Below are 61,467 nucleotides of genomic sequence, written 5' to 3' on the forward strand. Positions count from 1 at the left end.
GAAAGAAACAGCTCGACCGTGACTTCCCATGACTCGCACCTCTTTTTCTTAGCCAGTTCGTGATTACACTCGGTATGCTATTTTCCGATGGTCGTGCACGCACGTGGACCTTATGCCATCAGGCTTAGTGCTTCCAAGCTATAGCTGTATCCCTCCTATCAAAATAGCGGGATTCCGAAGCTGATAAATATAACGAAAGATTGCGCAAACACCCGTTCACCTTCCAGTTTCGCGAAGAGATTTCTTGCCATTGCGTGCGATTGTCACACCGACGCACCCCGAAGCCTCGCCTAATCGTCACACTACGTCGCCGCCTCGAAACGCGACCGCCTTTGAGCACGGGCGTCGCGCGTACACCTTTATGCTCCAGGCGAACAGGTAGGAACGGAGTTGTTCGGACGCACGTGGACTCCATAACAAAAGATCATCGCTTTCTCAAGGCTGCCTCCTGGGCATCCTGCTAGTGCGGCCAGCCCCAACCGGTTATGACGTCAAGTCATGGCCGAAGACGTCGCGCGTATTCGCGACTCCGCTCCTACATTTCTTCTTGTTTCTCTTTCCTCAAAGTGCGTTGAGTGAGTACCGGCGCCACTGCAGCCCATAGAAGGACGTGCGCGATCCGCTATACCGCAGTGCCCATCGGTGACAGTGCTTTTTCGCCATTCAACGCTTCGATGATTCGCCGCCTGACGCTGCCTGCTCGCCACAGCTGAAAGGATACCGCACACAATTCGCGTGAGTGCACCCGTTGAAGAGCGTTCATCTAGGAACTCGCGCGTCAATTGCGAGCGCTTATAGGCTACGTCGAAACGTTGGCGTGTTGCCGTGGGTATCGAACGTCGTAGCACGTAATTTTGAGTGTATACGTCGAAGTCGTTTACTAATTCGACGTCAATTCAATACGGATTGGCGGCAGTCAGTTTATTTACATAACTATGCAAGGGACGTGTAAAATGTAGGAAAAGCGTGCTTATAGCGAGAGATCAAGTTATCACTGTTTGTCAACGCCACTGCTCCTATGGCGCCTTTCGTTTTCCGCGGATGACACCTCTTAGGAGAAAACGAAATGATCAATCATGTTGCTTGATTTTCTCACATCATACCATAAGTGTACTAACATTTTAATTCCCTGTTGGTGACGTTTGAGCACGAAGTTCCAAACAGAACTCGCAGTGTTACCAAGCACAGTAGAATAATATGCATGATGAGAATTCATCGGAAAGGAATGCTTTTAGAGTCAATTTTCCGGCAGAAGGACTTGTATTCGCCTTGTTTGAGCATTACGCATGGGAAAGTGGGCCAGATGCTTCATGGCCGCCACACGAAGGCCGGAACCACAACTATGATACAGGCTTGTCGCGACAAAATTGATTACATTCCTTGTTTGGTAGTGAGCATTTCGGACCGGTCAATGTATGAAGACCTAGCGGCCGAATGGTCTCTTTGTCTTAATGCCACAAAAGAAACTGCAGAAACTGCAGAAACTGCAGCTGTGGGCACGTGTAAAAGACTCCACCTACTTCCTTGCACATAGAATGAATGATCACAAAATTATCTTACGTTACAACGATCCGTTACTGAAGGGAATATAAACAATGAAACTATCAGCAAACCACGTACTCTGCGTGCTAAAGGTCAACACGTTGAAGCTCACTCAACATGTTAAAACTTTCTAAAGCGATTTCCGAAGGATGAAAATGAAGGTCGCCTCGGTACTGAGGGGGCTGATGTGGCCGCATCGCCGCTGTGATGGCGGCGCTCATTAAGAACGGCGCATCAAAACTTTCCTTGGGGCAAACCAATGTCATTTTCTTGGAATGGAAGGCTATGGACGAATGAGTGAGATCACCAATGGAGGTAGTCGTCGAACAAAAGCACAGGAAGTTCGAGCTTTCTATTGAAACTGCTGTCGAGTACCTGTAGTTCGAACGCGAACCCCCAACGCCGATAATGTCTTGAGAAATGTGTGCTATGCATGGTGGCAGCAGAGCAGTACCGTTTCTTTCTGCATGCAAGAGATACACCGGTCCACCCAGCCTGGTTGGGCTGAGCCAGGGATGCAGCGTTATATCATCGCTTTCATTTGACAGCTTATGGCACATATTAAGAAAGAAAAGTCCTAGAATAAACTAGCACGAACTGGATCGTGCCAAACATCTGTTCGCATTATTGTGGAAAGCAGTTGATCTCATACAGTACGTACAATAGCGACTGGCTATGCCACGGCAATGGGATTGAATTTCTACGCTTCATAAAGCTCTATTTCTGCCTTTTGAATTGATACACGACGTTCTAGAAGAAACAATTTCGACTAACGAACTTCGAGTCCGTTCCTGGTATTTTTTTCTGCCAACTCGAGAATTCTATAGTTTGTCAAATATTGTGAATCGCGCCTTTTCGATCATGAAGGTTCAGATCGAGAAGTATTGCAGATCATAAAGTTTAGTGATAGAATCACAACTCCCAGAATCACTTTTCAACAGTGATAACAGCCATATGAGAGCTTCTTTATTATTTTTTTTTTTGCGATGAACATTTTCCCTTAAGGTTACGTAACTAATTCAGATGTAAACTTTAGGACATTTCTCATATTTTGTTTAAGGTTAGAGCATAAGATCTAGTGTTTCGCAAGAGCTACCAGCCTTCGCTTCATACCTGTGTTGTCCTCAATCCTGATCATATTCACCGGGAATATTGCATGGTGTGAGCATGCCTGCCAAACGTAAGCGATAGAATTGTATGAAGTCTGCCCTTTATGTACAAAAACACAAAATATTCATTCGCACTCAAGGCTAGAATTCAATAACTTGAAGTATAGTTTGATAACTCCGTAATTGTACTACACTTTTGCTGTCGCCCAGAAGCGGCTGAAACGGCCTAGGAATTTCTTAGTATTCAAATTAGGGATGGTGTTGTGCTGAAAGGGGCAATGAACACATGGAAATCGCATGGGTTCACTGCGTCTGATCATGAAACGAGAGATAATTAGAAGCGCCTTCCACGTGTAAAACGTTGGGATAACCTTAAGACAACCGACGACCTCGTGCGGCCAACGCTCGCATTTTGTGGTGTTTTTCCTCTTTATATAGGCACAACACCGTCGCAAAACTGGGGGCGGTAAACTATCAAAGGCACTATGGTGACAGCAGCAGTCTTAACATCCACAATTAGTCCGCACTTCCACAGTGGAATGTTGGCACAGGCTTCAGTATATAGTCACCGTCACAAGAATTCTTATTATCTTTAGGTACCCTTGACTGTGGTGCAAAATACATTTCGTGAAAAAGGGACGTAGAGAAGAGAAGAAAGGCACCAACTCGCCCAAAAAGAAGTCGTTTAGGAATTTATTATCACCTTCTTGCGTTTCGTTGTCTTCCGGTAATATTCTCATAAGATTCTGTCACCCAGCAACAGTTCTCATGCCACCAAGTTGCTGACACGTCATGATTTTCGTTGACAAACACACACACACACACACACACACACACACACACACACACACACACACACACACACACACACACACACACACACACACACACACACACACACACACGCGCACACACACACACACACACACACACACACACACACACACACACACACACACACACACACACACACACACACACACACACAATTCTCGCCTTTGTAAATCGCCTTTGTGTGTGTTTGTGTGTGGTTCTCACAAATTGTGAGGGCGTTTTACTGTGGGATATGTTTCCCTAAACTCGCGCGCAATCCATCCTCCGCGCACCTATGTCATCGGGCGGCGCCATTTCACCTTCCCGCAGCTTGCCCCAACTGCGTCGCGATCGGATCCTTGCACGCTTTCAAATGGCCAGACGCGCATTACGCGCTGCTGTCTGCATGCGTGGCGACATCAATCCAGAAAGGCCAAAGGTACGGCTCATCTTGTTTGGTTGTTTTTACCTTCTCAGTTTACACAATTCTCGAAACGCGAAGCAAAGCCTCGCAGCGAGCTTCTGCATGCGGTCGCAGACGTTGACGACGTGACAATAAGGAAAAACCCTGGCTAGCTGCCTTCATCGATTACACAACCCGCTAACGACGAATCGGCATTTCCTCCTCCGTGGCGGTCGTCTTCGAAACGAATTGCTCGACTCTCATTCGCTTCTGCTTTATTTTGCTGACCTATGCGCGCATCCAGGACTGTGCCGGTATATAGATGGCGCGTTATACGGATTGCGCGACATTTTGTGGCGCCAGATTCTATGGCTAGTGGTCGTACGTGTCAGGCACGGTCTGAATATATCGCTGTCGAGGGGCAAGGCGTTCTGCATTTCATGCGATAATTTTGTTAATTTTTTCTCTCCGTACAAGCGCTTCTTCGACGCTCGTCACGTTCGCGGTGCTTTATCAACCAACCGCACTGGTTTCCATGTAAGGTTTTTTTCCTTTTGCGCTATCTGTAGGGACTGCGAAAGGCCGTTACAGACACGCATTCCTCCACAGTTATACGTATGGGGGCCTCCCACAGGTGTACGGTTTAAATAGAGGAGCGTAGCGGATTACTATACGCTGCAACCGTTAATTCGCCCAAAGACGACGCCCGCATTGACGCACGAAAAATAATTCTACGAAGTAGTGTCTAATGTGTTTCATACGCTTTCAAGTTGATCTGGTTATCGATAACTAAAAAACACTGCAGTCCTTGACAGCGATTGATGGCGCCGTAGTACGAACGGCACTAAGCGGTATTTCAGTGGTTTTTATTCCATCAGATAAGCAGTGACATTCCCCCAAGCTCTACTGCGATCCCTTCCTACAGGCTACCGTTCAGAGAAGAAATATGCGTTGGCTGCGATATCATGTGCCTCATCGCGGAGAAACAGCGTTTGCACTGAACCGTCTGACAGGTTCTTAGCGCGAGGGTTCGCACAAGCCCTCGTCATCAAATTTCCAAGCCTTTTAAAAGAGAGAAAGAGAGAGAGAGAGAAGCAAGGAGAGTCAGGGAGGTTAACCAAACGCACGTTCGGTTTGCTACCCTGCACTGGGAGAGAGGGATAAGGGGGCCAAAAGAGAGACAGAAGAAAAGAGGGAGATTGACAGAATCACGTGCGCGCTTGGGAGAGCACATCAAGTCTACAGGCGGTCGCAGAGACCTGTTGACTTTAAGTACGTCAGTAACGCTTTCGTTGCCTTCTACGCCTTCGAGGCCCATGTACATGGTCCTACGATTTTGGTCACAGAAAATTACATTGAGTCCACTTGGTTGAAAAGCACTCGGAGTGGGCATCACTGGGTGTCACAGCGAGTGCAGCTGCACAGGACGTGTTCAATTGTCTCTTCACTTACGCAGGATCCGCATGTAGAGGTGTCCGCCATTCCGATGCGAAACCACCACACTATTCCAACGGCTTGCGTTCCTTGGTTGTCTTTTTTTTTTCTTGTGCCCGTTTCGCGATGCTGTCAAACGTCGATCGACTGGGTCAAGGAGACTTTATTGTAAATACAGCATAGGCGTATGCATACTTGCATGTGAACGTATCCCTGAGGGTGGTGTCTGTAACTCTTCCTATGTGCGCTCCGGTGTGCAGGAGTGAGTCAACGGTTACTCGCACGGAAGTGCCGACGCTTAGCAGCGTACCAGGTTGAGGGGTTGGATTTCTGTACCACTACTCGGGGGTAAGCAGTGGGGTAGGAGGCCGGTGCAATATATAGAGGGAGCCCAAGCTCTTCTGTTAATAAAACTGACCGATGGTGTTAAGCCTGGCAAAAAAAAAAAAAAAACACACACACACACATTACGTAATGCGAGAAATGACGGCAATCAGAGCTAAGTTGATCAAAGCACCAGCAAGCTCAAGCCTCATTCGGCGCGCAACTATTTAAATAGAAACATCAAGCTTTTTTTTTAATGCTGGCGTGGGCGGCGTTGTACGTGTTGCTGGTCCAGTCAATATTTCACATATTTCTGCGGACATGTTTTCCTCTCGTCTTGGCACTTATTGAATGACCAAAACCTTTTAAACAATCCTCGCATAATCCGTCATGTTCACTGTTTTGGTTACACCGATGAATAGAAGTTCCATCTGATCTTTCTTTTCTCACTTGCCTGCGATGAAAGACCCTTGAGCAGGGGGTGTCATTTCTTCAAGCTTCCAACTTCACTTTTGCCACTTGACAACTGACACGAAAGGGGGGGGGGGGGGGATAAGTATTGGCCGAATGAACACAAAGAACAAGATAGGCGAAGCACTGGTCTAGTTCTTATTGTATTCGTGTCATTTCGTCGGGTTCGTTACACCTGTTTATTATAACCAACTCGCCCAGCAAGAAAAACTGCACTGACTCGGAGCTGATGTGTAATCTAATATCATCTTAATCCTGACTGATCCTGACTGATGTCCTCTCATGGTCGGTTTTCAGTCCTTACCTCCCTCGTTGTTGTGTCAGTGGTGGATGTAACGCTTGGAATTAGTAACTAGCCATTTGAAAGCTGCGTCCAAATAACATTTCTTGAAACACTCTTTTGCAAGTGTAAAATGACTATGTGACGCTCTATAGTCCCTTCACGATGTGCACTTCCATCACCTTTTGTAACGCTACCTGTACACTGATCTGTTGTTTTTCGAGTGCACCCTTTCTCGTCAATGAGGAGACGTGGCCATAAGCCGTTCATGGCTTTTGCTATGTGTTGTCCACTATTTCGCCCTTCGGTGTTTGTCGTTATGGCACGCCTCGTCGGTGCTTACAGCGGGCGGAAAGTGCCTGAGACTACGTCCTGGACGACCCATGATGGGCTTATATTTTCATGCACGCTGATGAGTCACATCCTAGAGACACGCAATAAGTGAGTCGGCTATACTAGAAGTGCTGTGCATGAAGCTTTCCTAATATCCTGCACCAGTGCTTGTCTCAACTTTTCCCATTGTAGAGCGCACATGTGGCACAATCCGCCACTTACATTTTCCTGTGCTGCTGCCCTCTGCCGTTTTGGTAGAGTTTCGGTAAGGGCCAGGACAACTGGCATCGCCAGAACGAAAGCCCCCGAGACCAGGAGGCATTCCGCGACTTTTCCGCTAGAGTAAGCGCGCATGCGCCGATCATGCGTGAAAAAGGTGGAATAAACGTGCTTAAGTTTTTTTTTTATCCCAGAGATGTTCAGGATATTACATGTTTCACACACTGACGTGTCCGATGTCCTTACACGCCAAGGCAAGTGTGGCGTTCAATTTCTTTGCGTATTAGAGATAGCCCGAGCATCAAGATGATCACGAAGCGTCTCCAGGCATAGGCGTGCGCAGGGTTTCCCATCAGGGGGGCGGGGCAAAGGTTCATCGCAGCGCCCCCCCCCCCCACCCTACTAAGTCAATGTATGGGGCAGATTTTGCGCCCCCCCCCCCCCTTAGATGATTAGGGAAGGCACGCCTATGTCTCCAGGTGCTGATCGAATTGCAGACATCCGATGAGGGCAGAGAAAAAAAAAGCAAGGAAAGGCAGGAAGGTTACGAGGCGCACGTCTGGTTTGCTACCCTGCACTTGCATAATGGAAAAAATCACAGCATATCCACGGAGTGAATGATGATGAGTGGGCGAAGCTGCGGAGGTTCATCGGTAAACCGTGAATCTTCCGTGAATTCTGCCCAGTACATCATCACCGACGTGAGATCGGGCGCGTTTATACTAAAGGTTCGATGAGTTATGACGACTTGCAGCTCACTTTAATTTGACATGTACGCTGTGAATTTTCATTGTTTAGAAAACCACTGCTTTAGAAAACATCTGGCGTCTTTCGTTAAGCAGCTAGCGTCTTTTCGTTTTGCTTTAGAAACATCTGGCGTTCTTCCGTTTTACTTTTACAAAACATCTGGCGTCTTTCGTTGGTTTATTTCATCAATCAACGGCGTTTTGAACAAAATTTTTATTGTTTAATCACGCACAGGAGAAATCTCACCAGGCACTACCTTGGAGGTAAAGAATGGCTGCTAATGGGAATGAGAGACAGAAGAAGTTGGCTTTTAGCTACCGCTGCGAATTTTTTATTGTTCAACAACGCACAGGAAAAATCTCCCACCGGCACCACCTTGGAGGTCAAAGCGTAAGACTGGTTACGCACTACGACTACGACTACGAGGGACGAACGGGTGCCGCCTTAAGGAGCTTCGCCCCTAAAATGGATGAAAACACTGAAAAGAAAGATATAAGAGAAGAGAGAGTTCGAAAACCAATTGCGCTCACACTTGGAGGAGCACATCCAGTCTACAGGGGGTCTACAGAGACCCCTCGACTCTACATACAGATAAACACCTTCGTTGCCTTGTGCGCCATCGACCCACACGGGCATTATTAAGAATTTTGGATTCTGAATAACAGATGAAGCATAATCGATGAGAATATGTTCTGCAGAAGTTTACGGGGTGCCAGACTGCATACTCAGTTTGAATTTGCTAGGGTTGAGGGCAAAGCTTCTTTTTACTGCTTCTTTATCTGCTTACTGAGGCAATCACCAACACATTGCGGAGCATCCCTGCCATTGTTGTTGTTGTTATTATTATTATTATTATTGTTATTATTATTATTATTATTATTATTATTGTTATTATTATTATTATGTTGTTATTATTATTATTATGTTATTATTATTATTATTATTATTATTATTATTATTATTATTATTATTATTATTATTATTATTATTATTATTATTATTATTGTTGTTGTTGTTGTTGTTGTTGTTGTTGTTGTGTGTAGCTGTCAGGCGAAGAGCGAGGCTAACACCTCCAGCATCTCATCAAAGCATCTCTCTCTTTCTCTCTCCATTATTATGAGCTAATTATCGAGCTCTGCTTTCGTGGTAAGACAGCGCGAAGCTCCGATGAAACCTGTAGCACCCGACGCTGCAGCATCTTGGCGAAGCGCGGGGTGAAAATTTACTTCCATACACCATTATCCCGTTGCCTTCTTATTCCTGTCGCTTTCAGGAGTTCGTGTTCATCGTCGACAGCTTTCACGCCGCACCTCCACACTCAAAACAACGCAATAATCAATTCGCACCTTTTGAGAAGAGTGTTAGTGTATAGGAACCGATCGTCGCTGCACTTTCGGTAAACACAACACTCGTACCTCGAAAAGACAGCGCAATTAAAAGCACGTTGATAGGAAGCGTACTCTCACGAAGGTAGCACGGTGAATAGCATGTTGGCCGGAAGCATACTGAGCCACCGTGCGTCGATCATGTAGTCAGACTATGAATTCACTTGACGACGCCGTAAGTTAAGCTTCCGGCGCAGAGAGAGAAACAGAGCAGAGGGAAAAGGCAAGGAGGTTGACCGGAAAGAAAAATTCGTTATTTGCCCTACAAGAGCGATGTTGAACGATACGCGAGTAGAGAGTAAGGGAGAAAGAGTGAGCACACACACACTATCACAGTCCGTCACTATTGCTACGGACAGTTACTGCACGATATCAAGTAAACCCGTCCTCTATCGCAACAAACACTGATTCAGGCAGGTCTGCCGTTCTTCGTCGCCTTTAGCAGTGTTTGCCTAACAGGTCGGCATTTCAAGACAGTTTGCTCTTGTATTGGTCTTCGATCAAGGCGAGCTATGTGCTGTTGCGAGTGATAGTCCTTGTATATCACAGCGAATGCAGGAGTAAGGGAGGCAACTCAGTGCCCGCGCTGTTCGAATACTCAAAACACTGTCCCGGTTATGTCCCAGCTGCCGTGGCCACACACCGACTGGTACGGAACGCGAAAATGCTCGTGCAATTTTACTTTTAAAAAATTACTCAGGTGACTATAAAAACTGGAGTCCCTGAGCGGCGTCCATGATGCTCAACCACGGCCGCGTTTATTATGCCGCACCAAGTAATTAAAGTATGGTTACCTGGTCTCTGGATTCGTTTATATATCCCGCGCTACATATTCGATCTAAAATAAGTACAGCGAGCTGCACACATCGTATTGGCTAACCTGCTTTTACTGCATTATCTCTGAATCTCTCAATTTGAGGTTCCATTGTGCAATTTATTCAAAGGCAGAAACTGGCAACAGCTGTAAATTTTCCTGCCAAACGCATGAAAGGACCTAACGACACACACACCTATATGTAACATATAACGATAGTTCAGAGCACAATAAAAAAAAAGGTGTTCAGTACCTTCTGTTGTACATACACGTAAATTACAGTGCTGGCATTCATTTTGAAAGAGGACGACACTGCAAGATTTTTTTTCCTTTTGGAAATGGAGGTCACAATATGAGATTTCAATGGAAAATTAAAAACACAACTTAGCTATTCAATGACAGGTCTTCCTCCCCCCCCCCCCTCTTCAAATCAAGAATTGACAATACTGTGCTGAAACTGATGCTCTGAAATTGATATTGGTTGCAGAGGAATGGCGTTACAATAGTTCCATTTGGTCCACTGCGAAAAGAATACAGCAAAAAAGTTACACTTCCTCAATTGAGCAGCTTAGTTATTCATTGAAGCCTTGTGGGGAACAACCGATACGTTTCACACACACACACACACACACACACACACACACACACACACACACACACACACACACACACACACACACACACACACACACACACACACACACACACACACACACACACACACACACACACACACACACACACACACACACACACACACACACACACACACACACGTGCACGCACACACGTGCACGCACACACACACACACACACACACACACACACACACACACACACACACACACGTGCACGCACGCACCCACACACACGCACACACGCGCACGCGCACACACACAAGCACACACGCACAAAGCGCACGCACACACATCTTTTCCTCGCATTTCTCGAAAATCCTTTATCAAGAGATGTCCGGAAAGAATTCAAGGCACAGCATGAGCTTAAATTCGAACTCGAACAAGTCGAAAACCGCTAGGGATAGCCTTTCGATGAAGTAGCTAATACAGGTAGCAATATGTCGGCGACAAGATGTATAGGCAGCTCTATAGAGACGTCAGAGGCGGTTACGCTGCTCGTTCATCAAAACGGAACCGTCAGCCTTCCATCATGAGCTCACTAAAAAGAGTGACGCCTTTAGTGTCTAGATTGAAAATGAACCCCAATGTAAATATATAGGCTTACTCCGCGAATTGACTTTCAATCTTCAAGTTCGCACGTATAGTTAGCCTACTCATCCATCTCTGCACAGCTGGATGCTGTGAAGCGTGGCTCCTGGCAAGCTCCCCACCTTGGCTCGAGCGGCTTGCGCAAAAGACCGCCCTCGCAGCTGAAGCGGAACTAATTTCCATGGAGAAGACGCCCCTTTTGCCTACCGACGGGCAGATTAGAGAATAGATCGCACAACGCCGCGCTTTGAAACGAGCCGTTACCGCACACAAGACCTTGGCCTTTCGCAGAATATCTTAGCGTGGCAGTGCTCGCCACGACTCGCAAGATACCACTTGAGGCGGCCGTGCTTTGCGTAAAAATCCAGAGACGCAATTAAAAGAAAAGAAAAAAGAGAAAGGAATCTAGAATGTTACATAGTTGGACGCAATTCTGAGAAACAGTGCTGCATTTCCCAGGGGGTCTTGCAAGGGAGTTGACTAAGTGACCGCAAAAAGAGAGCGCTACGCTTCGAATTCCTTCTGGCTTACGCCATGCGAATTTATGTATATACATCCGGGGATTCAATCTGAGAACCGGAATGGAATAAGCAGACAGCACGGATATTCAACGTGAAATGTTAAGAGAAGCAAGGATTTTAAAACGTGTCAGGTCTCAGAAACGTTTTTGTTTATGACGGTGTATATGACCAAGGATTCCAACATTGTACGACAAAACACGTTGGCATTTCAATTACTTTCTTTTTGTAGCGTTAGTTACACTTGCCTAGCCGGAGCCGATTTCGCGTGGAGAGTCATGAGTCGTGCTGCGCATGCGCGAGGATCAGTGATGTCACACAGCTGGGTCACCGGAGCTGGCATCTCACGCGCTCTCCGACACCGCCGCGCGCGGCTCGCCGCTGCTGGTCTGCGCCGCATTCGAGAGGAGTGACATCGTAGACACAGTGGCGTCAGCGCGCGCGCAGCTATTCGCCTTCGTTGTGCAGTCGCCGTCTGACACTGAGCTGGGGCCTCTTGATAGCGCCTCTGACTGGCGTTTGCAGGTGGGTAACGCCATGGAGAAGGAGAGCGCAAATGCTGCTCGACGGTTAGCGGTTCAGCGTACCAAGAATGAACAGAAGAAGGCTAATAATCCTAGACAACCTGGAAAGCTAAGAATAATCAGCTGAACATTTGCTAACGCTACGTATATCCTGGCATATCCGAGCTAAGCCACTGCAATTTTTTTTCTTGCGTTTCAATACATCAAACGGCCGTCGTACAAAAACATGTAACAGCAAATTTGACGGCTATCTTTCTGGAACAATAAATATCTTTCTGGAACAAACAATTGGTGCTATCCGCGCAATTGGTTCCACGTGAATGTGGCTTGCAAAAGTGTGTGGCTACAATTTATAAATTGCTATATGCGTCGAGAAGCCATCTATTCTAAGCAGAAGAAGTCTATTTTCGCCAATTATTTAAATATGCTTTCCGATTTTCGGCGCGAGTACTGTCCGCTTTTCGAGCAAGTCAGTAAAAATATTTAGTATTGCGCTACCAAGCAAACTTTAAAAAAATGTCTATTATTTAAGAAAGCACCTGATATGAAGAACATCACAAATGGTCATGACGGCCAGCGCAAACAAGACAAGAGACAAAAGAAAGTACACGACAAAGGCGGCAAGCGCATGTGTCGACACAGTCTCTTACACAACGACACAGCGACACAGCGCCTGTGTCGTGAATTTTCTTCTATTTCCCGACCCTTGTGCAGGGTAGCAAACCGGTCACTCGCGCCAGGTTAACCTCACTGTGTTTCCTTTTCATCTATTTCTCTTCTCTGCCTTTTGTGTTGTTTGCGCTGCCCGTCAAGAGTATATTCCAACTGGGCCAATTTGCTACGTTATCACAATTGGATAACACCTCTCCTTACGAGTTGTGACGGCGATATGCGATATCGAAGTATATCTTCGAGGACATGAGCACTTTGCGCAAGGACGATATAGCCAAAAGTAGACAGCGTCACAAATTTCCCTCAAGTAAACTAAGAACAACATGTGTGCGACGCAGTAACTATGGTAACGATATTAATTAATAGACAGTGCAAGATTTTGTTTCGCACCAACTTCCCAAACGCCGATCCATAGAAATAGCTCTCGAAATGAAACAAACCTAAAAATCATCTAGAAGTTTGTAGCTCAAGCATGACACCAACACTGGGCGACACTTTCGTTCGCGCGAAGTGAGGAAAATAAAAATAATAAGACAAGGCCCATGTTGCCCTTGAACTCAAACCGCACCTCATGCTGTACGACCTGAATTCGAAGAAACACGATCGGCTTCTTGGAGAAACCCAAAACAATGCGCAAAGGCTACCAAGTGATGTGTTCGCAGCGCATAAGCAAAAACAAACGAAACGAGGCCGATTTGTTCCTGTTGTGTCGGCAAGGGCCATTTTCCAAAGCTAACGTTTATAGTGAACCGAGTGCCTACGGCGCTGTCGGTCATGTTTACCTCCCACAATATGCGCTCTTCCATAATGACTGTTTCACGCATTCCCGTTGCCACAAAAGCCGCAATACTCCAACGCTATATACCAGACATCAGCGTGCCGACGTCATCATCTGCGCAGACAACGCGTTACGTAGTGCAGTCCATAACTTTCGTGCGAACGACGTCTAGCTATAGAGCCGCAGTAAATCCCGAGGCCATTAACTTCTCACGCTAGGAAACGCCCTAAACGACGTCGCAGGTTTTACGTCTGGCGAGGGTGACCACGCACTATTTAAGAATTCCGACTGTCTGATGGGAGGTGATGAAAGGAAGAAAAAAGGAATGCTTCCTTGTATTTTTACGCCGCAGATATCTTCTCGATTGTACCAAATACCTTGACACCTGCAGCCGCCCTTCTTTGTCGACTTTGATAGTCTTGTTCTTTGTCTGTCCTTGTGTTGTGTTAAGCTACAATTTTTTCTTCAGAAGCCATGAACCAAGTAGCCCAAGAAAGCTTTTCGCTACTAGGGTGGTATTTCTGCTTTAGCGTGCAAAAAAAACACACACACACACACACACACTCCAAAAAATGTCTTCTTTTTTTTCTTTTTTCTACTGGGGCAACGCTCACAGCTTCGACAATGTCTGAAGCTGACAAAAGATCGGATGATATGCCAAAGTGTTTAAATTTGGTGACACTTCGTACGTCCTTCCGAGGACGACCCACATACACATCACCTATAATGCATGTGCCCCATGGCATTAGTATCCTTCTATGCTCCAAAACAGCGTAACACCACTGACAAACACAGGAAACACTATCATCTTGCAGGTATCTGAGATCGTAAAATAATATTAGTGGCGATTTGCATGCTGAACTACCTACAGCTGAGCCACTAACTTGAAGCTAGCAGACTAGCAGTAGAACGGGAAGTGCCGCTTGTGATTCTAGTTTCATTTTCTGTCAAGGTTCATTTTTATGACAGGTACTTTGCGAGAGTTAACAATTCATTTCTATCATTACGCGAATTACGGTACTTCACGTTGGCAACATGACTAGCGACTGCGGTGTTGGCCTGTCATCGAGACCGGAGTATTCGGTGTGTTGATTTAAGATCTTACACGCCACGGTGGTCTAGCGGTTATGGTGCTCGACTGCTGACCCGAGGGTAGCGGGATCGAATCCCGGCCTTGGCGGGCGTATTTTCGGTGGAGGCGAAAATGCTTGAGGCCCTTGTATTTAGACTTAGGTGCAGGTTAAAGAACTCCCGGTGGTCGAAATTTCCAGAGCCTTCCACTACGGCGTCCCTCATAATCATTTCGAAGTTTCCGAAAGTAAAACCCCAACAATTATCATTATTATTGATTTAAGGTCTTCCCTTGAGAACACGACAGCAGTTTAACGGTAGTAGGCGGAAAGCTTCTCATGGCACTTATAATGGCAGAAGGTTAAGCTAGTTGATAGAGATTCATCATAAAAGAAGGCAAGGCGTGCGAACACGTACACGAGTGAAGGGAATCAGAAAGCACAAACACTTATGTTGTCTTGGTGTCTGCATATTCACTCCCTACCTTCTCTCGTCATGAATTCTCGTGACACACACTGCCATCTTTCTGAATGAAGTGAGAACGTTTCTCGTGTGTGAACATTATTGCTGACGCGTGGACACTGTTTATGACGTGTCAACATTGCTTTTGTGAATGGAAGTTTTTCGTGCGTGAATTTTGCATCCCTTTATTGTTGTTTGATAACTTCATGACGCAAAATTATTACGTAAGAGAATAGGAGTAGCCGGAGCCATATCTAGGCATCAAGCTCTCCTTAAAAACATTTAATAAAAAAAAGAACACGTGGTCATAGAAATTATTCCGCAACGTTCCACACGTTTGTCTCGCCCATGAGTTGTTTCGAGACCATTGTCCCAATTATTTTATTTATTCGGCCGAATAAAAGCGTGTGTGCGTGTGCGCATGCAGTTGAGTTGGATGTATTATCGATTGTGCGAAAATGTTAACCCTATCCACTCGAGGGCTTTCCCTTAAAGCTCTTCTTCAAGTACGCCGAGTGTAAAACGTGAAACATTGCTGCGCTCCTCGTTTCAATGGTCAAACTGCGACTCATAAGTTACTAATCATTGGTGATCACTTGAAAGGAAGGTTCCTTGGAAAGCAGCTTTAATCAACCGGGGCATTGACTAATGACTACGATACTTAAGCTAAGGAATCCCTGAGCAACAAAACCGAAGTGGAACACGTAGTGCCGCGAGCAAAAGTTTGAAGACCACGGCACCAGCAAAATGAAGGTTCTTCTAGCGCCTCGCCACCGCATAGAATCGCCCAGATGCATTGCACTGTTCAAACATGCGCCCTTAGGCAGTACGACATTATTGACCAACATACAGAGCACATTCCTACAGAAACGTGACCCACGTTCCTATGTATGGAAATGTTTTAGAAAAACTGGAAACTACAGTGGGGGAGTTGTAAGCAGCTGTCTCGGTGATTGCAATCGGCAGGGGCGTAGCCAGAAATTTTTTTCGGGGGGGGTTCAACCATACTTTATGGTATGTTCGTGCGTGCGTTTGTATGTGTGCGTGTATATATACGCAAGCAAAACTGAAAAATTTCGGGGGGGGGGTTGAACCCCCCCAACCCCCCCCCCCCCCCCCCCCCTTGGCTACGCCCCTGGAAATCGGTTGCAATCTAAGAACAAGTGCAAGCTGTGGCCACGCATATGATAATTTTTTTTACCTCCATCCTCACGGCTATCGCGTTTTGTCGGTCAGATAAGTAAATTAATGAAGGAGCGTTGCGCTAACTACCGCACGAATTCCTGGCAGAAATTCAACCAAGAGGAATACGAACAGAAATAATGTTCAACATCTACTAAAAACAAGAATTTAGACCTCGTAAACTCAAGCGAAGGATATGGCCTTATTTCTTTTGGTACCGGGCATTCCGCAGATGCGTCTCTCAGCGGTCATCCATTACCTCTTTTTCTGTAAAGCGTCACATGCTGCATCTACTACGTGTGTCGACTCCGATATTAAAGTCGTACTTTCCTCGGACATCTCAGAATACGCCCCAGGGATGATGTTCGTGCGCGATGGCCGGTCGGTTGTTTTCCCTCCATGCGAGCCTTAGATGCTGCCTTTCTGTGCAAGAGAGACGAATGGGGGAAAGGAAGAAAAATGGCGCCGACTGCAGATGTCCCAGTCGCTAATGGATGGTACCGTCGGAGTAGACCGTGCAGTGCTGTACACCTACTCGCGAGACTTGGCGAATGGTCTTTTGTCTGCTGCGTTTCGTAAATGTCCTTGCAGTGCAACCGTGGCCGCTGTTTTTTCGATCACAGCGCGTTAGCGTTAGTCAGACGGCAGAGAGTGTAGCCGGGTGCGGTGCAGCTGGATCACGATCTTTTGTTCCGTTTTTTTTTTTTCTTTTTTTAGTAGTAGGAAGGTGCTCATCAGGGTGAAAAGCGCTCTCTGGGCAAAAATGTGAAAGAAAGCGTACTCTCTTCGCGCATTAATCACGACCGTAATGCAGAATAACGAAAAATGAGGCATCCTCTGATAGCTTAACGTGCCACGCCCCACCTTTTCACGCATTTTATTGGTTTAGAGGAACGTGTGGCTTATTCGAGAGAGCTTGAACTTCTTTAAGCAGTTTGTTTTCTGCAGCAACATTCTGAGCATACAATGCTCTGACAATGTAGGATTAACTGGCACTGCTCTGTCCCATAATGAGGTACATCCTATGAAGTAGAAACTGGAAGTGTCATGGCTTGAAACACTGCTGTTGTGCGGCTGCACGATGATAAGGGAATGTTCTCTGCAGCATTTCTACATTACTGCTGCAATGTAAAACCCAGCCCACTCACAAATGCTTTGCTTTGGAGGAAAGAAATAAAGACGGCCACAGACAAACAAAGGACGCCATTGATTCGTTCGTTATCGGTTGTCCCTCGCCACTCGCATTCCCTTGCCAACCATATCGAAGCATACTTCAGTGAAAGCAATTTCGCATTAGCGCTTTTAGCCACTGCGCATGCGTCATACGCTAACCGCTTGAGTGCGTACGTTACTTTTCGAAAGTAGCTTGCGTACCCAAGAAACGCAAAGCCTACTTACCCTATTCTAAAACCACCTAATGTATTCAGCCATGTACCTTTGTATAGTGGTTACTCTTATTTCATAGTGGTTTTATAGTGGTTACTCTAGCTTATTTCACTCTAATGTGTGGCTCTATTTTTCTTTCTTTTTTCTAGCAGTCATGTTGTTCACCCAACACCTATTTATTATCATTATCGTGGGCGTTGCCCTCATCACCTGCTGCCAATCGTCTGCTGCTGAAAAGGAAGAGAGTAAGTCACATTCAGTTAATAAACTTCTGACTCCACTGTCACTTAACCGCATAACGGAGGACGCGTGCCATTCTGCTACTTGTCAGCCTGTTCAAAAGTTTAACTGGGCAAGTACAACATGACGAGTACATTACGTACTTCCGTCAGTAGTATCAAAATCAACTTAGAGATATGTATTGTTGTCCTTCTATTCACTTTTGGGTTTTTTTTCATTACACTCTCAATGTGCAACTTAACCATACGTGATCGCGGATGAAGGCGACGAAGTCATTGCTCAAATTCTTCAAGACAACAGACTTGCATCGGTGGTTATGGGCCACTAGCGATATTGTGACTGTGAGGAGTGTGAACTTGTTTGCGTGTGCTCCCCCTCTCTCTCTTTCTCTGTACCTCTTTCTTTCATATTCTCCCATCCCTTTCCCCAGTGTAGGGTAGCATACCAGTTTTTATAGACTGGTTAGCATCCCTGCCTTTCCTCCATCTCTTGTTTCTTCAATTCTTTACCGCGGCTGTTTACGAAGATGTCTTGTCTCTCTCGCCGTTGCAGGCTTAAGGAAAGCACCGAAAAATGAAAGGCGACCAGCTACTAGAGTAGAGCGCTCAGCTGCACCCTACGGCGACGACGAACCTCCGCCGGCTGCCACCGAACCGAGGAAGAACAGTGAGTCAAAATCACGGGTCAAGCGCACGCGCATATTACCCTATCGGTGGGCGCGACAGGCGCCACCTGCTGTCCCCGTCGGATGGCCACAGTACCAAGCTCAAACGGGCACCTACCAGCAGTCCTGGTACACCGACTCATCGGGCCGGGTCGTTACTAGCGATCAGGTGAACGACCGTCGACTCCAGCCGTCGGCACCGGCGATCACATGGGTCTCCGGACCAAGCGGTCCCCTGCCACCGGGAGCTCCGGTCCCACCGGGTTTGCACGAAGCGATAACAAAGCTAATAGCTGGCGCCGTGAACCCGGCGGTAGCCGGACCCCAAGTAATTCCGGCGGCGCCGGTCGGAGGCGATGGACCAGTGGGCCAACCAGGAGCGCCCGCACAGCAGCCGTACGGAGTGGTTGGCGGAGCTCAGCCCGTCATTCCGGGAGTCGTTGGGATCCCAGACAGCGCGGCTACCGTACAGGACGAGGCCGAGCAGGAGATTAACAGGCCGGAGAGATCCCAGAAACCCGACCAGGGCACGCAGGACGCCAGGGATGGCGTGCAACCGAAGCTGGTGCTCTCTTTCAAGAAGGGAGTGCACCCTAAGGAGGAAGACGAAGAAGATGTGAAGGATGAGAAGGAGGAAAGTAGGTGAACTGCGAGAAGACATTTTTCTCGGCCAGCTGCTCATTCGCTACGGCTGCTGTGTGGGCGCCTCTGCCTTGTCTCTGTCTCGGTTGTGGGTTTCCCGTGACGCTTCCCCTTTGCTGCTTCCGCAACTTCCGCTTTTGCTTCGCAGTTATTGTTGTGGTATAGAATGGGTGGTCCTTCGGCTAGGAATCATTCGGCTTCGTTCCTTAAACAGTGCTTCTAACTCACTGCGTTCTGTGCTCAAAGAGGATTTGGCAGATAAATGTGTATGTCTTGCTTTTTGAATTGATAGGCGAATTTCGACGCACTAGATCGAGCCGCGAAAGCTCATTTCCTTGAGCACTAAGAATTTTTTTTTCACAGAAATGGGCGTAAATTCTTAGCGACATGGTTTACGTAGGCGCAGTGGGAATCTCAGTAGGTGATCGAGTGGTGTCATTAAGCGCTAAGGCAGAAGTTAAAGTAACGTGTAGTGGATTACGGCTACGTCAGTTGTGTCGTAGAATGCGGAGTGTGCCGAGCTTTGTACCCCCATCTTGTGTCAATCTACCCTTCTGCCTTACACTGCACTGCTTCATACTACACACGGTGTAATGGGAGCTGTCTGGAAACTAGAAGAGGGCGCAGGCGCACAGCGTTTCAAGAAATGAGAGCGAGGAATCTTTGAACGAATGCAGAATGAAAAACATTACTTCGATCGAAACATCATCTCCCCCTACGGGCAACCATGGTGGGATGTGAAAGCATCGCGGGGGGTGCGCATCGAGTTTCCGTTTCTCTTATGTGACTTATGAGATGGCGTTTGTCGAGGCGTTTGAATTACCGCTTGCCGACGCTGACGTTTACATTCGGTTTCCCGAGCCTTCCTCTGCTCCGCGGCGGTGGCGCTGCCGCTGCAAGTAGCGCCGACGTTGACGTTGTTCATGGCGTTTCGCACACCGTTGCACAGAGAGAGAATGACGGAAGCACAGCGAACGCGCGCTTTCACAGCCTCGCAGCATCGAGATTCGCTTGCCGGCGTTGCCGTTTACGTTCAGCTTCGCGAGCGTCCATAGCGCCGTTGCAAAGGAGAGTGCATATACGAGCGCACAGCTGTGGCGGAGAGAGAGAAACGGGAGAGGAGAAACGAAGAGGAGGCAGCGCTCACGCGAGTTGGCGCATGCGCAGTATGGGTGCGGACGCCGCAGAACGACACTGCACCGAGCATAAGATGTTTTCGCATCTAAAAGCATTGGTTTGGTGGCAACGTGATTGAGACATACAGACATAGGCGTGCGCAGTATTCTCTATTAGAGGGGGACCTTCAACGCAGCGCCCTGCCCTCCTCCTTCCCGGTTGGTCGGGTCTGCAAGAAAATCTTCGCGACGGATGCAAAAATCAAAATGAGGCGAGTATTTGGTGCTCGTAACGGCCTGTCTTTGGTCCGCTGCTTTCTGGGGAAAAGGTGGCTAGTAAGCAGTTATTAGAATGCGACATCAAGGGTCCTCGGCCGCCATTATTGTCATAAACCGGGGAGGCCAGATCCATGCACCTTAAACAATGACGCGACAGGTCTGACTGCGAAAAGGTATGAAGAAGACTTGGCCGCCCCTTTGATGATCAGGGGAAGGGGGCAACCCCCCTGGCCGCCCCTTTGCGCACGCCTATGCAAATAGACTCAATTACATTTTCGGCAGGCACGTGATGGTCTGACTCCGGTGTTGGTGCGATCGAATTTAAGTTTTTTGCAACACCACGTGCGTGCCAGCGGTAATCACTCTGATGACCCTGTGATGTCACACTGGAACTGGCAGGCTTCGATGCTTTTATTGCGATATCAATTGTATGGACACTCGCGGCTGATTTTTTTCATCGCCGTCATGTCCCGGATATGTATATGTCTGTTTATATATAAAAAAGGCACAAAGAAAAATAAAAGAAGAACAAAAATTCCGAAGCACCAGACCGGGAATTCGAACCATCGCCCCCTCGCTCTCCAGAGCACTGCGTTAGACAATTCAACCATGCGCCTTTTCTTTTTCTTTATTGCCGGTTTCCAGGCACGAATTACATCAACAAGCACATAGAGGTAATAATAATAAATAGTTTCTGTCCTACTGCGCCATGCATGCGCCGGCGAATTGACGGCGAGCTATTTATATACACCATTTACCACTGGTGGTAAGCAAATCTCGGAGGAGCTTCAGCTCGTTTTCTATCACGCAACGCTCCTACATTTTCTTTCCATTTGAAAACTTCCCTTGAGACGCGCACGAAAAAGTGGCCCTTTTCTGTACCCACTCATTATGTGGAAGGAAAAAAAAACTAAGAACACCAGGTACACCTTGCATCAGGCGCCCCCGTGTGGCTGGAGACGCCACATGCGCCACAGTTTAAAAGAAGAAGAAATATCTAAGAGCGTCTGATTCTCCATTGTCGACACTTGCAGCGCTTTGCTCAAGCACAAATACGTAACAACTGGGACAGTTGTTAGTTCACGCTTGTCCTGTGTATGCCTGTGCGTTCCTTTTAACGCGATAGCGTTAGAGAGCTCGTGTCACAGAAATTCCGCCGTCGGCGTCGGGACCGTTTGTAGTGAGCTAAAAATCGTCTGTGAGCGAAAAATCGAGAAAGAAGCACATAAAATAAAGAATAAAAATTTCGGTCCCATTGAGGTTTGAACACGGGCCGTTCGCGTGGCAAGCATGTGTCCTACCAAAAAGCCACGATGTTACTTGCAGCTGCTTTGGAAAAAAATACTACATAAATGCCATGTAGTGGAAGGAGTCTCCTTAACGCATTTTGTTCGACAGGTGTCACGACGAAAACGAGCCCATTCGGCGATTTGTAGGCGCATTTGGGAGGCCATCAAACTACGTCGAAAAAGGCCGGGATAGTGCAGCCACCGCCGCTAAAAATCACAGCATATCTACGGAGTGAATGATGATGAGTGGGCGAAGCTGCGGAGGTTCATCGGTAAACCGTGAATCTTCCGTGAATTCTGCCCAGTACATCATCACCGATGAGAGTTCGATGAAAGTTATGACGACTTGCAGCTCACTTTAATTTTACATGTACGCTGTGAATTTTCATTGTTTAGGAAACCATTGCTTTAGAAAACATCTGGCGTCTTTCGTTAAGCAGCTGGTGTCTTTTCGTTTTGCTTTAGAAACATCTGGCGTCTTTTCGTTTTGCTTTTAGAAAACATCTGGCGTCTTTCGTTGGTTTATTTCATCAATCAACGGCGTTTTGAACAAAATTTTTTATTGTTTAATCACGCACAGGAGAAATCTCACCAGGCACTACCTTGGAGGTAGACAATGGCTGCTAATGGGAATGAGAGACAGAAGAAGTCGGCTTTTAGCTAACACTTACACTTCTACTTCTACTAACGTTTCCTACTGGAACATGCCAATGGCTGCTAATGGGGAATGAGAGACAGAAGAATTCGGCTTTTAGTTAACGCGCACGCTGCGAATTTTTTATTGTTCAACAACGCATTACAAACAGACACAGCGGTATGAAAGAAGGCAACACCATTAGGCTTGTGCAAGCCTTCGTCCTTAGTAGAATCACATACGTTGCCTCTTACTTAAAGTGGCAGGTAGCCGAGAAAGCGAAATTAGATTGTTTAATCAGGAAAGTTTATAAGCAAGCCTTAGGGTTACCGAAGAACACAAGCACGATGAAATTGTTAGAACTAGGTTTGCACAACACGCTTGATGAATTAATAGAAGCGCACGACATAGCACAATACGAACGACTTTCAAAGACAAAAACGGGTAGGCACATCCTTGAAAAGCTAGGCATAGGCTATCACACGCAGCAAGGTGAAAAAGCAGACGTACCCGCGACGGTGAGAGAAAGAATAGTAGTTCCGCCACTGCCCAAAAACATGCACCCGGATCATCACGCCGGTAGAAGAAATAAGAGGGCGCAGGACTTGCACAGGAAATTCGGGAATAGCAAGGAAGCGGTATTCGTGGACGCGGCCAGATACGCGCGCAGGTGTGGCTATGTGGCCACGGTGGTCAACTGCGAAGGAATATGCAAGACGAGTGCTACGGTGCAAACCACACTCACCGAGACGGCTGAGGAGGTGGCCATCGCCCTCGCAGTGGCCACCACCGAGGCCGAAGTAGTAATTAGTGACTCGCAAGCGGCGATACGTAACTATGCTAACGGCCGGGTCTCCCGAGAGGCACTGCGAATCCTAACTAATAACGAGCAAAAAATCCGTAACAAAAATGACACTTTCGTTATATGGACCCCCGCACACACAGAAACCCCGCTGGCCGGCAACGAGGCGGCACACGCGGCGGCTCGAGAGCTCACGAACCGAGCCGTTGCGAACGCCGACGCCGCTTCGACCGAGGTCCCACGCGGGGAAGAGTGGGAGTGGGAGGAACGTATGACTAGCTACAATGAAATAACGCAGCACTACAAGCTAGGAAGACGCAAATACCCACCGCCACACAACAGATTAAATAAAAAGCAGGCAGTTGCATGGCGGCAGCTGCAAACACACACTTACCCAAACCCAGTTATCTTTCGTCTCTGTTACCCTGATCTCTATTTGACAGACAAATGTAAGATGTGCGATGGAAGGGCCACACTGGGCCACATACTATGGGAGTGCTCGAGCTTAGACGACGAAGCACACGGAAACCATGAGGAGGCAGTATCGAACCGCAGGGTGCGCTGGGAGGAGGCTCTGCTCAGCTCCGCAATCAAAGAACAACTTTGGGCCGTCCAGCGAGCCGAGGAAGCCGCCCGAGCCCAAGGGTTCGTGGCCGATGACTAGGCCGGGGTTGAGGCCTAACCCAAGTCAAGTTCGCTGGACTTTATAAATAAAGTTATTTCTCTCTCTCAACAACGCACAGGAAAAATCTCCCACCGGCACCACCTTGGAGGTCAAGATCTGGTACTAGCGTTACGACTGGTTACGCACTACGACTACGAGGGACGAACGGGTGCCGCTTTAAGGAGCTTCGCCCCTAAAGCACACACGAACTTTCAAACAGCTCTAAATATCGACAACTATGTCCATCTAGCGGAAAACATATCAAGCCAACGCCTGCTTTCCAGAGGAGGTGTCGATCAAGCAAACAGCAAACGCTAGATAATGTGCTGCCATCTGTGAGGCATTGTGAGACTCTCCTTGGCCTCCTAGATGGCGAGCGCGCGGCGTCTATCTTGCAGGCCATGTGACTCTTGCTTTAGATCAAAAACCTGTACCATTCGCGCGCGTGTGTGTGTGTGTAACAATACACATTAAAGGGGTCATGAACCACTTTTCCAAATAATGATCTAATGGCCTCAATATCGGAGTGTACTGCCTCCCGAATCGATTGCCGCAAAAATTTCTCGAATCCGTCAAGAATCAGCGGAGTTACGGGGGTTTGGCGCACGCTCCCAGCGCTTTCTCTCTTTTCTCGTGCCGACGAGCGCACTGGAAGCTAGACAGGGAGGGATGGCATGGGGGAAAGAAGTTACGCCAGCGCGCGTCATGAAACGCGATCGCTCTCCCGCTGTGATTCGCTTGCGCGAGTGCGGCTACCGTGTACTGAGGAGGGCGCCGGCAAGTGACGGCACCCCGCGGCAAGAAGCGCATCTGATCCGAACGCCGCTCTCGATTTACGTCGGCTATCGGCCAATAAGCGTGCTATGTCTCTGCGACGTACAGCGGACAGACGCCCCGCCCACCGACGAGAGTGAGAACCGGCCTCTGTTTGAAAAGAGGGTGCCTGGGGAAACGGCAACTTCGCGCTCCGCTTGTGGCCATTACGCGGCGCGCACGACTGTAATATTTGGCAGAGCAGTTCATAGCCGTGTCAGCTTTCCGCAGGATGTGTTTTTTCAATCAGCCCAAGGGGTGCTTCATGACCCCTTTAATAAGTATGCACTTAGTGGTTGAATTGCGCACTAGGGGCCGGATTCCGCTATCGCGTTCAACTCTTCAAGGCGAAGCTTAAGGGTCCCTGAATTTTAATGTACCAGTGGGGAGTAGTGGGATTTGCCCAAGTTCTGTGGCACACAGCGTTTTGGGCGTCCTTCTTTGTGCTTTAGCGGCACGCTGCAAGTATCGAGCTGCTTCTCGTTCTTCGTGTGACATTCCAATTTCTTGCTATCGCATTCATTGCTTCGCCCTTGCGGCGAGACTGTGACTTTTTGAGTGCATGCTTAGCAATCAGTCGGGCGGTAGTGGTGACGGTGACGCTTGAGCCATGTCTTCTTAATAAAGCTCAGCTTCACGTAATATTTCTCTCTGCCACCAGGGTTACCCCGAATGCCGCCTTGGCAAGATGGAGGCTTCGTTCCTCCGGGCCACGGTGGTGTACCGCCAGGTCACGGTGGAGTTCCGCCTGGCCACGCGAAAGGGGGCGGTGGTAAAAGGAGGAAAGGCCCCCACGGACGTGGCGGTGGTCGCGGAGGTGGTCGCGGTGGTGGCCGTGGCGGCGGTCCCCACGGTGGTCCCCCCGGTGGTGATGACTGGGACTACTACGACACCCAAGAAGGCCGCGGAGGACGGGGTCCTCCACGCGGTGATTATCCCGACCCAGGACCCGGAGACCACGGCCCTGGGGGCCATCCACCAGACCCCTACCCCAGACCACCACCACAAAAACCACAGCCCAGGCCACCTCTCGAGGAGAGACCACTACAGCGGCCTCCGCCACCGCAAGACCAGTACCAAAATCCGCCGCCGCAACAGAGGCCGCCGGTGCAGAGACCCACTGCGCCGCTTCCGTACGACCCGAACGAGCCTGAGGAACAGCCTGAGGACATTCCCGCAGGCGGAGGACCGTCGCAGAGTCCAAACTTGCGAGACTTGCAGCCGCGTGAGTATACTTTAGCGTTCTAGAAGGGCGTGCCACAGAAGTGCAAAAAAAAAGACTGAGGAAACAGCTAAGCTGGTGGGCTTCCCTTCCTCCTTTCCTCCCTCCTCACCCTTAGTTCCATTTCCCACCCCTTGCCTTACTGTACTATACAAGAATACGCCCCGCTTTACCCTCTCCCCTCCTCCTTTCTCTCCTGATCACCCTCACGTCACTCCTCCTCACCCTTGAGTGTGAGTTTTTCAACCAGGTGGCAGGGACATAAGAGTACAGTATATACGTGGTTTGGTGTGGGGGGTAAAGAAGCTGCATTTCGCAGGGTGACTGGCCCCTTCACCCAGAAAATAAGAAAATTACAAAAATACACTTGCCTCGCTTCCCTTTCCCGCCCATTGTTATACTGTACTATACATGGCTGTGCTATGCTTCACCCTTACCCCTCCTCCTCACCCTCAGATTAATCCTCCTCACTCTCACTTCCTTTTCCCACCCCTTGATATACAAGACTAACTGGCCCAGCTTACCACGCATATACAAGGCTATGCTATGCTGCACCCTCTCCTCTCCTGCTCACCCTCAAATCACTCCTCGCCCTCACTTCCCTTTCGCACCCCTTTGCTATACTGTACTATGCATGGATATGCTTTTCTAGGTGCTGCTTGGCACATAACCGCTTTCAGTGGCGCATACCCGCCCGAGATTGCGCAAACGCCACCCGGAGTTTTGCCAAGGTTAAACAGCGCCGCTGTTAGAACGTTCTGTGTGAGAAAATTTCGACAGTTTTCTCCAAGAACCTGCAACTAATGTTAATAATGCACAGTTGCCGACAACCTGAACCACTGCACTGCGGTTTATCACTGAAGTCAAACGTTTCATTAGAACGTTCAACTGGGTAAGTTCGTGTGATACCATCTTGGAAGAATAAACAGCGCGAAAGAACGAGGACGAACAAAATAAATGACGGCGCCGTTGTCTCTCGTTCTTTCGCGCTGTTTATTCTTTCAAGATGAAGTCAACAGCTCATTTTCGATAAACATTGACACCGAATGTCACTAAAGCTCGTGTAACTACTGGGCTTCTTTTTAGGGGTGTGCGAATATTCGAAAGTTTCGAATATTCATCGAATATTACATTCGAAATATTCGTATTCGATTCGAAAATCGTGTATTCGAAAAGTTTCGAATATTCGATAACTTCGAATATTCGAAAAATTCGAATATGCGATTCGATTATCATGCATAAAATAACTCGTCTTCCACATTTCTGCTGCGTTCGTATCGCTAAAAACGTTGCCGAGAGGACCGATAAACATCGTAAGTACACGGAGGCACGCTATCTGCCTGCGACGAGCGCCCCAATACGTATGATTTATTGCTGGTGCATCTCCGACGTGCAGCGCTGTTGGCGATCATGTAACCGTACATTTTCAATATTATGCGGCCGTAACGTGCCGCACTACCACTCGTTCACTATGCGGGACCACTTCTGAAGAAAGACAGTGACCCATGTGACTGGTGGCGGACTGTAGGCACCTTCAGATACCCCACTCTGGCAAAGCTTTGCCCCGTGTAACTGCCTATACCAGCCACTTCTGTTCCAAGCGAGCGTGCCTTTTCAGTGGCAGGGGGGGGGGGTTGTCTCTGTTACAAGGGAGCGCCTGCTGCCTCATCATGTGGAGCAACTCGTATTTCTTCATGATAACATGTAGTCATTAGTTTCATTGTGCCGTGATGTGCATTGTGCTAGCCTGGACATTGTGTTCTGGAGATAGCAGTGTATGTTGTGTTGCCAGTCAGGCTGTTAATGTTTTTTTTCTTCAAAAAGCTACATGTTAAATAAAATATCGTTACTGTGGAGGCATTTTTCCTTTGATATTCGATATTCGATTCGATATTCGAAGGTGGATATTCGTATTCGATTCGTATTCGAAAAATTTGATATTCGCACACCCCTACTTCTTTTCCGCGAGCTTGTAAGAAATGGCCTACGGGGATGGTAGAGTTTAATGACATTGGCTTTATTTGTCCTTGAGTGCGCGTCTCGAGAGTCCTAGTGCAGTAGACACTATAGACCTTGCCACGGCCGCTACATAAAAAAAAGCAGGTGTTTTTTTTTTATGTAGCGGCCGTGACCTTGCGCTACTTCCGCAAAGTGTTTCGAAGAAATGCGTGTTTAGAAAAATGTGTTCAGCAAAGAATGTACACGATTGACGTCGGTTCACCGTATTCGCACTGCCAATGAGCCAATTGTATGAGAGAACGAATAGCTTAGGTCATCGCGAAAAGCCTCCGTGCTCGGTCAAATTATGTGGCAAAGTTGTGCTGCCTATTTAAATAGCTTTGCTCATAACCTACATAATAAATAATGTTGCAAAAAAGAAATAAGGTTTCCTTTTCATCCTTTAACCAAACGACTGCAAGATAATGAAAATGCCTGGAATGGTGCCGTTTAAATGTCTGCTACGAATTTCTCACCGAGCAAAGCCAAAACAGTTGTAGCAGTATGGACCAGCCGCTTGACCGAAACGGTGTCGTAAGCCGTTTGCATAGGCAGGGTAAACTTTCTATTTCCGAAAAGGGTCACGAAGGACACCCGATATTCGTCAAGGTGTAGAGGGCACCTCCCATGTCGGGACGTGGAGCCCTATAGGCTCTCCGCCGCTTCGTGGGCCTTCTGAACAGCCCAGAGTTGGTCTTGTAGCTCACTGCTCCTGAGGGCGTCGTCCCACTTGTTATCGTCCTCCACATAGGATGCACTGCGTCGCGCGTCCCTACCGCACGTGTCCGAAGCTCACATGTCCACCACACTTTGCACAATTGAATGATCCGTTTTAATCCGGGTTGATTCGGCTCATATGCCAAGGACTGGGGTACGAGCTCATCTGTAGCAAGTGGAGAGTGACTGACTGCGCCCTGTTAAGTCCCTTGTTTGGAAGTGAGAATTCTCTACGCCCTAAGTAAAAGTGCTTGGTGAGCTCATTATACGTCTGAAGTTCACCTTTAACGCCCTTGGGACGAGACGAGGAGGTCTGCAGGGGAGTGCGGCTGGCAAGTCCTCGCGCGGCCCTATGAGCAGCGTCGTTAAGGTTCCGCTGTCATCCCTCGATATCACCCATGTGGGCTGGAAACCAGACTATAGGGTCGAGACTAATGGATCTACATTCGAGTAACTTGGAAACCTTGGCACTTGCCACTCCCCTAGCAAAGGCTTGAGTGGCTGCCCTAGAATCTCTGTATCTCTGTTGCCGAGTGCTTTGGATCTAGCAGAGCGAGGGCAATGACCATTAGTTCGGCCACCTCCAGATTCTTGATGTAAAAAGAGAGTGCGTTGCTGGCTCGTTCGTGGGCGCCCATACGCTGCCTTCGTAGGCGCCGCCCAGGTGGTCAATCGCGAAGCTTTTTCGAGAGCAATGAATAAATGAGCAAAAAAAATTAGGCATGGCTCTGCTATTCCAAACACCAATGACCAGCAGAGCTGTCGGTGCTTAGCAAACCATTGCAAACTTAGGCAAAGGAGAAGCGATTTTTTAGCAAAGCCACACCTAACATTTAGCACCTAACATGCGCCATTTCTTAGTGCTCGCCTTCGGACCTCGACAAGCCGGGTTAAATTGCGCCTTGCCTAGAAAAAGATTACTCCTTTCTTTCGATCTCTCTTTCTCTTCCTCTTTGAATCTTTTTGCAAACGGTCTGTAGACGACGGCGAGTCGGCGTCGTTAATCCAAAGACCGACCGCTATGATATTTTTGTAATTCCGCATACATCAGCTTTGTTTGTGCAGGTTGTCTTGTGCACTTCACGCTCCTCCGTCAGCTTAAAAAAACATGGCTGTTCCCTTCGTCATAGGAATCGGTATAACACGAAAGCGAAACGTGCCTTCACAGAAGTAGCGCTTATTGTGTAGTGATATATGAGAGCTTGTACAATGGTGTTTGGCAGCTATAGCCCGGTTTCACGTGGATGCACCTACGTTGACGCCAAGTGGCACATCTCCATCGCGACAACTAAAGCCCACGTTCATGATTTAACCGTTGTCGTAGCTGAAGTTGTTAATATATACCTGGACACAGCGTATCGTGAATCCCGCCCAAAAATGACATCAACAAGCACATAATAAACACTGGTACTCGATGTGCACTTCTTCAAAGCGTCGTCAATTAACGAGAGAAGCGGCACGGTGTGCACTCCTGAGTAATAGGGTAGCCTGCGCCTGTGCTCATGTATACACCGCCACACTGCGCTTCAGCAACGCGGGAGGAGGTGCAGAGGTTCGTAGCTTGAGCCGCGAACGCGCGCAGGCGGTCCAAGTCCCGCAGCCCTCTGTCTCGCTCCACCAATGTTCGTCGCCCGTCGACATCTTTGCCTTCCTGCAGCGCTTATTGCAGCAGCTTTATCAGTCGGTGCTATCGCACTGGAATCAGTCGACGGCGGAGAAACACTGCTGGTGCATGTGGAATCTGCACTACTCCGACAACGAGCCATCACACGCTAACACGATGCGAAAGGCAAAGAACGTAACTAAGTGTAGGGCTACTCCCCGATGCTAGCGCGGCCATTGTTTTTCGCTGGTGTCGAGACGCTTTAACCATGGCCGCCGAGAGTGTGCACCGGCAGGTTTCTCGGAGGCCACGCTTTAACTGCGTCGTCGCCAGTTCTTTCTCTATCGGCGCAATGAGTGTCATGCCGCATTACTTCACTTCACCGCTCAAAGATGGCGGCACCACCCCGCCCCGCCTAGCCCCGCCAACAGAGAGCACGGTGCGAGATAGAATGTGTGAGAGGTATAAGACGCGTTTGTGGATTGTCGTGGATCTGCCTCGGTAGCTTAGTCGGTAGAGCGCTGGGCGCTTGTCGTCGTGCGCGCACTTGTCGTAGGTTCGATTGACGGCGGGGGAACATTTTTTTAGTTTTTTTTTCTCATCCGTTAGCGTCCATTTGATCAACTTCATATCCGTAACGGAAATACGTCACTGAAGTCTAGGTGGACTCCGGCATAAAACACTCATCGTGTTAAAAAGCAAAACAAAAAAAATCTGTGACACGAGCATTAAGTAGGCACACACTGTTCTAAACACAGCAAGGAAATGAGTGTAGTTAAACAACTTCTGTAACATATAGTACGAGAGCTGTAACTGCCGATTACGCAGATGTGATGTGCTCGCTAAAAACAGCTGTTACAGGACCGAATGTTACCTCAGTAATACCTGAGACACTAATTTTATTTCAAAGCGGCCGCGTAACGAGCACACTACATACCGCATCGTCCAATTTATTGCAGCGAAGTCACAACGACGTGGATACAAAATGCACAAGAGAATTCGTGTGTGTCGAACTCTGCGTGTTGTCTCACGTGCCTGCGAGGATTCGTTTCGTTCATTTGCGTTTTGTCCTTTGCAGTGTGCGGAGTCCGGAGTCTCGCGTTTGCGGAAGACAAGTCCAGCGACTACCAGACGGTGCCTTTCATCGTGGGCGGTAACGTGACGTCACACCGGAGCTGGCCGTGGATGGTATGTGCAAGGAAGTGACCGGATCTGGCGGCGCAACCTTTTCGCTGAAACACCACGCCCGCTTCGCGCTGCATCATGAGCTTGCGTTACTTCTGGCTTCTTTCGCTTTTCGCTATTTTTTTTTCTCCCGACGCTTCAAAAGAAAATCTTGCGTAACACGCTGTTTTCTGTGATGTCATCTGTATTTTCGTCTACCACCGTCGTTTTCCTGGGACGCCTTCTTGTCTCGCAGTTGCGCTCCTTCTTTCTTGCAAGCGACTCGCATAAGCAAGTTCTCATAGAGAAGCATCCGTGATGATGGAAGACTACCGACTTTATTGCTTCTTTCTTTGAAACATAGGACGGATATGCGCCTCAGTTGTGTGTATATGTGATCGTTGTATATATCATAGACATCACCCGACACCTGGAGTAACAAGGCAGGCGATAAACCAGGCTAACATCTCCGAGATGAAAAATTAAGTAATAAACTGAATAAACCTTTCAGCCAAGGCGGCAATTTATCACTTGCCGCCTTGGCTGCGATCGGCGCTGATTAACACTCCTGGGTTTAAATACACATATATAGACCCCATAAAGTGGACGGGAGGATGACCGCCGCCGTAGCTCAGTGGTAGAGCATCGGACGCGTTATTCGAAGGTCGCAGGTTCGGTCCCTGCCGGTGGCAAGTTATCTTTTCGTCCACTTTGCTTTCCTCACATTTATATCCTAATTACTACAAATGACGTCCTCTATACTTTCCGTGGCATTATTGTCTGTTAGTTCTCATTAATATTCGCTAGGCACGTATGCTGTAACTCTGACATAATACTGTTTAGCTAATCCAAGCAAGTTGCACAATCTGCCCAGCTGCACATCTTCCTCCTAATCCGGGCTATATTCTACACCCACTTGCTCCTCACTTTACAAAACCATCTTTCAGCCTCCTAACGTTGGGCACACCATTTTATCCTCCAATCACATCTGTCGTTGTCCGCTTAATATGTTTCATCACGTTTCTATTGTTTTTGGACCATAATTTAGTAGCGGTACTAGGTCGTCAAGGATAATGTCAAACTGCCGCTCAAGTCAGTAGTATCTGAAGTATACACTCCAAAACATTCTTGTTACGGCAGGGCCCACGGTATCATGGCCGACGTCTAGGTTGGTCCCCCCCCCCCCACTCCTTCGAAAGGGGGACGGGGAATCTTTTTGCCAATTAAATAGTTTGTTCATCAACATCACCGTCATCTTCACTTGATGTCTTTTTTTTTAAGTATCCCTTTCCTTCGCTAACACAAGGCCGATAAATACATTCACTCTCGCATAGCTCCTATTTGCCTGAACCTCTCGCCTTCTTTCCAAGTTGCGTAGAATACTGGGCCTTTGTTCTGCGTGTTCATCCTCAGTCTTACCACCCAACTTTGTTCCTTAAGGCTTTCATTTGTCCCGGCACGTCGTCTCTATGGCGTTCCAGAACAGGACAATCTCACCCGCAAGTCGCAGGCTGCTCAGAAATCCTCGTTGATCCGCATGTGTACTCCTTCCTATCTTTAACGTTAGCTCTGAATACTTCCAAGCGCATGAGATGAGCAATAGAACTATGTTGCTTTCTTTACATTAAGCCACATTAATATTCCAGTTTGTTTTTCCTATAAAGAAGTACAATATATGTACATTTTAGCGACACATGCATGTTTTCTCGATTTCTTTATTATGCAGAAGTACACCTCGTTGTAGAATGCTTAGCACGCTTCATCTGATGACTATTTACAAAAGGTTAACGACACTAAGTATCGTGAGGTTATGGACTTGTAGCGTAGACGTTCTCAGCGGTTCGACATTCAAAACTTAAATTTCGATACTGAAATCAAGACAAACGTCACAAAAGTGTAAATGCGTGTGTTTCGTAAAAGCCCACGCGCCACATCCCAAAAAAAGTGCACGAAACCGTGCTAGCTACAGCACATACTACACAATAATTATGAAGCGCAAAGCAAAAAAGGGCAATTTCTTGCTTCCATACATACACGTACTTGGGTGATTCCACGAGAGATCGAACATGCCTGTCCGGTCGCAATTTTTGTTTTGCCTGGGTTTTTTATATGTTATGTGGGCACATTCAAAGTGCACGGAACTGAAAATTTTATTTCCAAGAAACGCTCCCAGCACGCCAAAAAAATATTTGAAGGCGGCGGCGCGGGCCTCCTGTTTTCGCTCACTGCAATGTTTTCGGATTTCACGGCCGAATTTAGCGCGAACTATAAATGATGTGTCGAAAAATTTTTTTGCTGGTTTTAATACGCATTACTGTGAATTACATCCACGCTTTTTTATGCCGTCCTCAAAAAGAAGAAAATGTGAAAAAATGGCAAACACGGCCGAAATCAAAAAAGGGTCCTAAGTTTGAGGCGCTGTGGCGCCTTTGCTGTTACAAACAGAAACTTCAAAACAATGTCAAATATAGAAAAGAGCCTTTGCAACATTTACACGAAAGATAATTTTCCTGCAGGCAGCGCAAAAAAAGAAAAAAAATAGTTAAAGAAGCGAGTTTTTTTCAAAAAAGTAGATTTTCAAAAATAAAATAAAAAAAACTCCGGTCTCAATTTTGACAATTTTTTATCGAAGAGCGTTTATGTCAGGGAACACACGGTTTTAATATCATGTGTCCTCATTTCCTTTGTTTACGAGATATAACTGGCCAAATTGACCCTTGCTGTGTGTGCTCATTTCAGTGCGACTGATGGTTGTTATCAGCTTGCATTGTGCGTAAATATCAGTTTTAATTATTCTGCTGCAGGAAAACCTTGCTCTGGTGGCTCTTCGTTAAGAAAAATGTGTTCTCAGATTTTATTTGCTTAAGCACATTCAAAGTGCACGGAACCGAAAATTTTATTTCCTAGAAATGCTCTCAGCGTGCCAAAAAATATTTGAAGGTGGCGGCGCGGACCTCCTTTTATGTTCACTGCAATGTTTTCGGATTTCACGGCCGAATTTTACGCGAACTATAAATGATGTGTCGAAAATTTTTTTGTTGGTTTTAATGCGCATTACTGTGTCCACGCTTTTTTATGCCGTCCTCAAAAGGAAAAAAAATGTGAAAAAAAAAGGCAAACCCGGTCCAAATCAACAAAGTTTGCTAAGTTTGATGCGCCTTGGCGCCTTTCCTATTTCGCACAGAAACTTCAAAAAAGTGTCAGGTATTTCAAGGAGCCTTTGTAACATTTATGCGGAAGATCGTTTTCCTACAGGCAGCGCAAAATAAGAAAATAGTTAAAGAAGCGAGTTTTTTTTTTTTCAAAAAAGTACATTTTCAAAAAATAAAGTAAAAGCTCAGGCCTCAATTTTGACGACATGTTTTTATCGAAGAGCGCTTATGTCAGTGAAAATACCGTGTTAATACGTATGCCCTCATTTGCTTTGTTCACGAGATTTGACGGGCCAAAATTACCGTTGCTGTGTGTGCTCACTTCAGTGCGATTGATAGTTGTCATCAGCTTGCATTGCACGTAAATTAGTTTTAATTATTTTCCTGCAGTAAAACTTTGCTCTGGTGTCTTGTCGTCAAGAAAAATGTATTCTCAAACTTTAATTGTGTCTAGCGTGTGTGTGTGGGGGGGGGGGGGGGGGGGGGGGGGGGGGGGGGGGGCTGCTGCCGCTCTCTAAAGGCCTAATGCGTACGCAGTTTGCAGCTTACAACCTCAACTTACCCCGCCAGTATTCGCTAATCAGAAGCACGCGAGACACCGCGAACACATGGTTTAGGTCACTTTGTCAAAACTTTCCTTGCACACAGAATAAAGCATGTGTATGCAGCGAAGGCCAACTTAATCTGCAACTAAATGCCACAATCAGCAGGCGCGCTGTTATGCAGTTGTTTTCTCACTGCCTGCTTGCTTCCCTTCCATTACGTGCATTGTACGCTCTAACCATCTTCCCCATTCGACGCACACTGTGCCTAAACAACATTTGTAAAAAGTTAGCTCAATCATTTCCGAGCCGTTTATTGTTGTTTTCGGCGTCGCAGATAACGTCTTCCTGTATCATCTCGACCTTTACCTCAGCGTTTCAACAGCCAGAAAACGTGCTGTGCGGCATGATTAAGCCATGAGTGGCCGAAGCTGCCCAATTGATGATGTTTTGTTGCCACTTAAGTGCTTTTCCACGTCGAGGACAGCAGAGGTCATTGGTGGCGCCATACAGACATTACCCTTAGTTTTGACAATGAGTGTGGCCTACAAATTAATTATTACAGCCCAAAGCGCTTAGACACCCTTAGTCATAAAATGTTAAACCGTGAGCTGTTCTGGAAACGCATTCATGACAGCTGCGCAGATGTGAGATAATTAGTGCGGCGCCGTTGATTATAAACGTTTCGACTTGCTCTAGGTCTAGCTGTTCACTACACGCGATGCCCGCGGCCCATGGCTACGTCCTATTATTCTGTGCCGATTATTTACGCGTTCACAAAAAGAAGATTGCTGAGGAAACCATTTTCGTTGCGCAAATTTTCTTTCTTTGCTCTTTTTGTTGTTGCCTACCTCCTGTCATAGGCTCAGGATCTTCGCGACACCTGCGAAGTCTGCTTGCATTGCTTTAGGCTCCTCAAGAAAAACCTGTCTACATCTAACCACGATGAGCTAGACCAGGCATTTCTTCAGGAAGAAGAAACGATTGATATCTTGAACAGGCGCGCCCATCTTTCCTCTGATGATTGTAGGCGAGGCTGTAGGCTGCAAACTGTTCACACGTTAGCCATTTAGAGGGCGGCAGCAGCCCACTTTTGCACACGCTAGACACAAATAAAATCTAAGAACACATTTCTTTTGACGAAAAGCCAGAAGAGCAAGGTTTTGCTGCAGCAGAATAATTAAAACTGAGATTTACGCACAATGCAAGCTGACAACAACCATCAGTCGCACTGAAGTGAGCACACACAGCAAGGGTCATTTTGGCCAGTTATATCTCGTAAACAAAGCAGATGAGGGCATATGATATTAAAACTGTGTGTTTACTGACATAAGCGCTCTTCGATAAAAAATTGTCGTCAAATTTGAGACCGGAGTTTTTTTTATTTTATTTTTTGAAAATGTACTGTTTTGAAAAAACTCGCTTATTTAACTACATTTTCTTTTTTTGCACTGCCCGTGGGATAATTATCTTCCGCATAAATGTTGCAAAGGCTCTTTTCTATAGTTGACATTGCTTTGAAGTTTCTGTTTGTAATAGCAAAGGCGCCAAGGCGCCTCTAACATAGGACCCTTTTTTGATTTCGGCCGTGTTTGCCATTTTTGCACATTTTCTTCTTTTTGAGGACGGCATAAAAAAAGCATGGATGTAATTCACAGTAATGCGTAATAAAACCAGCAAAAAATTTTCGACACATCATTCATAGTTCGCGCTAAATTCGGCCGTGAAATCCGAAAACATTGCAGTGAGCGAAAACAGGAGGCCCGCGCCGCCACCTTCAAATATTTTTTTGGCGCGCTGGGAGCGTTTCTTGGAAATAAAATTTTCAGTTCCGCGCACTTTGAATGTGCCCACATAACATATAAAAAACCCAGGCAAAACAAAAATATCGACCGGACAGGCATGTTCGATCTCTCGTGGGATCACCCACTTGGAACTATATTGCGAAAATTATGTAACGGGGACTTCATTGTTTAAAGAATTGCGCGTTGAGAGCATTTTAATTACATTGTTGCGTAAAGCGTATGCGCATACGAGTGAAATAGCGAAAGTGTGCTTATCTTTCGTACTTTTCTTCTGTCGCAGGCAAAACTTGAAGTTCTCAATCCGGACGAGATAACATACAAATTCCTCTGTGGTGGCAGCCTCATCAGTGCCCGCTACATGATCACCGCTGCGCATTGCTTCAGTCCAATACCAGAGTAAGTGCCTTGTTTATTACTTAATTTTTCAGATTCAAAAAAATAATAACTTCACAGCATATTGCAAACAGCTTCAACTGCCGCGATAGGTTACAAAAAAACTGAATCAATATGCCTAAGCAAACAAAGAATAAGATATTTGTTTCGGCAGCTATAGACCTAATTTATTTTTTCTTCGTATTTTGTTCGACACGTCTCGATAACATACGATCGTCTAAGTCTACTAAAAATAATATATTTACGCGGCATCCAAAAGGGAAGAGGAGTTCAAGTTTACACCATGATCGCGTTGATATTTTATGAAAAACAGGACACATGTATTGTCAACACCAACATAACTAAAGGCTTTGGGAGGAAAACATATAGGAAGAGATGTCACGTCAACGTTGTCACAGACAATTCCTCGCCAATGAAAAAAAAAGAAAAGGAGGATGACGAAACTTTTAAAGGAGTAAATAACAGCCTGCAATAATTAAAAGCTGTTTTCGTAAGCATTTAGTTTAAGCGGCTGTTAGTGGACTTCTTTTCAGAAATGTCAGGAACAGAAGCATTGTCCAACAACGCAGGCTTATCATTCACACTGTTTTTGCAAAAGTCTAAGAAACAGCAGTGATCTTTCTGTGGTCACAAAATCTAATTTTCGGTACCAGAAACTTGACGTATCTGCTTGTTTTTCCTGTTTAAAAATACTGAAGAGAAAAGAAAACAAGAATCGATTATTTAATGCTAACCAAGAGCAGTTAGCGCCAAAGTAAGTGCAGCATTTTCAGGGTAACGGAGACGACGACAGGAAAACAAGAAGAGCGCGAATATTAATCATGAGAGCTTTGAGGTCTTTATGGTATTTCCCTCTCACAAAGGAGACAAGAAAAAAAAAAGGAAGGAAAGCTCTTGTCCGGACAATTTACTCAGTAGGATTCGCGAGTCTTTCGCATTTATTCTGGAGGCACATCGCAAGCTTCGCTAGAATGAAACGTCAAGCTGTTTTGTTTTCCTGACGAACGAAACGTTATCACACCGAACGCAGGCGGGCGCAGAACTATCGCGTGGTGTTCTTCTCCCCTCGGCCGGGCTTCACTCTGGAGCGCATCGTGGAGAAGATCATCATCCACGAGAAGTACAACAGCTACTCGCACTACTACGACATCGCGGCGGTGCGTTTCAACCGCGACTTGCTGCGGCCCTTCATGCCCATCTGCCTGCCCACGCCCTCATTCACCAGTCGAGCCCTCGTCGACCAAGAGGCGTACGTCATCGGATGGGGATCTACGAAATTCGGTGAGCCCCTGTAGCAGTATTGAGCGTTCCCATATCCTACAGAGTAGAAAGTCGAGTGAACTGAGCAGAAACGCCACTTATGAAGTCACTGGCAGAGCGGCACGTGGCTATCGACTCTGGTTCTGGCTATAATGACGCGGACAAAATGGTGAATCTTCTGAAGTGCGCTTAGTTAATGCAGAAACGAACGAAAACATGCAGGACACAAGACGACAACCTCAAACTTCCAAGTGGGAGTTTGCGCTCGTCGTTTTGTGTCCTGTATTTTTTTTTTCGTCCGTTTCTGTGTTAACTAAGCGCACTTCAGAAGATGTATTACACCATCTGGCCCACCCTTTATCTCTCCTCAATGGCAAAATAGTGCGAACCTCAAAGCGCCAGAGCGTAGGTTACTGTTCTTCCCTCCCCACCACCCCAGTGACTAAGGCCAACCACGGACACTGGAAAATAGTGAAAATACATGCAACGCCGTGCAGAAACCTTCCCTTTCATTCAAATTTTGGTGGTGATATCCTCTTACGTGACGTTTCTACTCAGATCACGTGCTTGTTGTGCCTGTCCTGCTGAGGTACACGGATTATTATTATACAGATACCAGGAAGAACTGAAAAATTCCCTTTGTCAGAATAACCATAACTTTCCACTCAGTATGACCATACCCACTTGCTGGGGCACAAAGTGGCGAAACATATCTACTGAGCAGCACAGAGGGCAGTTCAAGCAAAGCCGAATATTGAATATTGCTTACGTGGACATTTGTTCAGTCATACGAATGGGATGGCTGAATCAAGTCGCTTACACGCGATACTACTTATTTTAAATTAATTTGTTCCGCACGCCAACGTGTCCAACGTACGGTATTGAAGGTTACTTAGGCCACTTAAGTTCAATCTGCAGAAACTGCAGTAGTAAGCAAAGCCGAGCTAGTTGGTATGAATACATTGTGAAATAGCGCAAAAAACTCGGGGACACAGGATGTATCGTCTCTCTATAGCGTGTGTCCAAGTCTCTGCAGAAACTATTGAACACCATCTTCCTTAATCGCTATACAACTTGGAAAATCAACTCAGAAAATTCTTTATACAAGCGACACGGCAAGCGAGTTGAGCTCCGAGACGTTCTCAGACTCTGACGGTGTCCCGTCCTTATCGAGTGCGCCCCGCAGAAGTGCTTCTTGCATTCCTGCCAGATGCAGGCCTCAATGAGACTGATAAGATGGGCTTTTGGTAGCGAACTTAGCGCGCGCGCATGTATTAATGTTTGTATAATTGTTCTTATTAGCCCTGGACTAAGGACCCCACCTACTTGCCCAGAAACCTTATAGTCAATAAAAAAAAAAGTTTTTTCACTGACTTTTTCTCACGCCTCAAGTTGAGTAGCAGCATGGCATGCGTGTTTCTAGCTTGTCAAACCTCTACACATAATCAAAGTTTTTCCGCCTCTCGTTGTCCGAAAAGTGCTTTGATCTTGTGGATGCACATATCTGTGCGTCGTGAATACATGTCCTGTAGCATCCATTGTTTTCATCATTCCTTCATTCGACGCGTTGCACCGCAGGTGGGCCCAGCAGCAAGGAACTTCGCGAGGTGTCACTGCCCATCTGGTCGAACTCGGAGTGCAAGAAGGTCTACGACCCGCTCAACTCGCAGCACATCGACCGAGGCATCACGCCGCAACAGCTCTGCGCTGGCCGCAAGGAGGGCGGCGTCGATGCATGCCAGGCAAGTGCTCCTAGACATTCGCCAAATCGTGTCCTTCGCTAAAACACTAACGACCAAGTGACAATTCGAGCTTCACGGTCGTAATTGATTTAATTAGGTTCTCTCAGGAGCGCCACATTCAGAAAATAAATGTTCATATTCCAGACAACTGCGCGAAACGTGCACTGCGCGCTAGCTCCGCCTCGGAGGTCAACTATTCGCGCGGTACATTTCGACTGTAGCACCTGAGTGAGCATGAAATTTTCTGCAGACATTATTAGTGAAAACTCTAATACTCTAATGGCTACACACGGCAGCTGCAAGCATGGCAATTCATCTCGTGGGAATGACGGACGTAGTGCCATATGTTAGCCTCAAGTTCCTACTAGTTTTGAAATGGCTTCGTTTGTAAAGCAATCATCTGCGGCAAAATATTTCATCGCGAATACAAATATTCACAGTTAGTATGCTCGCAGGCAAAGGCTAATTGACTTTCTCTCCAAAAAATTAAAGGTGTACTTAGAAATTTAGAAAACAAAGCATAATAAGTCACATCAAAAGAACGTTCGAAGCCACGATCGAGCAAGAAGGTTAGGCAAAGACGAGTACTAAATATTGCTACCATGATAGCGGACGATTACAGCCAGAGCTTTCTCATAGCCATTTTGTTTGGACACTTTGGATCCGTGATGGCTGGTCAGCATAAAAAGAGTCGCGAGAGCATAGAGTAGCTAAAAACGCGCAAAGTTCATATGCTTCAAGTGGTTGTCGCCTTTTATAATGGCCCAGTGAAACAAGACGATGACTAGTGCATTTTTCTGTGCATCCGCAGGGCGACTCCGGTGGGCCCCTTATGGTGCTAGACAGCAACAAGAGATGGACCCTCGTGGGCATCGTCTCGTTCGGACACTCGTGCGCAAGTCCGAACTTCCCTGGAGTGTACACGCGGACGGACTCCTACCTCGACTGGATACGACAGAACGTCAATTTCACGGCGTGACCTACTGCTGTCGCGGCATCTTAGGATCTTCATAATTTGTTTCTTTTGAAAAGCTTTTGCGTCCAAGTGGGCGCGCTCTGTCTTCTCAATTTTTTTTTATGCCGAGAACTCTGCGCTGGTCGCACATGGATTTGTTGGACAGTGAAAGCGGGACGTGAAAAATAGCGCGAGCCTCGCTTCTACGATAAAGATGCCGAACATTTGCAATCTTTTTCTAACGCTTATAAGGATGAACCATACAGAGCGTAGATTTAGGCCAGTGACTGTCGCGATAGCATGGAGGTCAAGCGTTTTTGCGTTCGGCGCTTCTTCCAGCGCTGGTACACTAGACTGTCCAAGATATATGTAACCACTGGATTCATCTTCGCATGAGACCCTTCTAGGCTGTCTACTCAGACTGCCCATATATCAGACTGCCCATATTGCCACATACTTAATTCCCGCGTAGCTATAAAAAGCCTAGTAGGAGTAGGACTCCAAACCACGGTTTTCTAAATGAATTCGTCGACAGCCTGCCACTAGTGCTGTAGGTTCTAGTGGGTACGCCGAATCTAATGCTTAACTTTCTAATATAGTTACTTGTATATGTGGACAGACGGTTTTCCCAGGGGTGAGGAGGTGAATGGCTTGATTAAGACGTTTAGCTCACATATTGGTATGCTCAATAGGAAAAAAAAGTTTCTTTTATCTACAATGATACCTGTGTATGCCAGATACATGCCGTCCAGTGGCAATAGTGAATAACAGTGCTATAACAGTGTGGTTGTTGCGATGACTTGAAACCTCAAGCGCTCCAGAAAGTTCTAAGTTGAGAATGTTTCAATTTAAATGCGCAATAACAGAACTCGAGGCGATTAGCATTTAGTATTGTTTAACTTCAGACAATGCTTAAAACACATGGCGCAGAAAATAGCTGCTCAAGATTCATTTTTTTCTTCTTTTATAATAGCGTCATACACTGCTCTGCTGTGAAGACGTTACGAAACTCTAATGCACAGGATGCCGAGTGTTGTGATTCAACTCCTTGAAACAGCAAGACTTCGTTTTTACTCGATGAAATTTCATATCTCTGAATGAAGCTGCAGTTCGAATGCCCATTCCACTTTTTGTGATAATAACTATGCCTTTAGTTTATTGTACATATACTGTTCATGTCATACACCGTAACAAACTTGGTCCCAAGGTGTAAACGGCGTTGACTTCCGGTGATCCAAGCAATCCTGCGGACCAAGCATTTCTTTTATGTGATAGTATTAGTAGAACAACATTGAAAATGTTTACTTTTTATTTTTTATCACTTTCATTCCGTAATTACGCTTCTTGGCTGCTGTCTCTGGTCTACTGTATCATAACTGCGACGTCCATATGTTGGTGCGTAATATGGTACTGTTTGTATTTTGTATTATATTCTTACTTTCGTCTATAGTACTGAGATCGTTTCGAGTTATTCTGTGCTGTGATTCGCCGCTGTTGTGTGCGTTCCTAGAGTGTGTATGTGTTATATTTAATATTATCTTTGTTGCGCTTTACGTGTTTTGTACGGCATACTCTACATCCCCTGTTTCAGTAAACGAATATTTGAAAATGTACATCTTGCGTAATGCTTGTGGATATTCTGCTCATTAGTGCTGTCAGAATTGCTACAGTTGGCACAAACTCGCAAAGCCTCGGTAGCCACGAAGAACAAACCGTTGATATCAAGAAGCATCATAAAATTTCAGCTGCTTTTCAAATGATTTATTGGCTTATGTCGTAACAAACTCACGTCGCAAGCCGATACTGTTGCAGGCAACAAAACCAACCACATCCCTTACACGACAGTGTTACTAAGTACTTTCTCTGCAATAAAAAAAAAACTTTGTGCAATTGGTCAAGGAAGCTTTCTTAGCAAAATCTGCAAAGAGATGGACTGTACAGTCTGTACTTCTACGATGAATAAACATTTCACCAAGTGCCATTTTCTCGAGCGCGTTCTTTACGCTCTCAAAGCAGTACGCTTCATTTTTTAATTTTATTTTTCTTTAGGTATGTGCGAGTGGACTTTGTACAGACGAAAAGTGTTCCGTGGTTAAGTGGGAGGTGTAAACAGTGAGCTCGACGCGTGATCAAGAGAAGAGATTTGCAGACAAACTAGAGACCATGTACATCCAATGTTCGGTGTTCTCTAGTATAATTACGGGTTTAGAGATTACAATAAGTGCACGAAATACATGCCTCGCTTTAGAGATTACAACAAGTACAAAATATAAACCTAATGTGCTCCTATCATGTTCTCTCTCTGTCTCCTCTCTCCCTCTCTCTCTTCTTTTTCACTCTGGCGGGTCATGATTTCGTGTCGCTAATCACACTTTGATAAAAAAAGCGACATTCGAAAAATTCAACTACGCGACCAAGCGGTGACCTGGGCCATAACTGGAAATTGTATAATAATGTGACTTGTTTTGCGCATTTTCTTTTCTTCTGCTTCTTTTGCTCGCCTTTTTCAAGCGGTTATGCGTAGTGTCTCTTTCAGAAAACAATACACAATAACTGTGTTTTCCGCTTATTATCACAAAAGAAATGGCTTAGCAATTACCACTGTTTTATTATTATTGAGCTGTTATATAAAGGTATCTTACTTTACAAGCACGCATCGTTGCCCTATGAAAAGCCATCTCTGTGTTTATGCCGATTAAACATAACGCCAAGCGCCTTTGAGTGGTTCTTATCAAACTGTCGCATTATTATTTTTATGGCAACTAAAAGCATCAAGTACATATTGCAATAATGCACGTCGGTGAGCTAGTCGGTGCAATACTGGGAATCAAACAGCACTGAAAATGTGAAAGACTAGAAATATGACACGACGAAACACTGATTACATGAGCTGGGTCTTGTCCATGCCATAAACACTGGTACAAGTGCACAGTCGAACAATCATCGCGAACAGCTGACGTCAAGATGCCTCTGCGGCTTTCGACCACCGGCGGGCAATAGGTAAGTTCACCCGTCACACGTTCTTGAACGAAAACTACCGGCGTGATGGACGCGTGCTGAACTCTTTACTAAGGTTACCATAAAAAGTATGCGGTATTCTTATTAACTTTCTATTGTGCTTACTATAGGCTTGCTGATGAAATGCAATCAAATGTGAAGCGCAGTCGTCTTCACATGGTAATCAGGTGAAAAAAAAAAGTAAAAAAAACTAAGCTCATCACTTTATTACTGAGGACAAGGAGCGAGCGGATATCATCATCAAGGTTTCCTACAGGGCTGTTCCTGCTCGGTTGCGACCTCTCAGGGACACTTACACAAGATGTGATGTCTGCGCGAGTTCACAGTTTTGCATGTTCTAGACATAAACAGCACACAGTTACGTCACGAAGTAAGTTCAGCGCAAAATCATACTGCATATCTTTCACCGTGCTTCGTGACAAGAAGGTTTTGTTTCGTTTGTGTAATTTTTTTATGGAAGCAATCAGTGCGAGTCAGTTGCCAGCAGCATGTAGGAATAAGTATAAAAATTTCGGCAAAATAATGATACGCGGAATAAGAACGACTTTCGAAATGTGTTAGCCGAGTGTTCATCTGTTTTAACAACCGTTATGGCAATGCTCTTTAGACATGCAACAGCTTGTGTGAAACGCGCGCACGCATTCACATTCACGGGCACTCACGCTCGCACTCGAGCAAAGGAATATTTTCATGCTTTCGTAAGTATACGAGATGCAAATGACAAATACATCGCAGAAGCAGTGCGACGATGGAACCAGTGCACGGCTCAAAGGGCAAATGCGTATGGTTGTTCCAAATAGAATCTCCCTCGACTAGCCAATAAGGAGCTCTACTAGAGCAAGAATTAATATATCAATGCTCGAGCACAACGATCGTCTTACTGCCTCCTCTGTCATATCTTGGGCTGCGAAACTTTCATGACATATGTAAAACCTATATCCCATGTGACATAACGTCGTCGGGGTGAGATGAACGGCGTTGTGTCGAATTCCGCAAAGGCTCGCCAGGAGCAGATTCGCCATCCATGTATATTTATTTTAACACAGTATATTCAGTAATAGGAGGAGGAGGAGGAAGGAAATGAAGGAAAGGCAGGGAGGTTAACCAGACGCGCGTCCGGTTTGCTACCCTACGCTGGGGGGAAGGGATGAAGGGATTAAAAGAAAGAAAGAAGAGGGAAGAAGGCACTGTCAGGGTACATATGCACCTGTCCATTGAATGCCTACAAGCGGTCGTTTAAGCCGGTCGATCTTAAAAACAGCAGTAATGCTCGCGTCGCTTTGCTGGCCTGCGATGCGTAGGGCCACGATCCGAGGATCTTCTCTTCGGAAAACGGTCTGTCGTCTAACTTGTTCAGCGCATCGCGCAGAACGTTTCGTTCGTTCACAAAACGTCCACAGAAACACAGTAGATGTTCTATCGTTTCGTTGCTATTGCACGAGTCACATTTTGAGGTGTCTGCCATTCCTATGCGAAAAGAGTACGCCTTCGTGAAAGCTACTCCTAACCACAGGCGGCACAGTAAAGTTGCATCACGGCGGGAGAGGTGCGATGGAACTTGGAGCTTCCTCGATGGGTCTAGTTCATGCAGGCGACGGTTCCAGACACTGGGGTCACTCAACCAAGTTTGCGTCATGGTGTCAGCGAACGAGCGTAGACCCTTTGCAGCGTCTGTCCTCGACAAGGGTATTGGGGTTGTCTGGGCATCCTCGTGAGCGGACCGAGCAGCATCATCAGCGAGGTTGTTACCCACAATACCACAATGTCCCGGCAGCCATTGGAACACAACGTCATGTCCCTTCGATAAAGCTTGGTGAAGAGCTTCTCTCATTTCGTTCACTAACTGCTCGTGCACCCTTCGTCGTAATGCTGATTGCAGACTCTGAAGGGATACCTTAGAGTCGCAAAAGACAGCCCACTTTTGAGGCTGGGCTTCCGCGATATAAAGGATAGCAGCACGTAAGGCGGCAAGCTCCGCTGCTGTTGATGTCGTCCCGTGTGACACCCTGAACTTGACAGTCACTTGGTAGGCCGGAATAACAACAGCACCTGTGGAGCTGTCGGCTAAGACTGATCCATCGGTATAAATGTGTGTCCTTTGGCCATACTCCTCGTTGAGTAGTGACAATGTCGCCTGTCGTAGAGCCACTGTCGAATGACGGCTCTTCTTCGTTATTCCCGGAATTGTGAGGCGTACCTGTGGTTGTTGTAGGCACCACGGAGGCGACAGTGGTCTTGCTGCTGGAGTAAAGCCCGACGGAAGGCATTCTCTATGAGTCGAAACAATCTTTGAAAACATGGCTTGCGGTCTCTGAAGTGGCAACGCAGCAATATGGTGACCGGGAACTCGGCAGAGATGTCTAATGTGAGCTCTTAAATTGTCAGTAGTGACGTATGTTGGAATCGGATGCTCTCTTGCGATCGTAATTGTCCCGTGCGTGGAGGTGCAGCGAGGTAATCCTAAGCACGTGCGTAGTGCCTGGCCTTGCAAACTTTGGAGGGTGCGGATGTTCGTCTTGCATGTATTGGCCAGCATCGGCAAGCTGTAACGTAAAAATCCCAGAAACAGTGCTCTGTAAAGCTGCATCATGGAACGTATCGATGTGCCCCAAGTTTTCCCGCAGAGGAAGCGCATTATGTGAACTATGGAAATTAGTCTTCTCTTCAAGTAAACGCAGTGGGCGCTCCACGAAAGATCCCTGTCAATAATCACACCTAGGAAGCGATGGTTCTTCTGGTACGAGACATTTTGGCCGTTGATAATAACAGGATATGGTGTCATGGCCTTGCGTGTAAACGCGACCAACGCACATTTCTCGGTAGAGACAGAAAGACCCTGTTTGCGGAGATATGAGCAGGTTAAGGTGGCAGCCTGCTGGACTCTTGCGCGCACTTGAAGACGGGTCACAGCCGAAGACCAAAGGCAAATGTCGTCAGCATATATTGATATGTGAGCAGTACTTGGTAAAAGCTCACGAATGCCGACCATCACAAGATTAAACAAAGTGGGGCTCAATACCCCGCCCTGTGGGACGCCACGGGAAGTATAGTGGTTGGCAGTGGGACCATCTTCTGTCTGCACAAAGAAGGACCTCCTCGTCAAATAATCGCGGATCCACTGAAACATCCGACCGCCAATTCCGACAGCCTCCAAGGACTCGAGGATCGCGTCATGTGTTACGTTGTCGTACGCCCCTTTCACATCGAGAAATAGCGCCAGTGATATGCGCTTGAGGCACTTTTGCTGCTGGACAAAGGTTGTGAGGTCAATGACGTTGTCAGTAATAAATTTTTTGTTACTGAGTGGGCTTTATTATTAGTTCTATATACTATAATAATAAAGTGGCTTGTAACAACGCGAACCTTATCGGCCTCACAGATTTAAACCTTATTATTTGTTCTCTTGGTGCATCGTCGCTCGAGTCGCAGTCTTTTTTGCGTCTTGTCGATTCACCTGAAGCGTTGACTTACAGGTGTCAACGAAGACGTGTGTATAAGACTACGAAACACTGCGGCGACCCATGGACGACAAACAGCAGTCGCGTTCATGTCACCCCTCATCTTGCACGGTGTGATTTTCTCGTTGTTTTACTTACGCGCTGACGAGCCCACGAGACGGCGCTGACAGCGCATGTGGGAGCACAGCTGCTAGAGCTCAGTGCATATTTAGCGCTTTAATTTTTCGCCCGTAATATATTTGGATCGATTTTGTAGCTTATTAGTACTTCTTTCTTTTTCTCGGCACCATTGTAGTCGCGTCGTGTGGATGTAAATCGGAGGTTCAGACATTTGCCGTCCTTTGTAAGGCGACGACCTCTCCGCGAAACGCGCAGTCCGTTCAACACAACACGTGACATCCATGGGTAGAGCCTGTCGTATTGTCAACGAGCCTCCACCAACGGGCTGCAACGAAGCAGCCTTGTTAGCAACGGCACTACTGCTTACGCTACGTGAGTACGCGAACCCAGCTTGTTTTTTCGCTGATGTACAGGGTCGACCACATCGAAGTTGAACACCTCATTCGTATTCAAGCCGGCAAAACTAGAACAGTTATTATGCTTTAAAAATAAAATGTCCGTTACATGACGTGTAATCATGTATTAGACATCAGCATCTATGAGGTCTTCAATACTAGTGAGGTGTTCACCTCAGATGCGGTCGACCCTGTATATACTTCTGACATAAAAATAAGTGCTAGTATTCGGGTACCTGCCCGCCGATTACATCTGACTTTATAATTACTCTGTGTTTCAGTATGGAAGGAGACGTGTTTTGCAGTACTTAAGTATAGCAACGATAGGGGTCTAGTGGGAACCGTAACATCATTTGGGTGAATATATGTGATGTAATATGCTTTTGGTTGTTAAGGGATCTCCCGATATTCGCCTTCTTCATTTATAAGTTTTAGAACAAGATGCGAAACAAACGAGCGCTAAGAAACGAGGACATAAACGAGACGAACACAGGACAGGTTCACAACATTTTAGAACAAGCTGGAGACCTTCCAACGGTCATTTTTAGAAGCATTTTTCTTAATAAACGGATTGTACGTTGAGCATGCCTCATAATTCGCAGCTTATCTCTTCCAAAATTTACTTAAGACTGTCCTCGTTTAAGCATACTTTCGGAAAGGGCAGTAAAATCATACTTCACGGTACTTCATTAACTTGAGAGCTGTCACTGTTGGTTCTTCATACTTATCCTACAGACCGATGGAGCTCTATAGAGCCCAATGAGAATTGTTTGCCATTTTGTGTCCCTGGAGCCACAGCTGGGCTATGACAGACGCCGTAGTTCGGGGCTTCATACGAATATTTGTCATCAGCAGTCACGTCGTGTTCTCACATATGCCAATTTATACACAAGCTCCATTGCTTCTGGACGCCGTAAAATTGAAAGTTGCTGGGGTAGCCGAGATAAGCACCACAACTATGAACTGTATACCCTTTCTAGGGTTTTGGGTCATCCGAGTGAATGTGCCCACGATTCGCGAGTATCCCGTCGACTATGGTCACGAAGATGGTGAACACGAAACATCTCAAAGAGGCTGAATGTGGCCCATAACACCATTTAACAATTACGTGTAACACAGTATAACTGTGTTATTAGGCTAAGGTGATGCTGGTGGAACAGTTGTGGTTTTTTTACCGCGCGTTCGGTCGTAAGACTTTCACTGGTCCACGACAAGTTAACAGGCCTGGACTTGTGATTGACTTTTTTTTTTTCTATTGTACGTAAAATCGTTTTCTTTCTTTTCTTTTTGAAGTGTATTTATAAACGTTGCTATTCGTATTAAGAGTTACGGACACATCGTATCAAGTGTCTCATCACGTCCACAAAATTGGCCATCAATTCAAATCTCCGTCATTACGTGCTTTCATCCCTTTGTCGTATCATTCGCGTTTTTTTTTTACTTACTTGGCTTACTGCTACACCACAATAACATATTGTGCGACAGTAGAAGAAAGTCACTAAAATTTTGAATGTCATCAAATGAATCAATTAAATCGGCCAGGGCTGCTAACATATCAGTGGGTCTCGTACAGTTACAGACTATACTCTGCTTGAAGAGGACTCGGAAGAATCTGACGAAGAAATCTGGGAAAACAACAGGCAAAATGTACGTATGCTATGTAAACGCATTTTAAGAAGAGTTAGTTAGTTAGTTAGTTAGTTAGTTAGTTAGTTAGTTAGTTAGTTAGTTAGTTAGTTAGTTATTTAGTTAGTTAGTTAGTTAGTTAGTTAGTTAGTTAGTTAGTTAGTTAGTTAGTTAGTTAGTTAGTTAGTTAGTTAGTTAGTTAGTTAGTTAGTTAGTTAGTTAGTTAGTTAGTTAGTTAGTTAGTTAGTTAGTTAGTTAGTTAGTTAGTTAGTTAGTTAGTTAGTTAGTTAGCAGTTGTGCACTAAAGCTGGATACTTTCATTTTTACCATCATAAGCAAAAAAAAAAGAATTGTACACTTGAACATTTCTAAACAATCGAGTAAGCTAGTAAACGTTTGTTCCAATTACTGCGTCAAGTAGCCCACGCAAATGCGCGGCTACACAATGGGAATTGGTGGGGATGTGCTTATGTTTCTGTGTAAGATACTGTTCACGGGTGCTCGAATAAGCACGATTAATTATTGATTCATTATACGACCACTTGATCGCTATAGGATTAATATGTCGAATAAGCAAATGAACCACTAATTTGCCCGTCCTAAATCTCGACTGCACGAAGGGTTATGATGGTCGGAAGACTGGGCAGCCTGGTCGCCCACCAGCACCAGCGACGCGTGCACCGATTGCGACAATTGAGGAACTTGACTGCTTCGACGACGACGTCCAACAATCAGCAAGCGACGAATCATCAGGTAAATACAACTAGCCAGCCGCAGGTGCAAATGCTCATCTTATATTGTTTCTAGTCAATTCTCAAATGCTACTTCAGAAAGGGATAATTGACAACCACCCGTTTGTAACACGAAGCCACAAGGAAATCCGTACGGATTTTTTCAGAAATAAAGCCTTTCTCAGAAATAAAGAAATTTTCGGCGTCTATATAAGAGCCTTTATTTCTGAAAAATACGTATGGATTTCCTTGTGGCTTCGTGCTACAAACGGGTGGTTGTCAATTTTCACCTTTCTTAACCCTTCCTCCCCCTTGCGGGATTCCGCAGAACTAATTTGCAAAATGCTATTTCATTGCTATCCCTTATTTAACTATTTAATGTGAGACAAAAATGGCCGCTATATTTGTACCGTCCAGAAGTGAGAGCTGACAAAAATTTGGAGGCACTAAGGAACAGGACAAGAAAAGACAGGACTACTCCTTTGTGCATCTAAATTTTTTCAGACTATGCACCAACTTGCCCAAGATTGCGTTTTAGTCAGAAGTAAGAGTTCTTTTCACGGAAAATATACCTATCTATAGAAAATTGTATTCCCGTTAACTAATTCCATTTATTTTTCTTATTTTTATGGAGTGATGTGAATGCGCGTGCTGTTTACATAATGTCTATATATGACTGATAAGAAAAATTTCTCTAGATTTACTAAAACGCCTGCAAAAGCGCATTGTTCCCGAACGTATTAATCTTTTGTGGAGGGCAGTGGGGAATCTGGTTCTTCTCATTTTTAAACTTCTTCTGTGTAGGCACAGTGACACACTGTATCTGTAACATGCTTGTCGGCGCAATAAAGCTCTTTATATTGGCCTGCTGAGGCATTTTCAGTTTGACGAAACATTTTTATGTAAGTCAGTGCAATAATAATTAGGTTTGTACGTCCCTTAAACCCCGATATGGCTATTAGGGACACCATAGTGGGAAGGAAATCACGTGGGCAGGAAATTGGTGTATATCATTGCTTGCGGAATTCTTAGTATCTTTACGCCAACGGCAGCAATTTCACGGAGTCCTATTTTCGTCGTGACGATGCGCGGCGTCGACACGTCCATTTTCATTCCTCGCTATCTCCACGGTGTAATCTTGCTCTAAAATTGAACACCTCGTGACTATATGTAGCAACTATAAATTTAGGGTATGATATCAGCCTGGCCATGATAGCGGCGAGGCTGGGTGTGCGCATAGGCTTTGGTTGTTGTGCATCATCGCCAAGTGAGGCTGCGTCTAATAAGAAAAAAATTACTGCAGAAGATATTTCTGCTGGCTATCCGTGAGATTTGGATTAACATATTAGAATATTTATTGTGAATAGTATATATATAGTACGTGCTCACAATGTCAATGTTCTTGATCTTCCCATAGATTCATCTGTGTCTTGTTCTCATATTCCTCTAAACATTTTCAACTGATTCACTCACACTCACACTCACTTCCTCATGTTAAAAGTTACTTCGTTATAGATTTCTTATTCCTTATAGATTTCGCTATAGATTCTTTTCTCAAATTCCGCTTGCATTTTTTTTGTTAAGGTTAATGTAAAGCAGGCTATTTGTGAGTCGTACCTTTCTATGTCTACAAATTAACGAGAAAGAAGAAAAGACGAATCAGTGACGATATGTGAGTAATCATTTCTTACTGTGTAATTCCCCCCTTATCTATTCTAATGAACTCTGCGCTGACAAAGTTCCTCATCGGAGGAATACCTAAAGATTCTGCGATCTCCCTACCCTCGTTTATCACCTTTTCGTGCCGTCCTTCTGAAGTTGTTGACAGCGATTAAGTCGCGATCACTTAAGTCCTCCGACTCATCAAGGTCAAGTTGCACCAGTGGGTCTTGGTTTGTTTATCGCGGCGTCCATGTTTTCCACTCCGCCTCGCGCGACAGGCAAACCAGCATCGCAGCTGCACCTGCTGCCGTGTCAGCGGCCACGACAACAACGGGGACAACCGCACTGTTCCTCCGAACAACGTACAACCTCGTCTGGATCCGGGCCAGCAGCGAGAGGCGGCAAGAAGAAACGCCGCAGCAGCTCAACGACGCAGAGGCTAGAGCTTCTCTAGTGATGCGGCCGAGCAAGAACCACACCCCTAAGCCCCAAACCTTAGTAGTGGAGCTGTGGAAGATTGCCATGAACCCAAAACTTCAGGAGAGGCAATACTGCGGTCGACTGAGATGGTAGAGGTGGCCTACCGCGAGAAGGATAACCTCCCCCGTCTCTTCTGAAAGCCCCTTTCCCATTCCTTTAAGATGAGATGAATAAAATTGTCGCTCTCTCTCTCTAGAGATTCCACAGACACCTGCGAGGCGACCAGAGAAAGAATAAACATTTTCTCGGGTCACTTGTTGGATTACTTTCTTTTGGGATTGCCTTTGCCAAGAACATCTTTCCCAGCGAGTCGTGAATTATCGTCACCTAGACAGAAAAGCGGAGCTAGTCGAGATACTTAAAGGGACATGGAAAGAAAACGAAAGAGAGTGAGGGACAGGAACGTTAACAGCATGCTGGAGGCCTATGTTAGTCCGGCTAGTGGGACACGTATACGCTATGCGCAGTGATCAGAAATAAAAGAAACAGCGCATACAGACACACACTTCGTTCGGGCTAGTTGGTGTCGATTATCCATAACTTCGTTTCTGCACCAAATCAAAGTGGACAGGGACAAGGACACGTGCACGTTTCGCTTTTCTGTGTCCTTAAGTTGTCCACTTCGATCTAGCACGAAAACGAAGTTATTTTTATGAATCAAAGACATATGAACGAAGGAGGCAGCTGCAAGTATTGATGTCTGTCGACTCGAGAAACACCAACAGCGATTGTGCAGCTTTGCCGCGGAACAAAAACTGTGGGTAACTGTGCAGTCAGGGAAAAGAGATAGGATCAGTGCTGATCTTATCTAGTCGCATCGGTGGTGCTCCTCGTAACGCTCCTTTGGAAATCTCCGTCGGAAACAGAAGCAATCCACAATCTTTTTAAGAAATGATTGAAACTGTACGCATTAAAAAGGATTAGCGAATTAAGCAAGATGGCACAGGCCTACGCAGTGAATAATATGATATACTTATTTTGTTGGTTTTCATGTAAGCCCGTATGTGATCAATATTTAGCTGATATCTCGCCCCCTAGCCCAAGGACAAGAAATATTTCTTGCGTATATAGGTTTTGTGAATAACGGCTTGTTACTGTTTCTGCAACCCAGTTATTGGATTATCACCACTTAGCATGCGCGATACGCTATCACGCACTGGAATATCTCGACAGCTTCCAGGAATATTTACCATGACGCGCTTATCAGTGGTGATATGATAAGGACAGCCGCGGCGACTCTAAACTTAACTCGTCCTCCACGATCAGTATAGCTTTCATGGCGCGTTGAAACCCTCATAGCTGACGTTCTTTTCAACATGGCCGCAAAACAAACAAGCGATGATCGACTTTATATATCTTCAAGTGCACATCGTTACAGTCACGGGAAAGTGTACCTGGTGAAACAGGCACACTTTAAATCTTGCTTTAACAAGTGTTAAAGTACAGGGGTGTGGCTATAGTATACGCGAATTGTGAAACGCAAAAAAGAAAAAAAAAAATAAAGAAATGAAGTAATATAATAACGCTAAGAGAGAATATTGGTAATGTTCTTGTGGGCACTATAAACAGAACGGCGGAGAAATAAACAAGAAGGAGAGAATACGATTTTATTGCAGCTTTCCGGGCGCCTAAAGAAATCGCCATTTTTCTGCCTTAATTTCTGCGCGCGCTCCTTGAAAAACAAGACAATATTACGCACTAAAAGGTATATCAATGCTTTTTTTATTGCCGAAAACACATATTTATGTAGCAAACTCTTTCGTAGACGGGATTTCTTTCTAATGAAATCTTAATATTTTATGCTCAAAGTCAGCGCCTGTGAGTCATTACAAAGCACTTAACTGCAGAGACTGTTAACAAAGACAAAACCAGCGACGCTTTTTACCCGAGATTTACCTTTATTATTTTATCTCGCTGCAAGTTCACGCCCCGACAGACCTGAATAAGGCTTTTTCCATTCAATTACGTCTCACTGCCTTCCGACACAACACTAAAAATGCAATATGGATGTTAGAGGCCCGGAGTATCGGTCTTACCCGTAAGTTATGTACGTTGCAAGACACGTGGTTTATTTATTTATTTATTTATTTATTTATTTATTTATTTATTTATTTATTTAGATACCGCAGAGGCACTACAGGAATCAAGGAATTTCACAAAACAAAAGCACTGCCGGCTTGATGTTCGCATCGTCCAGCTATCGGTGTCGACGCGGTGACCCTCAACAATACAACTGGTGCACCTGCCAAAGAAGCCACAGGCCACGCATGTGCACACAGCACGCACATGTCTAGTAAATAACTTAGACGATCTTACAATCTTAGTATTTAGAGCTTTGAACATAGCAGGAATGTCGTACTAAGCCCGCGCGCAATATCAGAAGATGAGTCATAGACCGGCACATCGATGGCGACCTCTTGTCACGTTATGCTTAATTACAGCGCCCAATGTTAGCCACAATTAACCATGTGTGATGGTTAACCACGTCATCAGCAAAGCGCAACACACACACACACACACACACACACACACACACACACACACACACAAAAGAAAAACAACACAAAGGAAGTACCTTCACGATTATGTTACTACCGGCATGTTTATGCCAGCAGGCAAGATTGAAGAACACAGTGGGTCACTGCAATCACAATTATGTCTCTTCGATTAAGCACACTGCCACAGGATGTATCCGTCAGAGCACTGCACCGGTTATGTCCGTACGAGCTGGTACGTTACTGCTATGCTCAGTCACTCCAGTCACACTGTCATCCTCCTTCGATAATATTTCGTCATCTTGCGTAGAGTTTGGACTGTGAGAACCCGGTGCCCACGTACAAGACGCCACTCTCTTGCAGTTTGATTTGTCCTCCGTGGCGTGCACCAATTCTTCGAACTCAGCGTCCTGAAGGACGCACAGCGTGTAGTTTAGACGCAACCGGCTTTTGACGACGTCATCAGCAGCAGGGTCACCGATGACTGAGTCACGTGACGGAGTCTTTCGCCGCCTTTTTGCAACTTTCCCGATGCCTCTCGCAACAAGAACGTCTGGTGGATCCTTCCCGTGACAGTTGACGTCCTGAAATATAATAGAGTACGACGAGTTATTTTCGTAATCCCAACAACGTTTAAACGTAGAAGTTAAAACCACAATAACTGAACGTTATACAGCGATAACACCGTGACATCATCATACAGTTAAAAACAAAATTTATACAGAGGACGAGACAGAACTGGCGCTGTCGAACCCAGCTGCTATGCGCCCCCTCGAAAAGTGCACGCATTCAATCACTGTCAGAGCGGCGCTGTATATTTCTCCAGTTTTAAAATTTTCCGCAATGTGTGCAGTCATTTTGTTGGGCTCAATGTCAAAAAGATTAGCTGTAATAATGGACAATATTAATAGCGAAAAACCATCGCATATATTAAGTTTGAGCTATGCAGCGAACATGATAGTATGATACGCATCAGATCCACCTCGTCTTCGCATGGAGGTAGTATTGTGCTAAATATTTACTATAATGACACCAGAAAGAGTGTGTTAGCTACAATGCTCGTAATGAAGGCAACCAGTATGCAAACGTATACAGTATATGTACTGCCGAGGACCAAAGTTTGTGAAGCTCAAATGTTCTAAAAAGCTTGAAATTACTCTGCAGATGAGATGTCGAGTCGTTTCTTTGATTGAGAGAAAATACTCGGTACTGAGCTGCTTGGGTGAAGTGGCTAAATGCCTTTTAATGTCTTGCCAAGGTAGCGTTTCGCGTTCGTCGCACAAGATGAACCGCAATGAGAAGATTCCTCTAATGCGTAAAGAAAGGAAGCGCAAGCACACTGTGCCCCCCCCCCCTCCTGTTTCTCTCAAATAATTCGAGATGTTTGCCACGCGCACAGTCATTGAAAATCAATATCGAAAAATTCATACAGCAGAGCTACCACACGCCACTCGGAGTGGCGTTTTAGCAGACAGGTCATGATGTTACGGTGAAGCACCAAATGCGGCATTTCGATTCGTGACATCTCAAGAAATGATATGTTCACAGTCAACTCATCCAATTTAACAACAACTGAGTGAGCAAATAAAAAAAAGAAATAACGAAATACAAACCTTGCGGGGTTCCCAAATGCAGCGTAAGAAGGGCCAGGAACCTGTTCAGCCGCACGATGTTTTCGGAGATGAAGGAAAATCTCGGAATCCCAACCTCGCCGCAGGTTGACGAAGAGTCGCCAGCGCTACCAGCGCTGCTCCTGCTTCCTCTGAAGTTCCTCGTCAGTCCAGTCATCGTCGAAGATATAAAACTCTTTCTAGCAGATCCTTATAACAAGCCGCTAGAGAATGCAAGGCCGTCGCAGGGAAGACGTCTACACGGACCACAGTTCACAGTTCCCAATGCGGGTCTAACAGCATGGCGAGCGATGTGGTCGATGTCCTCACTGTGGCCAGGAAAGCCCGAGCGCCCGGGTGTCCACTTATCAAACACACGGCAGAGATATGTATAGAAGCTGATAGGCCGATCACGAAGGACACAGTTGCAGGTTATGCGTCCACCTGGCGATATATTTATTGTATATATACACGACGCGCATGCGGCAGTGCCACTTATGGAAGAGGTAAGACTCCCCAGCGGCCTCCGAAAAGGATCGCTGTATAATTGGGGAATCGCGCGTAAGCGCGTGCGTCAGCACTTGCCTCAGTGGCCAATCGCGTAGCGTGGGATCAGCGCTTGTCACGTGACTTACCGCTGTATGGGATTCACGATGACGTGATGCGATGCGCGTGGGCGAATTGATGCGACGTGACAAGCTGACGAGTGTCAAAACAATGCCGCATATACGTCCGTTATATTCTCTCGGTGGCATGTACGCAATGGAAAATCGCGAATAATCCTGTAAAAACTCAATATCCCACTTATTATATATATATATATATATATATATATATATATATATATATATATATATATATATATATATATATATATATATATATATATATATATATATTCAACGGTGGTAAACGCCGAAAAATAAGTTCTGCCATATGTTCAGGTAAGCAAGGAAATAAAACATATATGTAAATACTGAAAAACAAAAGCACTTACTAGCGTAACAAACATGTTGTCTCGCCTTCTTTGCCAATGCATTGTTTTTTTTTCTTTGCCTTCTGAATATTATTCTACTAATATTATTATGCTGCACGCTCCGAGCACAGTATAGGATGCCTGGAGCCCATCAGACATGCAGAGTGGGCCTGCCTATTTATTGTCCAAGCACCCAAGAACTTAACTGCATAAAGAATATCTATCTATCTATCTATCTATCTATCTATCTATCTATCTATCTATCTATCTATCTATCTATCTATCTATCTATCTATCTATCTATCTATCTATCTATCTATCTATCTATCTATCTATCTATCTATCTATCTATCTATCTATCTATCTATCTATCTATCTATCTATCTATCTATCTATCTATCTATCTATCTATCTATCTATCTATCTATCTATCTATCTATCTATCTATCTATCTATCTATCTATCTATCTATCTATGACTGTATGTATAATGATATCTGGGGTTTTACGTTCCAAAACCACGATATGATTATGAGGTACGCTGTAATGGGCTCCGAAAATGTGGACCATCTGGTGTTCTTTAACATGCACAGACATCGCACAGTACACGGACCTCTGTCATTTCACCTCCATCGAAATGCGACCGCTGCGGCCGGGATCGAACCCGCAACCTTCGCTACGCGACCGCGGTGTATGTATGTATGTATGTATGTATGTATGTATGTATGTATGTATGTATGTATGTATGTATGTATGTATGTATGTATGTATGTATGTATGTATGTATGTATGTATGTATGTATGTATGTATGTATGTATGTATGTGCAAAACTTCGAAACATCCAATTTTAATCTCCAATCATACTCAGGTACCAAAATTATTTGGTGTTTGTGGGTTTAGACTATGGTGGTTTTTCTTGATAGTATTCCTTCAATAGTCTCAATAATATCAATATTTCGCTTCGAACTATACTCGAGTTCGAATTGTGTAAGGGAATTTATGGCGTTACAGCGACGCGCACGCATCGGCCTCTCGCACATCCCCTCATCACAGTGCAAGGAACGAGAGCTTGTCACGTGACCAGCGGCTCTCGTCTTGTCTTGCCGACGTGAGGTGAATCACGTGCACCGCGCTGCGATGCTAGACGGGAGTGACAAGTGCCAGCGTGACGCTTAAAAACACCTGCTTCGAACATTCGCCGTGCGAACGACGCAGTAATAACACCATGCCCTCGAGCAACTCTGTTTTCATGACCTTGCGTAGCGTGTGGTTATTTATGCAGACCTTTTAGCACGTGTGTTGATTTCTATACGCACGTATACAGAGGCATGATGATAGATGTCATGCCACTGGTACTGCTTTATCACTCTGTCGTCTCTTCGCGAAATGTGCCCGATTACAAATTAAAATCAAATTATGGGGCTTTCCATTTAACTGTTCTGGTGCTGCTGCTTTTTATTTAATGCTGCCTCTATCTCTTTGGCGTTATAGTTACGTATAGTTTTACGTGCCAAAACAGTTACTTTTCTGTATGGTTCCTTATGTCAGTTTTCAATCACTTCTGTTTATGTTACCAGTGCTTGTGTGCAAACTGCCGTTGTTACAGGTGGGAGGACCTCGTCAGGCGTTAATACTTTTTGTCCTCAGTTTCCTAAGTGTAGTTTTGTACACTTAGGAAATAAATATCAATTCAGTTCAATTCAATTCAAAACAACAATGCGTGATCACGAGGCACGCCGTGGCGGAAGACTCCGGATCAATTTTACAAACCTTAATCTTTAACGTATGTCTGAACGTAAGTACAGAGCGAATTTCTGGATTTCAGTGTTTCTTGTTTTTGCCGTTTGTCGTATTTTGACAGCACTGGCTCTATAAGTTTCCTGGGACTTGCAGTGTTAACTCTCTCGCTCCCTCAGAATCCAACGTAAATCATTTTCACCGGTAAAGAATCACATAGTAGACACCGTCAATATTTATGACCTCGCGGTGAGTTGGTGCGGAAGTTCAACCTGGCTTCGCCACAAATCTATCAGTTTTTTTTTGCGCGTTTTCTTTCTTACCAAGCTCCTCCTCGCTGTAAAATTGGGGTATTGTAGATGGCTACTCTAATGATACAAGGGAAATCATTTTTACTCAGAGGCCGTTTGGTATACCATATTCAATACCTAAAATTCATTCTTACCGCGAAAAACGGCTTCGTGATCCAAGAAATTCGCGCGAAGGAAAGGAGGGTAGATATATACCACCCCCACGCGGGAGCTCGACTTGACTTCATTGATTATGACGGTGCATTATCTCGGGGCCATCTGATTTGTTATCAGGTAAAGAACTACATTGCATCCTAAAAAAAGGCTAGAGACTGGACTTCACAAAGTTTCAAAAACTTTCGCTGATAACCGACCAATTAAATGCGATGCCCATGTGCAGGGTGATTGCGCTCAAGACATATCTTTATATTTAGCATACTTCCTTTAACACAAACTAAAAATAGCCCCGAAAAATGTACAAGACTTCCGTTTTGTTAGCTTGGTGCTTGATAGCTGGGAACCCTGTATATATGTCCCTCAGGGACGTAGCCAAAAATGTTTTTCGGGGGGGTTCAACCATACTTTATGTGTGTTCGTGCGTGCGTTTGTATGTGTGCGAGCATATATACGCAAGCACAACTGAAAATTTTCGGGGGGGGGGGAGGTTGAACCCTCCCCCCACCCCCCCTTTGGCTACACCCCTGATGTCTCTTGCTTCTCTGCTTCCCTTTGGTTTGTGGTGATACCGGGGATTACGTTTCCTAGTCCTGCTGATGAATGAAGAGTACGTGTACGTGTTTCACGTGTTGTCATCTATAGTTTTGCCATATATTAACAGTACATTTCACCAGCAAATGAGCAACAACATTTCACAAACACAAACCATTGTTGAAGCAAGCTGTATCACGCTCCCTCATGCTTATGTAAAATACACAATGCTTTTTTTTTCTCTCATCGATAGGAAATACCTTAGTGTAAAAACAAGGTCAAGTAACATACGTACAATGAGCAGACGGAAGAAAGGAAGGAAAGATGGGGAGCATAACAAGACGCGCGTCCGGTTTGCTACCCTACAGAGGAATGAACTCTTGCAAGTGGTCTGCCCGTTGAGATGTGCATTCTGGCGAAAAAAAAAATACATTCTGGATGCATGCAGGCTTTAACAAGAAGTCAAACTTTAGCCCACTTTCAGAAGGCGGCTGTACGGCGAAATAGGACCTTATATTACACATGAAATCGAAGACTTTATGTCGGCAGGACAACGAAAGTATTTGCGAAACGTAAAGTAAACAGATAGGGACTATTTCGTTGATCGCGCTGTCACTGAAAACAAGAGACTATCTCAATTATTTTGGCAGTTAAACAAACGAACAAATATTGCTGTGATGCCGCCTGCAACGGTATGTATGTGTTCATTGGATTTTCTTATGCGGCAAAAGCTTAAAATTTAATTAATAAGGCGTCTCTAATAGCCACCTGGT

General features: G+C 45.7%; 2 protein-coding genes across 2 annotated transcripts; both read left to right on the top strand.

Moving 5' to 3' along the window:
• The first annotated feature begins 543 nt into the window (after window positions 1–543).
• LOC119390059 (cuticle collagen bli-1) lies at window positions 544–41,464 on the top strand. Its single transcript, XM_037657589.2, has 9 exons — window positions 544–735; window positions 17,843–17,938; window positions 18,486–19,235; window positions 25,497–26,060; window positions 31,454–31,563; window positions 37,319–37,434; window positions 38,462–38,712; window positions 40,270–40,433; window positions 41,245–41,464. The coding sequence occupies exons 2-9, from the start codon at window positions 17,848–17,850 to the stop codon at window positions 41,410–41,412; spliced, it is 2,214 nt and encodes a 737-aa protein (XP_037513517.1). The 5' UTR covers window positions 544–735; window positions 17,843–17,847; the 3' UTR covers window positions 41,413–41,464.
• Window positions 41,465–48,022: 6,558 nt separating this feature from the next.
• On the top strand, window positions 48,023–53,069 carry LOC119390060 (uncharacterized). The gene is made up of 4 exons (XM_037657591.2): window positions 48,023–48,356; window positions 49,953–50,026; window positions 50,626–50,758; window positions 52,677–53,069. The coding sequence occupies exons 1-4, from the start codon at window positions 48,266–48,268 to the stop codon at window positions 52,850–52,852; spliced, it is 474 nt and encodes a 157-aa protein (XP_037513519.1). The 5' UTR covers window positions 48,023–48,265; the 3' UTR covers window positions 52,853–53,069.
• The last annotated feature ends 8,398 nt before the right edge of the window (window positions 53,070–61,467 follow it).

The sequence above is a fragment of the Rhipicephalus sanguineus genome, chromosome 4 (assembly GCF_013339695.2).
Source record: "Rhipicephalus sanguineus isolate Rsan-2018 chromosome 4, BIME_Rsan_1.4, whole genome shotgun sequence".
Classification (NCBI taxonomy): domain Eukaryota; kingdom Metazoa; phylum Arthropoda; class Arachnida; order Ixodida; family Ixodidae; genus Rhipicephalus; species Rhipicephalus sanguineus.

What these genes read in the sequence shown, in the direction of transcription:
- LOC119390059 (XM_037657589.2), top strand. Translation starts at nt 17,848, where the DNA reads ATGTTGTTCACCCAACACCTATTTATTATCATTATCGTGGGCGTTGCC. An exon ending in CTTGCGAGACTTGCAGCCGC is followed by an intron (nt 26,061 to 31,453) that starts GTGAGTATACTT and finishes TGTCCTTTGCAG; the next exon opens with TGTGCGGAGTCCGGAGTCTC. An exon ending in TGCTTCAGTCCAATACCAGA is followed by an intron (nt 37,435 to 38,461) that starts GTAAGTGCCTTG and finishes CACCGAACGCAG; the next exon opens with GCGGGCGCAGAACTATCGCG.
- LOC119390060 (XM_037657591.2), top strand. Translation starts at nt 48,266, where the DNA reads ATGGGTAGAGCCTGTCGTATTGTCAACGAGCCTCCACCAACGGGCTGC. An exon ending in GGCACTACTGCTTACGCTAC is followed by an intron (nt 48,357 to 49,952) that starts GTGAGTACGCGA and finishes GGTCTCGTACAG; the next exon opens with TTACAGACTATACTCTGCTT. An exon ending in GGGAAAACAACAGGCAAAAT is followed by an intron (nt 50,027 to 50,625) that starts GTACGTATGCTA and finishes GACTGCACGAAG; the next exon opens with GGTTATGATGGTCGGAAGAC.